General features: G+C 47.1%; 8 protein-coding genes across 10 annotated transcripts in view; 6 read left to right on the forward strand and 2 right to left on the reverse strand.

Annotated features, from left to right (window-relative positions):
• Nucleotides 1–4,928: 4,928 nt before the first annotated feature.
• Nucleotides 4,929–6,133, forward strand: LOC120656793 (dehydration-responsive element-binding protein 1G-like). Its single transcript, XM_039934974.1, has one exon. It carries the CDS (start codon nucleotides 4,930–4,932, stop codon nucleotides 5,677–5,679), a length of 750 nt encoding a protein of 249 aa, XP_039790908.1. The 5' UTR covers nucleotide 4,929; the 3' UTR covers nucleotides 5,680–6,133.
• Nucleotides 6,134–12,027: 5,894 nt separating this feature from the next.
• Nucleotides 12,028–13,482, reverse strand: LOC120656794. Its single transcript, XM_039934975.1, has 2 exons — nucleotides 12,806–13,482; nucleotides 12,028–12,582 (listed from the first exon to the last, which is right to left on the reverse strand). Exons 1-2 carry the CDS (start codon nucleotides 13,286–13,288, stop codon nucleotides 12,307–12,309), a joined length of 759 nt encoding a protein of 252 aa, XP_039790909.1. The 5' UTR covers nucleotides 13,289–13,482; the 3' UTR covers nucleotides 12,028–12,306.
• Nucleotides 13,483–16,145: 2,663 nt separating this feature from the next.
• On the forward strand, nucleotides 16,146–20,511 carry LOC120656795 (zinc finger CCCH domain-containing protein 17-like). Its single transcript, XM_039934976.1, has 9 exons — nucleotides 16,146–16,863; nucleotides 16,945–17,040; nucleotides 17,138–17,227; nucleotides 17,467–17,568; nucleotides 17,685–17,831; nucleotides 18,290–18,409; nucleotides 18,528–18,587; nucleotides 19,445–19,542; nucleotides 19,634–20,511. Exons 1-9 carry the CDS (start codon nucleotides 16,426–16,428, stop codon nucleotides 19,767–19,769), a joined length of 1,287 nt encoding a protein of 428 aa, XP_039790910.1. The 5' UTR covers nucleotides 16,146–16,425; the 3' UTR covers nucleotides 19,770–20,511.
• A 19,365-nt stretch (nucleotides 20,512–39,876) lies between these two features.
• On the forward strand, nucleotides 39,877–44,952 carry LOC120656796 (SPX domain-containing membrane protein OsI_08463-like). 2 transcript variants are annotated; one of them, XM_039934977.1, is made up of 11 exons: nucleotides 39,877–40,196; nucleotides 41,464–41,544; nucleotides 41,624–41,744; nucleotides 41,868–42,182; nucleotides 42,259–42,363; nucleotides 42,463–42,914; nucleotides 43,066–43,370; nucleotides 43,592–43,770; nucleotides 43,914–44,104; nucleotides 44,224–44,357; nucleotides 44,465–44,952. In XM_039934977.1, the coding sequence occupies exons 2-11, from the start codon at nucleotides 41,492–41,494 to the stop codon at nucleotides 44,701–44,703; spliced, it is 2,094 nt and encodes a 697-aa protein (XP_039790911.1). In that variant the 5' UTR covers nucleotides 39,877–40,196; nucleotides 41,464–41,491; the 3' UTR covers nucleotides 44,704–44,952. The 2 variants fall into 2 exon arrangements, with proteins under 2 accessions (XP_039790911.1, XP_039790912.1); XM_039934978.1 differs by having other exon boundaries at nucleotides 41,470–41,544.
• Nucleotides 44,953–45,912: 960 nt separating this feature from the next.
• Nucleotides 45,913–48,055, forward strand: LOC120656799 (protein HOTHEAD-like). The gene is made up of 3 exons (XM_039934979.1): nucleotides 45,913–46,585; nucleotides 46,742–47,735; nucleotides 47,832–48,055. Exons 1-3 carry the CDS (start codon nucleotides 45,913–45,915, stop codon nucleotides 47,887–47,889), a joined length of 1,725 nt encoding a protein of 574 aa, XP_039790913.1. The 3' UTR covers nucleotides 47,890–48,055.
• Nucleotides 48,056–51,440: 3,385 nt separating this feature from the next.
• Nucleotides 51,441–55,350, forward strand: LOC120656800 (bifunctional dTDP-4-dehydrorhamnose 3,5-epimerase/dTDP-4-dehydrorhamnose reductase-like). Its single transcript, XM_039934980.1, has 2 exons — nucleotides 51,441–52,005; nucleotides 54,634–55,350. The coding sequence occupies exons 1-2, from the start codon at nucleotides 51,541–51,543 to the stop codon at nucleotides 55,084–55,086; spliced, it is 918 nt and encodes a 305-aa protein (XP_039790914.1). The 5' UTR covers nucleotides 51,441–51,540; the 3' UTR covers nucleotides 55,087–55,350.
• Nucleotides 55,351–63,545: 8,195 nt separating this feature from the next.
• LOC120656801 (growth-regulating factor 10-like) lies at nucleotides 63,546–65,050 on the forward strand. The gene is made up of 3 exons (XM_039934982.1): nucleotides 63,546–63,962; nucleotides 64,034–64,306; nucleotides 64,446–65,050. Exons 1-3 carry the CDS (start codon nucleotides 63,614–63,616, stop codon nucleotides 64,790–64,792), a joined length of 969 nt encoding a protein of 322 aa, XP_039790916.1. The 5' UTR covers nucleotides 63,546–63,613; the 3' UTR covers nucleotides 64,793–65,050.
• Nucleotides 65,051–68,557: 3,507 nt separating this feature from the next.
• Nucleotides 68,558–69,314, reverse strand: part of LOC120656802 (pentatricopeptide repeat-containing protein At1g74900, mitochondrial-like) — a 4,094-nt gene continuing 3,337 nt past the window's right edge. Inside the window, exons 3-4 of one of the 2 annotated variants that reach the window (XM_039934984.1) lie at nucleotides 69,188–69,301; nucleotides 68,558–68,653 (exon numbers count right to left, since the gene is read on the reverse strand). The gene's annotated coding sequence lies outside the window, so the exon portion shown is untranslated. Of the gene's footprint in view, nucleotides 68,654–69,080; nucleotides 69,302–69,314 lie in introns of those variants that run through there. The other variant, XM_039934983.1, reaches the window with a different exon arrangement.

Below are 69,314 nucleotides of genomic sequence, written 5' to 3' on the forward strand. Positions count from 1 at the left end.
GCCCGTGACCGCCCCCCGCTGCCATGAAGCACAGCGCCAAGCTGTGCCGCCTTCCAGCTGTAGCTGGAAGATGAGGCAGCGGATCTGCGGCTCCACGTCACCGGCGCGTGAGGTGCCCACCCGAGATCTCGGGGAAGCGGCAACCGCAAGAAGGACGCAGATGGGAGACCCCCGTGGCAGGAAAGGTCCATACCACCACCAAGTCTCCAGACCGGCGCCGAGGAGAGTCCAAGGAGGCCACCAGAAGCCGGGAGCCCCCCTCGCCGATTGGCAAGGGAACTGGCAGACCAGTGGCCTGGCTTGCCTAACTCCAGCAGCAAGCCCTCGAACTCCTCGGCACCGGGCAGCGGTTGGCGGGATGAACTCGTTGACGAGTTCATGCCTGAGGAGGACCCCCGCCGTTCGCAAGCATTCTTCTAGCACCAGAAACGTAAGCCATGCCCACTCTCATCTGGAGGACGGGTGTGGGGCGTGAGGAAGAGAACTACCAAAGGGATCTCCATGATCCATTTACTTGTGTGGAACTATGTATCCACGACACCCCTATTTATAGGCAAACGTGGGCACAAACGGCCCCAGCAGTCAGCGGGCCGGCCAAACGGGGTACACCAAAAGCCCTCACCTAATCGAACCCACTCTTAAATGCCGATGGAATGGCACCAGCCCGCCAAGAAACCGCCGCGCCACTCGGGGCACGATCGCCGCACAACCCACCAATGGGAGGCATCCCAGAACGGGGGAAAACAAGGCGTCCGCGGTACAACGATAAGACGCGACGACCGGCCTCAAGATTCCACGGCACTTCGGCCGGCCATCAAGACGGGCCAGACCCCGTCACTCCAGCACTGGCACACGTCGAAAGCTGAGAGCGTAGTTGGATGGGACACCCCGATCAGGGGTCATGAAGACCGAGTCCAGCGGCTCCATGATTATTAAAATCGCAGAGCCGTTCGGGGGCCTTTGATGGGGGTGTAAACCCATGATCCCTGACAGGCCCGACTCGTGTGAAGGGAGGCCCAGCAGACTTACTGGGCCAAGAATAGGATGGCCCACTAACCGGCGTGGGGGGTTACCTTCGTTCCTAAGCCAACGAGTCCTGGAGCCCGACCTCCTAGGATGCGTGGCGGCGCCCCCAACCCAGCGCCCTGGGTCAGAACCATGCCGGACGACCCGGGACGTGCGCTCCAAGAACGCCGCGCCCCCTGGCAGACGTGCCGGCCAAGACAGGCCCTGTGCAGGCTCCAGGACGCCATCTCTCCTTATCTAGCGGCGAGGGCTTAGGCAGAAGGACTCTCTGATAAGGGGACAGCGCCGCTCGCGCGGGCCCCGCGACACAATGGGAGGGGGCATCAACAGACGCTGTCTCCTCCCATCGTAATGATGGTTGCCCCTGCGCGCCATTTCATTACGCCAGCGAGCATGACCGGACGCCCCCGGCCAAGCCTTGGTAAGGCACCCCTCGCCGGGCGCACCGACCAGCTGACAGGGGCTACGCGAGAGAGGCACAAGAGAGCCCCGCAGACATAGGCTCAGACGGACAAGACCGGAGGTGACCCCCGAGCGACCATCCGAGTGGCCTGGCCGCCCCGACTGAGCAGGATGGGATAGCATCGGGGCAACCCGCCGCCCAAGAAGATCGACAGGATCATCCCTTGCCCAGAAAGATCGCCAGGATCAAGCCTGCCCACTCCCGACCGATCGAGTGGGCCCCGACGACTGACAAGGACGAAGGGCACCCCGACGGTGCCAAGACACAGCGCTAGATATATGTAAATGAGGGACCTACTTTTGACTATAAAAGAAAAGGCCCCGCACATAGGAAAGGGTCGGACTCCCAGAGGTTCGACACTGCTTGACCAGCTTGTAAGCTCTCCTCTGAACTTTGAGCACCCGGGTTCGAGAGCAATAGAGCAAGAACACCACCCCCCCCCATACTGGACGTAGGGCACATTCGGCCTGAACCAGTCTAAATCCTCAAGTCTTTGCAAGCTAGACCATATCCGATCATGCGCACAACAAACGAGCAATCGAGTAGTTTAATAGTCGCCCATTTCCCGCAGCGACATTGTCGGGTACCACGATCAGGGACACCCTAATCAGGGTACTAAGATCACTCTAAAACACAAACACATGATTAAGGCAATTGGGCCCACGAAGGCCCACGGCCTCCTTCCGATCTGAAAGAAAGGAAAAAACTCAAAGAAGCCCAGCATACGGCCCATTCGCCCCCTTCTCGAGCCCACGGGACGATCTCCGCCTCGCTCGAGGGCTCCCATCGGGACCCTCGACTGCGCCCCGCACCTCCGCCTCGCTCGAGGGCTCCCATCGGGACCCTCGACTGCGCCCCGCACCTCCGCCTCGCTCGAGGGTAGCGAATCAACCCTCGAGCGGGCAAACCATCTCCGCCTCGCTCGAGGGCAGCGAACCCCCCTCGGGCAGGTAACTCATCTCCGCCTCGCTCGAGGCCACCCCTCGGCATAAGGGACAAAGGGCCCTATAGCTCACTCGTTGTACGGAGGCATTGAATGCCAACTACTCCTCCACAGTGCACAGAACAGACGGCGTCAGGCTGCCATTCCCCACAGTAGTTGTGACCGGAGTCCCATCCGCCAACTCCTATCACTGCTCCGCCATCCCGGGTGCTATGGCAGCACTGTGAGACCTGCGACGCGGGACGCAACGTGCTCGGCACTACTCCCCGCACTATTCTGCCAACTCCGGCCGACCGGACTCCACCTCATCACACGTATGGTCCCAAACCCACCTCCTGCTTGGGAAGGGGTCCGGTGACGCCACGTGCCCCTCCAAGATGGACACACAGCACACGCAGCTGGAGTCCCGGACCTCCCCCCTCGAGGGGTCCGGGACCTCCACGTGTCTCCCGGACCTCCTGATGTGCACGCCACCACTCCGTCCTGGGGGGTCCGGGACCGTCGCGTGCCCCGCCACCGCTGGAGCACACAGGGCCCTGACCTGCAGGACCCACGGAACGCCACGTCTGGAGGACTGAACATCCTACAGCGACAACCACGCCGCCTGCTGGGGTTGGCAAGATGCCGGCGCGATCTCCGCAAGACCATGGACGACATCCAGGACGACCGCCACGCCTGACGCCATGCCCCACAGTGTACTTCTTACAGTGTCCGACCACTGCACCCCCGCGATTCGGGGGGAAGACGACGACTTCCACGTTTCCCCTACTCATGTACGCCGCCCCTCCTTGTGACTATAAAAGGGGGAGGCGGGCTTCCTTTAAGGGGGGACATTCTAGACATCAGCGACCCAGTCACCCACACTCGCGATCATCGTACTCATCTCAACCAACTCCTTTTCTAGCAGAGACTTGGGAGCCTTCCTCCCTCTCTCGCCTCGCTTGTACCCCCTACTACAAGCACTCCGGGTGCAAGATAATACAGTGCCCTCGCACACCCCTTTGCTGGACGTACGACCCCGTGGCCGGAACTAGGATAAACCCGTGCGTTACTGTGTTGCCTCTTCCATCAACATCTGGGACGAGGAAACACGCATCATTTAATAGTTGGGATCCGGACCCCCTGGGTCGGGACGCCGACAGACATGGAGACTTGGAGGAAGAAGAAGAAGGGGAAAAAAGAGAGGCGGGGGCTCTTCTTCTGCGAGGCTTTGACTCCCAGACGCTGAGCACATTGCACATCCTCTTTGTGCATTTCTGTTCCAGAGACGTCTATCTAGAAAAAGAAATGTTCTAGAGGCATACGTATGTAGCACTTGTAAAAAAAAATGAAAGCATACGTGTAGGCATGCACCGTGGATGGGGATGCACCTCTCTCCAAACTCAATTGCGCAACGTTAGTGTAGGCAGGACTGGAAGCGCCATGAAGGTTCTTAATCAAGATGACAAGATTTAGTCAGCCAAAGCAGTTGACCTCGTACGATGCCTCTAGAAATTGTTTGAGGGGGAAAGAAACAGATGATTCCTCTAAACGAAGATACCGTGATACGGTAGCTTCCTACTGAAACCGTGCAGCATTGACAAATCCCCCGAAGTAGTTTTGGACTTGCGAGTCCACACGCCCAAGAAGTCAAATAGTAACATACACCGCCGAAGAAACAGTTGAGAACTTAACGAGTCCAGCGTGGATGCGGATGGCCTGGCTTGATTTCCGGAGAAGGGGGTCTCCACGGCGACGCCCGGGCACGGCAGGCGCGCGCAAGTTGCCGTGCACTGCCAACGCAAGGGTCGCCGTTCATCTAGTCTAGTCGAAAACGAATGAGGAGGCCATCGTCTCTGGAAGCCGGGGACGAGCGCCAGCGATACGCCGCCGAGTAGCTCTCCATCACCGTTGGCGATCTGGAAGAACGCCCCGAGACCAAGTCCAATATAACTGCTGCCTAACCGTGGGGCGGGATCCTCTGCGTTGCTCCCCGTCGGGTCGCCTCGCTGATCCAGCGCGCACGGTGTGCAGAGAATCCCGCGCTATCCTACTCGCACGAGTGCGCCTCGAGCTACCCACTTGGGTTGGGACTTTGGGAGAGCTCGGACATCACACGCCCAGCGAGAGCTCAGAGCTGAGTCCCTTTTCAACACACGTCGCCGTCAGAGAAAGAGCTCTCTCTCTCTCTCTCTCTCTCTCTCTCTCTCTCTCTCTGGCGCGCCCAGGAGGAGGAGGAGCAGCAGCAGCAGCAGCGCGCCCAGGAGGAGGAGCAGCAGCAGCAGCAGCGTCGCGCGTCCCCGTCGTGCCCCCGACCCCGCGAGCTCCAGCTGGTTCCGACCCAACTAACCCTCCGAGCCCGGCGCGAGCCCTCAGCCGTCTCCCCCGACCCATCAAGTCGCACTACCTGGCTGGCGCCTCCCGAGCCGCACCGCGTGGGAACAGTGCACGCGGCCACGTCCCTCTGCACGCGCTAACCTATATAACCCGCCACCTTTCCCTCCAAATTTCAAACCAGATGCTCCGGCTCGGCCCGCCCCCCGACCGCCGCCGCACCCGGGCAGCCATGGACGCCGGCGCCTTCGTCGGCAGCGACTACTACTCCTCCTCGGGGACGCCGTCACCGGTCGGCGGCGGCGGCGGCGCGGACGGCGACGGCGACGGCTCCCCCTCGTCGTACATGACGGTGTCGTCGGCGCCGCCCAAGCGCCGCGCCGGGCGGACCAAGTTCAAGGAGACGCGGCACCCGGTGTACAAGGGCGTGCGCCGGAGGAACCCCGGCCGGTGGGTCTGCGAGGTGCGGGAGCCGCACGGCAAGCAGCGGATATGGCTCGGGACCTTCGAGACCGCCGAGATGGCGGCGCGCGCGCACGACGTCGCCGCGCTCGCGCTCCGCGGCCGCGCCGCCTGCCTCAACTTCGCGGACTCGCCGCGCCTGCTCAGGGTGCCCCCGATGGGCGCGGGGCACGACGAGATACGACGGGCGGCCGCCGTGGCGGCCGAGCAGTTCCGGCCGGCTCCCGGTCAGGGCAATGCGGCCGCCGAGGAGGTGGCCGCTGCGCCGCCGGAGGCATCCGCATTACCTAACGCGCCGCAGAACTTCGATGACCCCTACTGCATTGTCGATGACAGGCTCGACTTCGGGATGCAGGGGTACCTCGACATGGCGCAAGGGATGCTCATTGACCCGCCGCCGATGGCTGTTTCGTCCGCCAGTGGCGGCGGCGACGACGATGACAACGGTGAGGTTAAGCTCTGGAGCTACTGACGTACTGATCCACCGCCGCGCGCGTTTCGAACTTCCCTGTACAGCCTATGGGAACCTGGTACTGGTGAAATGTGTGCCGGTTGCCCTTTCCCTTCTCAAGTTGCCGGTAATGTTAATGTATCTTCCCTGCACTTCTGATGAAGTGTGTTTAGGAGAAGCAGAAGACTGGGGCTGCTCAGTTTGGTAGACGGTTGTGGCCTTGTGGGCGTTTGGCGCTAGATCATCACCCTTGTTGCTGCAGAATGCATGAGGTCACTGATCTCTGGAGTGCTTAGACCACTTGTGTAATAAGCAGCAAAAAACATGTTGCTTGATGTATGGATTTGCAAACTCCCTCATTGATGTTATTGCTGCACATTGAGAATTTGACATGTTGCAGGGATCACAGATGAGATGTAATCAATCCAGCTAAAACTTCAGCAAAAACCGCTTGATTATGAAGATCCATTATATACACTGCTCAAAGTTCATGTAGTTATTCAGACTTGAAATATTCACACAGCACACTGAATCATAAGTAGTGGCTGCACTTTTATACTTTATTTCAGTTCTAATTATAGTGTGTAGAGCTGAAGCTCCGTTTTTCTGCAAGGTAAAAACAATATGCAGAACTAACACCACTTGTTTTCGTATTGAAATTTCTACATCACCGACAACTTTGCAAAACACAAATCTTATTCATAAACTTTTTAAATGCAAAGTTATTAATTGGAAACATGCAATTAGCGCTTCGATCAATCATAATGCATTTTTTAGTTTTGTTGGATTTGTTCATATCACTGTGCAGCTTATAGGTCTCATAGCGTTTTTCAAGTAGTGGTACGGCTTTTTAAATGCAAAGTTATTCATTGAAAACCGTTTTTGAAAGGCAAATAGTGCGGCTTTAGGTCTCATATATATGTTAGCACCTTTTTTTTTAAATAATATATGTTAGCACCTGACAAAACCGTTTTTCAAGTAGTTTGCTATAAGGATGTACTTGCAGGCTAGCAGCCAGGCTATAAACAAGAAAGAACGGCCAGTTACAGAGTTCATACTTGTTTAATTAAGGATGGTGAAAGTAAAAATGCTAAAGTTAAGTAGTACTACAAACAACACTGAACTACTGCAAACAACTCTGAACTTTTTCAGGGGAAGAATAGCATTGAACTTGAACAGACGGCAGCTGTTGTGTGGACATATCTCCTCTGGCATATCTTGAATCCACGCGGGAAAAGTGGAAAAGGCAACCTGAATCAGGAATTCAGGGTTACCATAAAGCTCTGCTTTACTTCATTCTATTGACTGAGTCCGAGTCTGAGCCCTAGTCCTTTTTTAAGGCTATACAAACATTTTCCCCCTGCTTATCCTCTCTCTACAAAGTGACAGCTCGTGGTTTGCATTGGCGACTTGCTTGCGGCTGATGGTGCCCAGCGGATAACTGAAAAAGGCTTTGACGATGTCAATGACGCCCCATCTAGGCCTAAGCTGGCAAGCCGCGGGGAAAAGCTGTCCACACCATAGTGAGGTCTCCCGTCACCTCAGAGCTCAGCTCAGAGCGGAGACCGGCGGCCACTCGCTGTCGCGCTCCCTCCTCTCGCCCTCTGGGTCAGGCGGCTCGGAGCGCAGGTTCCAACTTCCAGCCCAACAGAAGTAGTGCCCCCGCCAACCGCCAGCCTCACGCGGCATGCTCCTCTCCTTTTTTACCCGGTCCTGCCCCGGGTTCGCGCCGCTGCCGCCCGCTGCTGAAGTGCGGAGCTAGAAGAAGTTTCTGTCCGCTCTGGGTCTCTGGGGACGTCGTCTCTGGTCTCTGCGACCAGGGCTCCGCTGAGTTCGTTTACGCGTGCAGCTGAATGCAGCGCAGTTCTAGAACGTACGGTGGTATACTCTGTGCATGGTCAATAACCGGTTTTGGGAAGATGTTCAGTGTCCCTGCCAATATCACCTGCAGATTAGTATTTTATTTTATTTTTGTTACAGGTCATGGAGCTCGCTAATCTAAAACAGGAAGGATAAACGATCGGCAATAAATCACATATGCTGCCTCATAGAGCTACAACTATACATGTCCATTTCGGGCCGGCCCGCCGGGCGGCCCGTGGCCCGGCACGGCGAGGCACGGCCCAAGCACGGCCCGGCATGGCAGGCGGCGTGCCCGTGCCGGCCCGGCACGAGGTCCGTGCCGTGCTTGGGCCGGCAGGTCGGCCCACGGTGACGGCCCGAGCACGGCCCGGTAAATGTGGTCGGCCCGGCATCGGCCCGGTATATATACCCACCCCTCCCCCCTAACCCTAGCCATTCGGCCATCCCCTCCCCCGCAGCAGAGCCGCCCGCAGTCTCCCTCGCTCGCCTCGCCTCACCCACCGTAACCCTAGCCATTCGCCGGAGAGTGGAGACGGACGCCGCCGAGCCGCCATCGACGCCTTCTGATCCTCTACCCCTCTCTCTCTCCCTCCTCGCTCTATCCTCTTCCCTCTCCTCCTCTCTCGCTGCCTCCGTAACCCTAACCCTAATCTCAATCTGGTCAAGTTCTGTGCCAAGCTCCGCTCGTCGTTTTCCCTCGCCGCCGGTGGATCTGGTGCTCCGGCTGCGCAGGTGAGCCGTTCGCCCGTCCCTCTCTTCCGCACGAGGTCTCGAACCCTAACCCTAAATCAGTAACCCTAACCTCTATGTTCTTCTTCTTTCTCTTGTGTTGTAGGTCGTTGGCTATGAGTCTTCTTCCATAGATCCGGTGTCGCGTGGCCGTGAGGGAGCCGGATACGCCGGCTGAGGAGGCGGCCATGTCCATGGAAGATGATGCCATGGACGACGACTACTATGCTGCCGCCGAGGCCGAGGCCGACGAGGCGGAGCGGGAGCTTGAGGCGCAGAACGAGGCCGAGGATGCCCGGCGCTTCATCCTGGGTAGTAGTGCAGATGTTGCCATCGAAGTGGATGGCGCCGGCGCGGGGACGGGGACGGGGACGGGCACGCGCACCGGATCCACGAGCCCGACGGGCACGGCCGCGGCGAGTGCATCTGGTACCCGCACCAGGAGGAGGGGACCATCCTCCAAAGTCTGGCTAGACTTTGAGGAGGTGACTGAGATCCAGGGAGGTAAGGAAGTTCGTGTATCTGCCATATGCCACCACTGCAAGAATACCTTGTCTGCTAAATCCTCTTCTGGTACTGGGCACTTGCGCCGTCACCTAGATCTTTGCCCTGCTAATAAGGAAAAGGATAGACACGGTAGAACTCAGTCTATGCTTAAGTTTAATGCTGATGGTTCTTTTGTGCACTGGGAGTACTCTCCTTCTATTGCTAGAACAGAGCTTTGCCGTTTGATTGCTAGGCTAGACCTGCCTCTTTGCTTTGGTGAATCTGATGCTTTTCAGGACTACATTAACAATGCTCATAACCCTAGGTTTGTGAAGTCCTCTAGGCAAACTAATGCTAGAGACTTGATTGGCCTTTATAATAACCGTGTTGAACAGCTTACTGATGTCCTGAAAAACTCTGTTTCATCTGTTGCTCTTACATCTGACATTTGGTCTGGTAAAGCTAAAGAGGACTACATCTCTGTTGTTGCTCACTTTGTTAACCCTGATTGGTGTTTAGAAAAGAGGTTACTTGGTCTAAAACCTATAGAAGTGGCTCATACAGGTGTTAACATTGCTGAGCATGTTGAAATGGTTGCAAGTGACTATGGTATTACTGATAAAATCTTTGCTATTGTGCTTGACAATGCTTCATCTAACAAAATTGCTATAGATGTTCTAAAACATGTACTCTCTGGTTACATTGGTAGTTTGATGCCTAAACCTGCTAGGATTGAAGATGATCTAGCTGCTGTATTCTTGCATCAGCGCTGTGCTTGCCATATCATCAATTTGATTGTTAAGAGTTGCCTGAAATATTTGAAACCATATCTTGAAGATTTTAGGGCTGCTATTACATTCTTGAATTCTTCCAATCAACGTATTGGTTCTTATAAACAGTATTGCTTGAGTGTTGGTGTCCGCCTCGTAAGTTTGGAGTTGACATGGATGTGAGATGGAACTCTACTTATCTGATGCTTAAGCATTTAGTTCCTTATCAAAGTACCTTCTCTGTGTGGATTCAAACAAACCATCCTCGCAAAGAGGATGGCTCTTTTTTACTGACTCCTAATCACTGGACTATTGCAGAGAAGTTATTGTCTTTTCTTCAATTATTCTATGACTCAACTGTTGCACTATCTGGTGTTTATTACCCTACATCACCCTTAATGTTGCATCATATTTTGAAAATTGCTAGGCATCTAAATGCATATGAGAACCATGAACTGCTAAGAACTGATGTTGTTCCTATGAAAACTAAGTTCCTCAAATACTGGAGGGAGATACCCCTCCTGTATTCATTTGCTTTCATTCTTGATCCTAGAGCTAAGATGAGGGGGTTTCATAAAGTATTGCAGAAGTTAAGTGTTCTTAATGGTCAAGATTATGCTAGATACCCATCATCTATTCGTTGCAAGTTAACTAAGATGTTTCAAGTTTATGAGTCCAAGTTTGGTGATGCTTGCTTGAGGACTTCAACACTGCCAGCTGTTTCTGGTATGGGAACTGAGGCCTGGGATGATATATATGGTGATGAGGAAGCTTTTGCGGGTAATCCTGGTAATGGTGCAGGTACATCAGCTAGTTCAGGTCTATCTGAGCTCTCTTCTTACCTTGATAGTGACACTGAGGTTAAGTTTGGACCTGATTTCAACATTCTAAACTGGTGGCAGCGCCATAATCAGACTTATCCTATCTTATCTATACTTGCTCAGGATGTTTTGACTGTCCCAGTGTCTACTATTTCTTCAGAATCCACTTTCAGCTTAGCTAGCAGGGTCCTCGAGGAACGGCGGCGGCGGCTAACACCAGACATGGTGGAGGTCCTCTCATGCATCAAGGACTGGGAGTTGGCGGACTTGCACAAGCAGCACACTGTAGAGAAGGAAACAAAGGACCTTGAAGCAGCCTTTGAAGCTATGTACCTGGACAATGAGGAAGAAACATCACCTGGTACCAAGCGAAAGGAGCAAGAAGGAGGCAGTGAACCTGATGTTGCTGCTAGGAAGAAAGACAAGGGCCCAGCAACTGAACCATCCAGTTCAAGAGGCAAAAGAGCTTGAACTTCAATCTCTCTTTCCATTCTGGCTATCTAATATCTATTCATGTATCTGTAACTGTAATGAACTATGACATGGACTATGAACAATGAACTATGAACTAAGGAGCTGGCTGTACTCTTTTCCTTCCTAGGGTTTTCTCACGAGGTGTGAGTTTTTACCTAGGAAGGTTTTTAATGAGTCAGCATTGCACTAAGGCTCCATTTACATTTTGAGATGCACTGTTCTGTGTTCTGTGATGGTTTGAATGCCTGGATGATCTAGTTTAGTAGATTGAATGATTATGCCTGGTATTTTGGAGTTTGGTCATGAATTGTTGAATGCTTGAGTTTGAACATATGAAATCTGTTTATATTGCATTATTTGGAGTTGATGGAGCTCTTGTGTGTCCTGGGCACGGGCACGGCACGGCACTGCCGGGCTGACCGTGCCCCAGGCACGGCACGGCCCGTCTAAGCTTAACTGTGCCGTGCCTGGGCAGGAAAGCCGGCACGGCGTGCTGGCCCGGCACGGCACGAGGTCTCGCCGTGCCGTGCCCAGGCGTGCCCGTGCCGGGCCGGCACGGCACGCCCAAATGGACATGTATAGCTACAACCACGAGCACCCCTTGCAGATTACATGGAACTTTCTGCACAAGTATGGGCTGCTAGACCGCTACAATAAACTTGCTGATGTACCACATAATTGTGTCCTGTGTGGAATGACCCCATCAAAGAAGAAAATAGAAAGAGAGTGCGTGGGTATGTACGTGAACTGTCTGTACTGTGTTTAGAGGAGAAAACAGTGGTAAAAAACTGAAAATGTATCACAATTGTGCCTACCAGCAGCAGAAAAGAAGACAAGAAATTACATTCAGTCGCAAAGGCACTGCATAGGCTACTGGGTCCAAAGTACAAAATGAAGGTCCTATTTAGATCCCAAAATTTTACACCCGAAAATGTCACATCAAATATTTGGATACATGCATGAAGTATTAAATAAAATCTATTTACAAAACTTTTTTCACGGATGGGTTGTAAATCGCGAGAAAAATCTAATGAGCCTACTCAATCCATGGTTTTGCAACAGTGATGCTACAGTAACCATTAATTATGAATTAATCAGGCTCATTAGATTCGTCTCGTCATTTACAATCCATCCGTGCAAAACAAATTTGCACGGATTTTATTTAGTACTTCGAAATAGCAAGATCTCGTTTCAAAATTTTTACCCCTAAAGATCTAAACACGACCTTAGTCACGAATGCCCTCTTAGGGGTTTTTTCATACGAAAATAATGATGTCTTGTATTATGTGTTATTTTCCACGCATTCCATCACATATATACACTGGGAATTGTGTCAATGGCCTGTTGATATGGTGATCCTTCTCAGCTTTCCCAACCGAATTCGAGTGCTATATGGTCGACCTAGGTGCATCCCGATCTCATTGTGATTGCCAGAGGTCCTGGCTAATCTTTACAAGAAATAGACTCATGCGTGTATCTGCAATGTAGACCAGCAACACACAAGATCATCTAGGTGTGGCTATGGAGATCGTGGCGTTCAGATAAGCAATGCACTCGGTCGGCAGGCCGAGAAATGTGTTCATGAAGAGGTCATCGATTGGGTCAACGACGGCCACCCCAACCAGCTTGCATCTCCCTTCATCGTCCATTCTTTCTCCAGTGCCGGATCTTATGGCTCCCCTGGACTCCTCGGAGGTCAGCGTTGTGTCGACGAACAAAGGCGGCGCTTTGTAGATGCTCCCTACTGAGAAACAGAACCTCGACCTGAACTTGAGATCAACCTGCGAAAGGAAGATGAGCTCAGTGATTGTCAACACCAATTTGTTTTTTCTCGGAGAACATTTCTGCGCGTCATTTCCTAAGCAGCTAAAGAAATCAGCCATAGCTGACTTCTGATCTTGTTCATCACATGTTCCGATTGCTCTTGGAATAGCAGAGAGTTGTCTGCACTCGAATGCCTGACAGGTGGTGGATGCAGAGAACGATGGTGTCTGCAGTGTATACCTGACCAGTGGCTCGGTCGATGGTTCCGCCCAGGGCCTCAGGCAAGATGTCGATCTTGAGGAACGGCGGCAGCGGCAGCCCGAGGAACCTGGTCGTCGCGCCGGACATGGGCGGGATGTACAGGCTCGCCACGTCGAAGTCGACGAGCAACGTGCCGCCCTCCCCGCTCCCGGCGCCCGCGCCGCGGCCGCCCTGCGCGTCGTACGCGAAGTCCGGGTACCTGGCGATGCCGAGCCGGCATCCCTCCCGCGTCCGGAACTCGAGCGTGTCGGTGCCGGGCCGCGCCTGCGCCGCCGCGACGGCGGGGGAGGATTGCTGCTCGCCTCCGCGGGCGCATGCTACGGCCACGGCCCCGTGCCTGATCGACGGCGGCCGTTGGAATATCGGAAGCGCGGCGGAACAAGCGCGTGGGTTTCTCGGATCCGCGAGCTTTCGCAGGGTTGGGAGGTTCGGCGAGGATGCTTTGATGCTGCCGGGTGCCATTGGGCGTGCGCGCACCGTGGCTGTGTCACTGCAGGGGCGGTGAAGAGCAGCTGACGATGCTGCTCTCCGGGTGTGGGGTAGCAATGGCCTTCGATGGCCATGGCCTTATCTCCTCGAATTGCTGCCACTGCTTTTGCCATCCATTTTCCCAAGGCCTGGAATTTGCCACGAACTATCAGTTTCAAGAAGTGGGCCTCGCCATCTGGTAGTCCGGACGATCTCAGGCCTTCAAAAGATTTACTCGCAATGATGATGGCAGGCAATCTGGCCTACTCCCTTCGTCCTAACTCCTATGAGTTGTTTTTATTAAAATTTTATCTCACAAAAAGTGTTGTTTGAGCTTATAATAAAATTCATCTAATTAAAATAATATCAAGTACCAAGAAAATATTGTGTGTAGAAAAATGCACAGAGCCAATCAAATACTTAGTATATATTATTTTTTTAGTTCAAATGCATATGCATTCATTAAAGATTCAGAAAACTAAGTAAATAATACAGTTTTCAATCACAATTGCTACAAGTAATTAGAAATAACAAAATTATTTCTTAAAATAAGTAATGTATCTGAAATTTTCTAAAATAATATTTATTTTGAACAGAGGGAGTATCCATTTCACATGGATAATGGCCTAATGCATTATTTCGGGGACAATGGTCCAATCTTTATTCCCAACGAAGGGGTTCGTAGTCGGGCTAGGCCCTCTTCAGAAAATGGGCTGGGCCAAATATGAACCTGCCAACGCTTTATGTTTCTTTAGCTAGCTTCCCGAACCGTCGTTCCTCCTGCTACAGTAAAGACCGGCGACTTCTAGGCGATTCGTGGTCTCCTCCACCGAGGCACGCGCGGAGCGGCTCCGCCGGCGGCATGCGGCCACGCAGGGCGAGCTCGGCCGGGGGCGTGCCCCTCGCGGAGTGAGCCCAGCTGCGGATCGCGTTTCCTGCGGGAGCTGCACGGCGATGCGGCTTCTACCCATCGTGGGTGTTGGCCGGCGCGGCGTGGCTCCTGTAAGAGTTGGCCGGCGGCGGAGACTACCTCTACGTCGTGGACCTCTGGTGAGAGGATTGTTCATACATATAGATGTAGTTTGTTAGGTTTGATTAGGTTAGGGTTAGTTTTCCTCCGTAGCTATGTTCCAAATGCGGAGTCCAACTCCATGCCTTCCTCCGCGGCGATGACGTCGGCTTCAGCTCGGTCTCTGGCGACAGTGACCTCCGACGCTATTCTGTTCGCCGTTTGGAAGAGGGGCATCATCTTTTGGTCCCTCCATGATTTTCCTGATGGCGTCTGTGTCGATGATGGTTGTGCCCACAATGTCTATCGAGTTGCCAGACTTGAAATCAACGACATGGTGGCTGCTGGAACCTGGAGGTTTGGAATACCCCTTGCGGGTTATGTCTACCAGCTTGAGAAATCGGGTTGGTTCTCTTTTCCCACTGTTTCTAGTGGTTTCCTTCCCACCGCTTGGGATGTCTCATCGTCTGGTGCGCCGGGGTTGTTGTTGATTGAAACGCCAGATCCCTTGCTATCCGGCGATGTGATGGCCTTTAGCCATTTTGGTCGGCTTGTTCGTTCAGCGTTCAAAAGGCATGTTGGTGTCTCCGATATGCTACTCACGGTGCCACTGAAATTCTCTGATGTCCTTCGTCGGGAAGGTGGTCGGCTTCACAGGCGGCAGCTTCGACCGTCAGCGACGAGGACAACAGGGAGGAACTTGCAAGGACTAGATTATATTTTCTTTTACTTTCAGAGTTATTTTTGTAAGTTATGGGATGTAAACTATCAGAAGTTTATATGAATATAATCCCGGTTTCTAAAAAAACTAATTTACCTGGGATGCTGATGGTTATTGCGTCAGATACCTTGTCCGACAATGCATGATGGCTGGTGTGCTACTCTAACAATCAGGAATGTCTTGCAAGGACTTGAATGTAATTTTTATTTCTTTCAAAAGAGATTTTGTAAGATGTGGATTTAAACTATTAGAACTCTATATGAAATATAAATCCAGTTTACTAAAACAAACTAATTTACCTGAAGGGAATTAGCCAATAAACGAAATGGTAAACAAAAGGAAAAACTGCTGTTGAATTTCATACTCTAATAATTTTACTTTTCATTTGTGTTCAAACAAGTGTAATTCACCCAGACCGATCCAAGCAACCAAATGCGATCACATCTAACGTTGTAACACTGGAGGTTTGGGAGAAGCGCATTACCTTATATACATAGGGAGGCTGAGACTCCGAATGCTCGACTATTTTTCAATGATGATACAAATACCAACACTCATATACCCCCTTCGTTGTAAAAAAAATGTAATTCTCGCTTCCTAAGAAGTTAAATAATTTTAATTTTAATCAAATTTATATAAAAATACTTACATTTATATCTTCAAACAAATTTAGCATGAAAGTATCTATTGATACTTATTTTTTAATATAAATATTAATATAATTTTGTATAAATTTGATCAAAGTTAAAGTTGTTTAACTCATCAAGAAGTGAGAGTTGTATTTTTTTTGTGATGGAGGAAGTAGTCATGTGGCTGCAACCCTCGACTATCAAGTGTATCATATCAAATTCTAATAACGGAAAAGAAAAGAAATGGTTACATAGTTTCTTGTTTGGTCTAGGCTAAAGATTATCTTGTTATCAGGACATGTTTATGCGCTAGCTAATTGTTTGAACCCGTTTTTATACTCGAACTTTCTAGAAGTTGAAGCTGGGCCCACTTTCCCCTTTTTTTATTCCTTAATTTATTTAGAAATTAGAAATAGAAAAATGAGAAATGAACCCATCCGACGGCCTCCGTCGGGGCGTCAGCTGCCACCTAGCCTACGGGCCGCGTGCGGAAATCAATAGCCGGAGTCGGGCCCTCGTTCCGCCCGCGACCGCGCGAGCTAGACCCGACCCAGCAATCGGGCCACCTCTCCTTTCCTCTCCGATCCGGATCTTCCCCACCCGCTCCGGCGAGCCGTCGCCGCGTCGTCTCCACGCGACCGACTACCTCATATATCTATCTAGCCGACTTCCCCGCCGCCGCGCGCGCCCAATCCTAGGCTGCACCCCTCACCCCATTTACCTGTTTGCTCTATCAGCTCCCGAGCCCAGCAAACCCTAGCCGCCGCCGCCCATGGACATAGAGACCGACGGGCGATTCGGCAACAAGCGCGTGCACAATCGCCTCGGCCCGGGCTCCGGCGGCGCCCCGTCATCTACCAACGGGAAGGTCTGCAACTACTGGCGCGCCGGGCGGTGCAACCGCTTCCCGTGCCCCTACCTCCACAGCGAGCTCCCCGAGGCGGCGGCGCCGCCCAAGCGCCCCGCTGGACCCGGGGGGAACGTCTGGCGCAACCCCAACGCCGGAGGACGAGGAGGCGGCGGTCACAATAGATGGGGGAGGGGCCCTGGAGGCGGCAGCGGGGCTGCGAGCCACAGGCCGCCGGACAGGCCCTGCAAGTACTTCCTCGCCGGTACCGATTGCAGCTATGGCGAGAGGTGCCGCTATCCCCACAGCTACTGCATAAGCGATAGTATCACGATGCTCGCCCCGCTCAAGGGCCACGACAAGGTAGGCTTAATCCCCGTTGACAGCTATCCTGTCTGGTAAAACATTAGAAGTTGCTAGCTGAATTGCGCTTGATGCGTTCAGGGTGTTACCGGCATTGCGCTGCCCACTGGGTCGGACAAGCTGTATTCTGGGAGTAAGGATGGAACTGTTCGCATGTGGGATTGCCAAACTGGGCAGGTAGCTGAGGCATCATTAGCTTGAATCTTCGAGAGTTTTGTATGTTCCTTATGAAAAAAAAAAATTCAGTACTTCTTTGCTGTTGGTGGTCTGTTAGTGTGCCGGTGTCATCACTATGGGTCGTGAAGTTGGCTGTATGATCAGTGAAGGTCCGTGGTTATTCGTTGGTATACCTGATGCGGTTAAGGTAAGAAATACATCAACTTTGTGCATTACTCACTGTTTCTGAAGTTGGGGCCACCTAGCCCATCATATGATTGGCTCTTTGCTTGACTCTCCTGCTTAGCATATAATTGCCTGTGTAGCTCACATAATTAGTAATTGGACACTAGGCACCACTGCTGCTTGGCTAGCTCATTTTTTCGTTCTGAAATCTATCACCATTGGTGTTCTGCATGCGTGTGAGTACATGGTCTATTCCTTCAGGTTTGGAATATGCAAACAGCAGCGGAAATGAATCTTACTGGACCAACTGGGCAAGTCTATGCACTCGCTGTTGCCAGTGAGTTACTCTTTGCTGCAACACAGGTAAGCTTTCATCTTTTGGGTTATATTTGTTGTCTTGATTTTTTTTGGGAACAGTTTTTCTCTCGAAACTTCTGATTCTTCATTTACCGAATTCTCTTTTGGTGTGCTTGGTGCAGGATGGGAGGATTTTGGCATGGAGATTTAGTGCCGCAACTAACTGTTTCGAGCCAGCTGCTTCTCTTGATGGCCATAAGCTTGCTGTTGTTTCATTAATAGTAGGCGGCATGAGACTTTATTCGGCTTCAATGGATAAAACAATTAGAGTATGCCAAACTTGTTGACACCCACTGATGCTCATTCTTAAGATAGATTGAATTTATGTGGGAGTAGGAGTATATGTTGCATTTGAGATTTTAAGTTCTTTGTTGTTTGACTATTCCCTGGCTTTATATCATCCTTCACATGATTCCATTCTGTTTCTCGTGTTTGAAGTTTTTGGATGCATGTTCAATTTTAATCCCTTGTACTCTATGCATGTTCAATTTTAATCCCTTGTACTCTATGATCAGCACATGAATGTCTGTTAATACTCAGTCGAAATCGAATTTATTCTCAATGCAATGAATGCATGGCCTGTCAACTGAATCCATTGTTAGTTATAGTTATCAGATGCTATTTTATTGCATATTACATTTTCCTATCAAGAGAACAAAAGTATCTTTGTCTATTTTGTTCACTTCATTTTACAAATAATAATAATAACAAAATATGTTGATTTCAGGTGTGGGATTTGGCAACATTGCAGTGCATACAGACTCTTTCTGACCATACCGATGTTGTTATGTCTGTGCTGTGTTGGGATCAGTTTCTATTGTCGTGCTCTTTAGATCAAACCATAAAAGTTAGTTCCCAGCTTCCCATCCTTCACTTTGTTGAGTAATTTTGTAAATCCATCTATCCACATTTCAGATGTTGACCTTCTCAATACTGGTCATGGTTCTAATATTTATTTTGTGCAGGTTTGGGCAGCTACAGAGAGTGGAAACTTAGAAGTAACATATACACACAAAGAGGAGCAGGTACAAGACCCTACACTAGTACAGTCTTAATCGCACCCAGTTTTTATTGTGCCATAACCTTTATTGTTATCCACCCGTGTTAACCATTGAGATATAGTTATTGTCTTGTGGAAACATAACTGATGATTGAACCTGTGTATTAGTGGTCTGGCCTGCAATAAAAGGACTAGACCAGCAGTTCGATAATGTTAGCATATAATAGTTTAGTTTTTATTTGTACTTTGTGCTCACTGTTATTTAGCTAACATATAGATTAGTACCTTATGGCAGAGTAGCTGGATACTGAACAGACAAGCCTAATCTAACTCGTTTCTACTTCTTGATGGTTGTGTGCTAAAAGGATCACAACTGGCCTTTATTCCAGTCACATTTATTGTTACCTGAAAAGTTCCACCCCTAACAGGTAGAAATGAAACACCAACCTGGCAAAGATATTATAAGACTACCTACAAGTTCCGATAAAAGGGGTTTAGCCCGCAGACAGAAGGCTCTTTGAGGTTATATTTCCCATACCCACCAGGCACCAAGCACTTAAAATCCTTAATCTTCCTAAGGGGTAATGGAGAGTATTTTTAATCACCAAACCTCTAAATTGTGCTGTTAAATTCTGGAGTTAATGTATTGAACCCTAAAAACCAAGAACAACGGCTGTTCTTTTTTTTCTGAACTTTTGCATTGAGAACTACTACTTCTGTCTGTACTCATTACTTTGTGTGAGAATCTGTTCATTTTGTCAGCACTTAACATTTTTTTCCAACAGTGTTCATGATTATCCTTCCTTTTTTTATCATGCGACGCTGTGCTGTCCGTTCTTACGTTTTACCCTTTTTATGCTAATAGTTTCCTTCCATCTTCAGGGTGCACTTACCCTCAGTGGTATGCCTGATGCACAGTCAAAACCTGTGCTACTGTGTTCATTAAATGACAATACTGTCCGCCTATATGATCTGCCATCGTAAGCAAGCTGTCATGCTAAGATGTTTTCCATTATTTGTATTTTTAATATTTTATCAGGACTTCAGGAGTGACTCTTTCTTGTTTTATAGGTTCAGTGATAGGGGCAGAATATTCTCCAAACAAGAAATTAGGGCAATACAAATGGGTCCTGGTGGTCTATTTTTTACCGGGGATGGAACTGGGGAGCTGAAGGTTTGGCAATGGGTAGATGCAGCCCAAACCTAATGAACATAGTGTGCTAGATTAGTTTTGCTCATGTGATTTATGAGGGAGTGCTCACAAATACACATAATGAGTTGAGGTTGGTGGTTGGCGGCCGGTTCTTTTTTGGTGATATGCCCTACATTTATTCGCAAAGGATACCAGATTCAATCGATGTGGCTGGCAGTTCACGCTGGCACAAGCAGTCTTGAGTTATGGACTGTAGTTTTGTCCTGGCATGAATTTCAAGACGTGAGAATAATTGCTTGTAATTTGTAAAGCATGGGAACCAGCAAGTATCCGATCATTGCTTGGAGGTGCTGACAGTTTCAAAAGGATAGCTTATATAAAGGGTTTGTTGAGCTGCATTTGTATACGAGGAACTTGGTTGCTTTTGTCACAGCAGTGTCATTTTTCATTGTTTGAGGACTATGGGCATCTTTCCCTTCTGAGAACTGTTAGATTTGGCCCAGTGAATTAGCATTTTTTTTGCTAATCGGATCAGCTTCAGTTCTTGTGAGTTAATTTGGCCCGGTCAGTGGGAGCTAGAGCAGGACAAGTATTTGGAAGCTCCACGTAAATCTTGTATCAGTATTTATCTACATTTGTGTTTGGATAGCAGCGGAGTCTTTGTTGATGTTATTGTTTCTATTTGTTGCTGAATCATGAGGACAGATGGTGAAACCAATTGGAATTGTGGACTACGTGGTGCTGTACTGACTTGTTTACATTCTTCTTTGGATCAGAAATGGGAGCAACGGTAAAATCTGTGTGTTCTTGTTTTTTCAGTTCACCTTTTAACTTTGGAGCATAAAAAAATTCCCTTCACTGCCCCAGAGCCGGCACGCTACCGTATTTCTTTTGGTAGCAGTATTTGATTCACTTTATTCCATTCAATTCAATGACCCGTTGGGTTATACCTTCCTGCTCATGCTGTGTTCCTTATATGGCTGCTGGTGGAACTATCTGTTTTGAGGTATGTTATTTTGGTGATTTGGTCTCGTCAACTGGTCAACATGAACGTAGATCAGCAGATCAGGCGTCTCGGTGAGTCCGGGCCCAATCGAGTCGCTGGAACTAGAAGCTAAAGGCAGCCTCAGAAAGAAGTTGAAAACTTTCATGACGTCCAACGTCTAACGGCATAACCGGTTCCGGTTTGTTGTTGCTTTTTTTTTTTTTTGAAAGAAGCTCCGGTTTGTTATTAATGACGGATCGTGACTTCGTGAGCCATGACAGATTCTAGAGGTGCCACGGCATGCGCTTCTCGCTGGTTCTTCCTCACCAGTGTTCTCAAATCACAAGTGGGAAAGCTTTGCGACGAGAGGTTGGACACGAACAATACCGAACCGGAGACAACAGGACGACGCGACGAGACGCCGGCCGATCATTGTGCACTGAGATACCCTGATACGCGCCTGGTCATTCGCGCAGCATCTCCCGCTGCCCCACCGCAGAAATTAACGGCCCGTGGCGGTGGCAGCACTCCTCCCTAGTACTACTATACATGAGTGATGACTGGAAGCGTCGTCACTCGATGCAGATTGAGATGTGTAGCGTGGACGGGGATGCTGGCTGGCGGTGTCACACTGACACGCCTCACAATATATTACATCACAGAGTTTAACATAATATTATAATTACAAACCAAGTTCCACACTTAACAAAATACTTTTTGTAGCGCCAACATAAAAGAAGTTCACCATAATCCTTTATTTTAGCGGAAAGTAAACACGAGAACTAACGACGATAGGGGTGTCACGATGAAGCCCGATTCATGACATCACTCGTTCTTGTCATCGTTGGCCGGGGACGTATCCCACTCCACTGACCAACCAGGTGGGAGAGTGCAAGGCCAGGTCAGACTGGCAATCATATCCTCAAAGATTTCACATGAAACAAATTATAGCCACAAGCAAGGCTGAGTACACTAATACTCAGCAAGGCTTACCCGACTGAGGGTATACTTAGCCCACTATCTAGACATGCAAGGCCTTTGGCTTGAGGGGTTTGTTTTGCCGAAAAGCAATAGAGTGTAGGTCCTTACTTTTAATTTTAGCTTCAAGGTTCTAGTTCAATTATCCTTTCTAGGTGAGCATCTATCCAATAACATACATGGTGAAAAATATTTATCTTTCATCAATCAACCTTATTCATCATCATCATGTTCCACTTTTTACTCTATGTGGCAAAAGGGTTAAGCAGTCTCAATAACCGGTGAGAAATGGACGATTCGAATCAAATTTGTTAACCTGGCCAGGCTGACCTAAACACACATCACGTGGTTACTCCCAGAGTCACACGTGCAACATTTCCCCTTTCTTTCCGGGTTGTGGATCAGGGTCACCATCCTCGACTACAGAGCCCCGCTCTGCACCCGCTTGTGCGCGCATGAGAAAAACATTCAAAGATGGTGAGGGAGAAGTCCACTCGCCGGGCCAATCAGGTACTTAAGCTTACCGATTACCATATTCTCGGTATGTGTCTAGTACGTTCAAATGCTTAACCACCACTATCACACACTGCGACCTTATCAACTTCCACTACACAGACGGGGCATCACAAGTGCCACCACCCCGCCCGTAGACCTTATAGTTGTAGCATGTAGTAAACATTCAACTCCTATAATTCTCGCGAGTGACAGGAAATCACTCGACTTCTACCGAACCATTAGCATAGCCAACTAGCGACCTACATATACTAGTGTGCAAATATAGGTACCTAGGATCATGCAACTAAAGTTACAGTCAACTCCTGTAAACTTAAATGCACAAGTAGATAGGAACAATAATAAGTTGCATAAATTTAAAATAGAAGGACATGCTCCGGGGCTTGCCTTCCTGGGCGTAGTTAGTTCTGGGCTCTTCCGAAATTGGGTTCGGGTCTTCAGTTGCTTCAGTTAGATTCACTTGAGCTTCCTGCAGCTCACTCTCGGACTCGGGCACCAACTCGTAATTTCCGTCGGCGAGAGAAGTCATATCTATATGAAATGCACATGCATGAGTGGTGTGATGATAACAATTTATTATTTTCTTCACTTAAAAGTTGTAACCCAACAGAACCGAAGTTAAAGAGTGAAACACTGTCTTTCATATTTTACTGGGCAATCGTTTATAGAGTAAAATCTAATATGTTTTAGTTCATAAAAGAATCTAGGGTTGAGCTTCAACACTTCATAAGTTATAAATAGTTTCAGCAACTACAAAAATTACACAAGGTAGTACATCAGATCATAAACTTGCAGTAAAAAAAATTCAGGAAAAAACAGTAAAGCATGGATGCATGAAACATACTCAAAACAGCACATGCTAGGATCAAGATGAATTTACACAGATTAAACTACAACATTTCTGAATTTCAAATTTTTATAGAGGAGTCTACATACGATTCTAAACACACTTGAAATTTATTAGAATTTTTCTAGATATAAAACATGAGTAATAAAATTGACAAATTTAACTCATATATAATAAGACTAATTAGTACAGTGAGATACAAAGTTTTTTTAGCTCTCAAAGTTTGTATGCTAGCTTATCTTCTGAATACTAAGCAACGGTAAAATGTTTAGATTTTTCCAGATTCAACAACTATTTATCACAATATAGCACCATTTTTAAGGATTAATTCACGAAGCTAGCTACACAAATCTAAAAATAACGAAACTTGGACAGTGGTGTTCATCTAGTATTGTAAGTACACAGAAAAAGTTTCATAGACAAGTCTATATCAGAACATCCAGAAATAAAAAGTAAATTATTCTACTAGAGCTAGCCAAGACTAGGGTTTCATCTAGTTACAAGTGCTAACTGGTGCTCAAATTTTTACACAAAGCTAGGCATGGCATGAAATAGCTACCAAAAAAAATCACCCATAGATGCTGAGTAGAACTCCTAGAATAATTATATCCTATGTAATCTAATCTTTTTCCTAGATTAAAATATAGACAGAAAATAAATATGTGCATGTAATGAAACTTGTAGATCTTGTAGCAAGGATTCCAAAACATATAGATTTGCATTTTCTGATTTTTCTACGAATTTCTAGGCATTTTCAAAGTTTGCTGTTTTGAGTTCATGGCTTTTTTTCTCTTGCACCCCTGGAGTTTTGGCTCCGTCTCAGGGTGAGCCCCTGGCCGAAAAACAGGGGAGGGCCGGCGCCGCCGTTTCCGGCGAGCAGGGTCGCCGGCGGTGGGGGGCCCCGAAGGGGAAAAGAGATAGGGGCTCACATGCTACCTCTGGAGGGTCTTGGGCTCGCGGACGCGGACGGAGATGGCCTCGCCGCAGAGAGGGGCGGCCGGCGGCAGTCTGGACCGCGGCGGCGGCGTTCCGGCGGGGGAAAAGGAGCGGGGCCGGGTCAGAGAGCACCAGCGGAGCGTGGGGAATCGGTTCCCGGGCTCGGTTTGGTTGGAGGGAGGCCGGGGAGGGGAGCTCTGCGGCAGCTCAGGAGGGGGCGGCGGCCATGGCGATGGCGGGCGGCGTTCTAGGCTGGGAAAGCCCGGACTTGGCTCAGGGGGCGGGCGAGAGTGGAGAAGCTTCCTTGCGAAGCAAAAGGGGAAGGAGGAGAGCAGGGCAGAGGGGTGAGGCGCAAGTAGGCCGGCTCGGCACGTCGTCGCCGTGGCGGGCGGCGGCAAGAGCGGTGACCGCGTGGCGCGTAAGCATAGGTTGCGAAGGGCGGTGACGAGGCAGGTCGACAGCTGGTCAGGAAGCTCAGTCGGGGATGGGACTCGGCCGGGCCTGCGCGTGGCCGGCGGCCTCTGCTTGGCCGGCGCAGAGCAGGGGAGGGAGAGAGGGAAGAGAGAGTAGAGAGAGAAAGAGACTCAAATTTGAAATTTTTCTCAAAATTTCTTACAGAAACTTAGAAATCTCCAAAACTAAAAGTTGTGCAAAATTTAATTCCCTACAACTTTGGTTTTAGAAAAATATTCATTTGAGCTGTATTTTGAAAAGTGTTTTCAAACCTATTTCACTATTGTTTGAAATTCAAACCTCTCATTTGTTTGAAAGTTGAATTATACACAAGATTCTTAGTGCACCATTTTATCACTACTTAAGGGTACATTTTGATCCTATATACCTCATGACAAGTTGAGCATTTTTAAAAAAAACAAACATAAAATTTAAAGGTTGTATGCCTATACATACACATACACTTATACATATGCAAGAATGCATTATTTCGAACTTACTGACAATTATGCATAATGTTGTATGCATGACGTTGATTTAGCAATTTAATCACCTAGGGTGTCACAGCCTACCCCCCTTAAAAAGAATCTCGACCCGAGATTCGAGTAATTAGGCTAAGTGTGGAAGGTGTGTGTACCTTGGAGGGAAGCTAGAAAACCACGGTAATGTTCATTTAGATAGGTTTCAGTCTCCCAAGTAGCTTCTTCTTCAGTGTGATGACTCCACTGGATTTTGTACATTTTAAATACTTTTCTTCTTGTTACCCTTTCTTTCCGATCAAGAACTTTGATAGGATATTCCACATAGGAAAGGTCCAGTTCTACCCGTATATCCTCTTGTTCAACAATCTCCGTGGGAACTCGGACACATTTCTTAAGCCGAGAAACATGGAAGATGTCGTGTATGGTGGATAGTTACGAGGAAGTCTCACACTATAGGCCACGGGTCCACAAGTTTCGATGATTTCATAGGGACCAACATACCGGGGAGCTAGTTTTCCTTTCACTCCAAATCTTTGTACACCCTTGGTTGGGGAAACCCGAAGGTATACATGATCTCCAACTTCGAATTGCAAGGGCTCTCTTCTTTTGTTGAAATAGCTCTTTTGCCTAGATTGTGCCGCTTTAAGATTTGCTTGGATTACCCTCACTTTTTCCTCTGCCTCGGTTACAAGATCCGGTCCAAATACCACTCGTTCTCCGATTTGTGACCAGCTCAAAGGAGTACGACACCTTCGACCATACAAGGCCTCAAATGGTGCCATTTTCAAACTCTCTTGATAGCTATTGTTGTACGAGAATTCTGCTAGAGATAGGCACTTATCCCAACTCTTGTCAAAGTGAATGACACAAGCCCTCAACATGTCTTCTAGGATTTGGTTTATTCTCTCTATTTGTCCATCGGCTTGAGGATGATAAGCTGAGCTTCGAATCAGTTTGGTACCAAGAGAAGCTTGCAATTGTTCCCAAAAGCGTGCTATGAATTTAGTACCACGATAAGAAATGATCGTTTTGGGTACGCCATGTAGGCAAACAATGCGATCGAGATAAATCTCGGCATATTCCTTGGCATTGTAGGTAGTGTGTACTGGAATAAAATGCGCCGTCTTTGTGAGCCTATCCACGATAACCCAAATAGAGTCGTGCTTCTGGAATGTATTTGGCAATCTAACAATGAAATCCATACTTATGTCTTCCCATTTCCATGATGGGATAGACAAAGATTGAAGAGGGCCGGCTACCTTCAAGTGGCTGGCTTTTACTCGCCGACAGGTATCACATTCGGAAACATATTTAGCAATTTCCCTTTTCATCCTAGTCCACCAGAAGTTTTGTCTAAGATCTTGATACATTTTGTTACTGCCTGGGTGAATAGAGAACTTGGAAAGGTGTGCCTCATCAAGGATTTGCTTTCGAAGTTCATGATTCTTTGGAACAACTATACGGCTTTCGAACCACAGAATTCATTTATGATCTTGGCGGAAACATTTATATTTTTCTTCCCCTTGGGAGAGATTTTGCTTGATGATTTTAATACCTTCATCATGTAGTTGCGCCATGATAATTTGATCATGGAGGGTTGGTTCAATGGAAATGTGGTTTAAAGTGCCTTGGGGAATCATTTCCAAATTGAGTCTTCTCATTTTAGAACACAGTGTCTGGTTATAGGATTCCACAGCTAGGCAATTACAATGAGTTTTGCGGCTTAGTGCATCTGCGACTACATTGGCCTTGCCCGAATGATAGTGCACCTCGAGATCGTAATCTTTGATTAATTCCAACCATCTCCTTTGCCTCATATTTAGATCGGCTTGGGTGAAGATATATTTGAGACTCTTATAGTCTGTGTAGATATTGCAATAAGTGCCCATAAGATAGTGTCTCCAAATCTTTAAGGCATGAATGACGGCTGCTAACTCGAGGTCATGTGTAGGATAATTCTGCTCATGGGGCCGAAGAGCTCGTGAAGCATAAGCAATGACTCTATTGTCTTCCATGAGCACACAACCAAGACCCGTACCCGACGCGTCACAATACACGTCAAAGGGCTTGGCATTATCAGATTGAGCTAAGACGGGGCCTTAGTCAACAGCTCCCTTAGAGTATGGAAAGCCTTTTCACAATTTTCATCCCACACAAATTTTACTCCTTTCTTCAACAGTTCGGTCATAGGCTTAGCAATTTTTGAGAAGTCCGGAATGAATCGACGATAGTATCCGGCTAGACCAAGAAAACTGCGAATCTGATGAACGGAAGCAGGAGGTTTCCAGTCCATCACTTCTTGCACCTTACTAGGATCAATGGCTATGCCTTCACTGGATATAATATGGCCCAAAAATTTCACCCTATCCAACCAAAATTCACATTTGGAAAACTTAGCATATAACTGATGATCTCTAAGATGTTGAAGAATGATGCGCAAGTGTTTGGCATGGTCCTCCTCATTCTTGGAATAAACAAGGATGTCGTCAATGAAAACCACGACAAACTTATCAAGCTCCGGCATGAACACCGAATTCATGAGATACATGAAATAGGCAGGTGCGTTTGTGAGGCCAAAGGACATAACTAAGTATTCATATAGTCCATATCTTGTAGAGAAGACGGTTTTAGGAATATCACAAGGTCGGATTTTGATCTGATCATATCCAGAGCGAAGATCCAACTTGGAAAACACCCTAGCTCCAGCCAGCTGATCAAATAAAATATCAATGTGGGGAAGGGGATATTTATTTTTGATTGTCACCGCATTGAGAGGCCGGTAGTCCACACACAACCTCAAACTATCATCCTTTTTCTTCACAAATAGGGCCGGACAACCCCAAGGTGATGCACTAGGACGAATAAAACCTTTGTCAAGAAGGTCTTGCAGTTGAATTTTTAATTCGGCCAATTCCTTAGGTGGCATCCTATAGGGCCTCTTGGAAATAGGTGCAGTACCTGGCTGCAGCTCAATAACAAACTCGATTTCCCTATCCGGTGACATTCCTGGCAAGTCATCCGGAAAAACGTCGGCAAACTCGCACACTATTGGGATTTCTTCTAATCTGGATTCGCTCATGGCAAATGCACAAGAATTGGTGCACTCTTGGGAGGGCAAATAAAGAGTAGTGGCTCCATGGGTAGGGGAATTGATTTCCACAACTCGGGAAAGAATATCTAAGACTACTCCATGTCGCGTCATCCAATCCATCCCCAAAATGACATTCATGCCTTCAAGTGCCAAAAGGATCAGTTCAGTTCTGATAATTTTACTACCCAGCTTAAGGGGTACGTTTCTTATAACTTGATTGGAAGCAATTTTTCCACCTGGTGTTGATATCATATAAGACCCTTTTGTGTGACAGAAATCCAAACCCACCTTTGCACCAAATTTGGCGCTAATAAAACTATGGGACGCACCGGAATCAAATAGTATAACAGTAGGCTTGTTGTGGATAGAGAATGTACCCATCATTACTGGCGCTCCCTCAGGTAGTTCTGCAAGAGTGGTGAAGTTGACCTGCCCTTGCCTGACCTGAATAGTGCCTTCTTCCCTTGTTCTGGTTGTTCTAAGTAGAACCTTGACCCTGGTTTTGTTTCTTGGGCTGCGGACAATCTCGGGCGAAATGAGCTGAACTCCCACAGTTGAAGCAACGATTATTATTGCCGAGACGAAGTGGTTGCTGGACATTTGGCCTGGGGCCAGTTAGCTAAGGAACAGGGGGTCGCATTACACCCTGTTGCTGTGGCGGCCTAAAAATCCAACGCCCTGGCTGAGGGACCTTTTGAGGGATTTTATGAGAAACATTCTGCACGAAACGATACCTCGGTGACTGAACACTCGAGGGTCCAGGTGGAGCCTTTCGCTTCTTCTCGGCACGATGAGCCACAATGCAATCCTCTTGTGTAATTGCCAGATTAACCAACTCATTGTATGTATCGACTCTAATGGGGTTCAGACGTTCCTTGAGCTTGGTATTGAGTCCTTTGCGAAAGCGGTCATGCTTCTTAACATCTGTGTCAGCATGATAGCCCGCGTACTGACAGAGACCATTAAAAGCTTGGGCATATTGGATAACCGTATGAGTTCCTTGAGTAAGAGCCAGGAACTCATTCAGTTTTCTTTCCATAAGACCCTCTGGAATATGGTGACCCCTAAATGCATTCTTGAATTCATTCCAAGTAACAATGTGATCGGCCGGGAGCATGCCATGGTAATTATCCCACCAAAGACGCGCAGAACCGCGAAGCTGTTGCGCGGCAAAACGAGCCTTATTTTCCTCTGAGCATGGTACCGGAAGTAGTGCAAACTTGGACTTGATTGTACGAATCCAAGCATCCGCATCCAGTGCTTCTTCTGTCCTGTTGAACAGAGGAGGCTGGGTTGCGAAGAACTCCTGGTAACCAGCAGCTTGAGGTTGATGGGCGTGGTGTCCACCTCGCTGCTGTCCTTGGACAAGTTGGCGGAGCAACTCAGTTTGGGCGGCCAGGACTTCCGCGAAGCCTGGTGGTGGGGGTGGCGGCTACTACGATCCGCTACCACTCGCATTCGCAAAACCATTCGGAGTACCACCCGTCGATCCCACCATCTAGAACATGCAAAAACTCTTTTGTGAGCAAGTGGTATACCATGCCCCAAGTACAAAAGAGTAAGTGCAGAAAAATAAAACTCGCATGAATTATATAACAACATGGACAGAATGTTATTCGTTACAAGAAAAAAAATCACAACTCACGTTCTGTTCAACCAAATCCTCCCAACTTTTGACAGCAGAGGGGTATTTTAACATTCTACAACTTTTGTATTCTACTCAAGCACTTCGGCAGATAAAGTCCTTTGCTGAGTTCGGTAACTTCCTATATCCAGACATGGCAGACAAAACAGAGTCTAGATAGACCTTAATCGTGAAAAATAACACGTGCTCAGGTGCAAACCTCCTTATTCCCCACTACCCACATGTACATTTATTGATTTCCAGTTTATGATCATGATGCATGCACGACCTATTTGTCCTCACAAAACAAACAACTGCCAAATAGCTTTGGACTTATGGGGTTAGCGCCGGTAGCATAGCACAAATTACGTCTCTCCCTATATATATTTAGCCGAATTCTAACCGTTCTTAACTTAACGTAATCGCGGTTAGTGTACCTGTAGAAGATGCATAGCATGTATATATATGAATATTCACGACTGGACCCTTCGTGCCAGCACTCACGAAAGGCCCTCATGTGTCCTACGCCACATGGGTAACGCATATGCAGTTGCCCACATATTCACCCATACATTACCGTTCACTATAGAAACGGCAGCCATACAATTTTCCGCCGTATGGCCAACGTTAACATACGCCACCGAGATAGCATATTCACGAGTTCCTTTACTCCCAATATAATCGACTGATGATCGGTATATTGGCAGCAGCTCAAGTAGGCCACTGCTTGAGCACAGCGTTCGGTTCGCATCACCAACGGGAAGGTCAGACTCCCTCAGCTGACTGAGTATACTTTACTCCCAATATAGTCAATCGATAGTTGGTATATTGGCAGCACCTCAAGTAAGTCATTACTTGAGGGCAGCGTTCGGCTCGCATCACCGACGGGAAGGTCAGACTCCCTCAGCTGACTGAGGATCCTTACCTTCTTACCTTAGCGTAGGTGCGTCGTTACAGAATTTAAGTGTTGATTGTGCACAAAAATAAGGTCTGACAGAAAGTAAAGTGCTGGAAGACAGATATATAATGACATAAGTTAAATAACCACCTAGTAACTTCCCATAATTCCCCTAGGGCTTTACGAACTAGGCACCATCCTTAACGAACCAACGTATTTTGTAAATGCAATTTTTGTGGTCAAAATTTTAATAAAATTCTTCGAAAACTCGTCGCATTCTCCGGTGCACGCTTTGTTCGGCACTGATACCAGCTGTGGCAGAACCGCCTGACATAAGCCGGCTTAAGTGCACTAACCATCGTTGCAAAGGCAATTAGGTTTAACTAGCACAGCAGATGGAGCACATCGGCAGTCCGTCGGGTAAAATCCCGATGAAACCACTTAAACCTGGATCGAACAAAGTAGCATAACTCACGCAAAGGCGAGTCCAGAGATTACAACACCTCACAATATATTACATCACAGAGTTTAACATAATATTATAATTACAAACCAAGTTCCACACTTAACAAAGTACTTTTTGTAGCGCCAACATAAAAGAAGTTCACCATAGTCCTTTATTTTAGCGGAAAGTAAACACGAGAACTAACGACGATAGGGGTGTCACGATGAAGCCCGATTCATGACATCACTCGTTCTTGTCATCGTTGGCCGGGGACGTATCCCACCCCACTGACCAACTAGGTGGGAGAGTGCAAGGCCAGGTCAGACTGGCAATCATATCCTCAAAGGTTTCACCTGAAACAAATTATAGCCACAAGTAAGGCTGAGTACACTAATACTCAGTAAGGCTTACCCGACTGAGGCTATACTTAGCCCACTATCTAGACATGAAAGGCCTTTGGCTTGAGGGGTTTGTTTTGCCGAAAAGAAATAGAGTGTAGGTCCTTACTTTTAATTTTAGCTTCAAGGTTCTAGTTCAACTAACCTTTCTAGGTGAGAATCTATCCAATAACATACATGGTGAAAAATTTTTATCTTTCATCAATCAACCATATTCATCATCATCATCATCATCATCATCATCATCATCATCATCATCATCATCATCATCATCATCATCATCATCATCATCATCATCATCATCATGTTCCACTTCTTACTCTATGTGGCAAAAGGGTTAAGCAGTCTCAATAACCGGTGAGAAACGGACGATTCGAATTGAATTTGTTAACCTGGCCAGGCAGACCTAAACACACGTCATGTGGTTACTCCCAGAGTCACACGTGCAACATTTCCCCTTTCTTTCCGGGTTGTGGATCAGGGTCACCATCCTCGACTACAGAGCCCCGCTCTGCACCCACTTGTGCACGCATGAGAAAAACGTTCAAAGATGGTGAGGAAGAAGTCCACTCGCCGGGCCAATCAGGTACTTAAGCTTACCGATTACCATATTCTCGGCATGTGTCTAGTACGTTCAAACGCTTAACCACCACTACCACACACTGCGACATTATCAACTTCCACTACACAGACGGGGCATCACAAGTGCCACCACCCCGCCCGTACACCTTATAGTTGTAGCATGTAGTAAACATTCAACTCCTATAATTCTCGCGCGTGACAGGAAATCACTCGACTTCTACCGAACCATTAGCATAGCCAACTAGCGACCTACACATACTAGTGTGCAAACATAGGTACCTAGGATCATGCAACTAAGGTTCCAGTCAACTCCTGTAAATTTAAATGCACAAGTAGATAGGAACAATAATAAGTTGCATAAATTTAAAATAGAAGGACATGCTCCGGGGCTTGCCTTCCTGGGCGTAGTTAGTTCTGGGCTCTTCTGAAATCGGGTTCGGGTCTTCAGTTGCTTCAGTTAGATTCACTTGAGCTTCCTGCAGCTCACTCTCGGACTCGGGCACCAACTCATAATTTCCGTCGGCGAGAGAAGTCGGATCTATATGAAATGCACATGCATGAGTGGTGTGATGATAACAATTTATTATTTTCTTCACTAAAAAGTTGTAACCCAACAGAACCGAAGTTAAAGAGTGAAACACTTTCTTTCATCGTTTATAGAGTAAAATGTAATATGTTTTAGTTCATAAAAGAATCTAGGGTTGAGCTTCAACACTTCATAAATTAGAAATAGTTTCAGCAACTACAAAATTTACACAAGGTAGTACATCAGATCATAAACTTGCAGTAAAAAATAAATTTCAGGCAAAAACAGTAAAGCATGGATGCATGAAACATACTCAAAACAGCACATGCTAAGATCAAGATGAATTTACACAGATTAAACTACAACATTTATGAATCTCAAATTTTTATAGAGGAGTCTACATACGATTCTAAACACATTTGAAATTTATTAGAATTTTTCTAAACATAAAACCGGAGTAATAAAATTGACAAATTTAACTTACATATAATAAGACTAATTAGTACAGAGAGTTGTAAAGAGTTTTTAGCTCTCAAAGTTTGTATGCTAGCTTATCTTATGAATACTAAGCAACGGTAAAAAATTTAGATTTTTCCAGATACAACAACTATTTATCACAATATAGCACCATTTTTAAGGATTAATTCACAGAGATAGTTACACAAATCTAAAAATAACAAAACTTGGACAGTGGTGTTCATCTAGTATTCTAAGTACACATAAAAAGTTTCATACACAAGTATATATCAGAACATCCAGAAATAAAAAGTAAATTATTCTATTAGATCTAGCCAAGACTAGGGTTTCATCTAGTTACAAGTGTTAACTGGTGCTCAACTTTTTATACAAAGCTAAGCATGGTATGAAATAGCTACCAGACAAAAATCACCCATAGATGCTGAGTAGAACTCCTAGAATAATTATAGCCTATGTAATATAATCTTTTTCTTAGATTAAAATATAGATAGAAAATAAATATGTGCATGTAATGAAACTTGTGGATCTTGTTGCAAAGATTCAAAAACATTTAGATTTGCATTTTTCTAATTTTTCTACGAATTTCTAGGCATTTTCAAAGTTTGATGTATTGAGTTCATGGCGTTTTTACTCTTGCACCCCTGGAGTTTTGGCTCCTTCTCAGGGTGAGCCCCTGGCCGAAAAACAGGGGAGGGCCGGCGGCGCCGTTTCCGGCGAGCAGGGTCGCCGGCGGTGGGGGGCCCCGAAGGGGGAAAGAGAGAGGGGCTCACAGGCTACCTCTGGAGGGTCTTGGGCTCGCGGACGCGGACGGAGGTGGCCTCGCCGCAGAGAGGGGCGGCCGGCGGCAGTCTGGACTGCGACGGCGGCGTTCCGGCAGGGGAAAAGGAGCGGGGCCGGGTCGGAGAGCACCAGCGGAGCGTGGGGAATCGGTTCCCGGGCTCGGCTTGGGTGGAGGGAGGCCAGGGAGGGGAGCTTCGCGGCAGCTCAGGAGGGGGCGGCGGCCATGGCGATGGCGGGCGGCGTTCTAGGCTGGGAAAGCTCGGACTTGGCTCAGGGGGTGGGCGAGAGTGGAGAAGCTTCCTTGCGAAGCAAAAGGGGAAGGAGGAGAGCAGGGCAGAGGGGTGAGGCGTAAGTAGGCCGGCTCGGCACGTCGTCGCCGTGGCGGGCGGCGGCAAGAGCGGTGACCGCGTGGTTGCGTAAGCATAGGTTGCGAAGGGCGGTGGCGAGGCAGGTCGACAGCTGGTCAGGAAGCTCAGTCAGGGATGGGACTCGGCCGGGCCTGCGCGTGGCCGGCGGCCTCTGCTCGGACCGGCGCAGAGCAGGGGAGGGAGAGAGGGAAGAGAGAGAGAGAGAGAGAAAGAGACTCAAATTTGAAATTTTTCTCAAAATTTCTTACAGAAACTTAGAAATCTCCAAAACTAAAAGTTGTGCAAAATTTAATTCCCTACAACTTTGGTTTTAGAAAAATATTCATTTGAGCTGTATTTTGAAAAGTGTTTTCAAACCTATTTCACTAGTGTTTGAAATTCAAACCTCTCATTTGTTTGAAAGTTGAATTATACACAAGATTCTTAGTGCACCATTTTAGCACTACTTAAGGGTACATTTTGATCCTATATACCTCACGACAAGTTGAGCATTTTTAAAAAAAAACAAACATAAAATTTAAAGGTTGTATGCCTACACATACACATACACTTATACATATGCAAGAATGCATTATTTCGAACTTACTGACAATTATGCATAATGTTGTATGCATGATGTTGATTTAGCAATTTAATCACCTAGGGTGTCACATAGAGACACTCCATCCATCCAACCAAATACAGAGGATAGAACCATCGTATCCCATGAATCTGGGATAGAACCACTCCATTCTACCTCGCTCTCCAACCAAACGCACCCTAATTTCGTGTTGGAGCACACACACCAAAGATGAGACGGCCGATGCTACCATATTGATTAGCATTAATGCTCAGGTCATTTGCGGGGAAATAATGCATCGGGATTCTCACCTGACGTGTGACTGTAACGAACAGTAACGATGACGCTGGACCTGGTGAGCTTGCTGATTCTTCCGGCGGCTTCGCCATCCACGACGACGACCTCTCTCTGCTTCGTAAAGCTGGCAAGAGGAGGGAATATCCATCGGTACATTCCTTACTGTCCTGTAGAAAGCAAGTGCTGTACTCCGTACTTGTAATATCTAGGCAGCAGCCGTCCATTTAGGGTTGGCCAGTATTTGTCCCATGTGCACGGTGCACCGATACCACGAGAACACGGCGACGTGGAAGTTGCCCGGAGAGGAGCCTCCTGCAGAGAAGTAGGCGGCTTGGGGGAATAACATGCAACGCTAAGTTTTGATCGATGCTAAATAACTTGACATGGTCGATGCACCACATCCACTGATCCACCACATTACTAAGGATAAAATATTGTCTTCTCCATGACAAAATGTGAAGCAAGATAGGCAGTGTCACTTGTCCTCATTGAACCATGGAATGGGTGTCCACTTGTCTCATATATACAGAAAACTCGATTTAATAATATTTTAGATTTAGTGGTGAATTACTTTATGCTTTATTCATCTCTTTATCACTAGAGATAACACTGCTTGTTTGCACAAGATAAAACAACAACCATTTTAAAACTCGTGGACGCGCACTTCACCCTCGGAGTTTCAATCATAGACAGGTATCCACCATTTGTGCACATGTAGTTAAAATCATAGAACATTTATACCGTGCTAGTTTATATATCTGCGAAGCAAATCCTTGATATTCACGTGGACATTTTGAGACATCACCATAGCACCTGTCATATACCAAAATAACACTACTTGGTACCAATCATTATTCAACTAACACGTGCACTAAAAATTGTTCTTTCTTCTGAAACTTTGTGTTAACACAAAGTGGGAAGCACATGTTCATTTGGACTGAACAAAGTTCACGCTTAACTGGCTCTGGTTGATCGAGATCACGCACAATGATTGCATGCAGCACTTCCCATCCATATTGCAAATGCACTCCTGATATTTGATCGATATTTCACAGGCCATGTCAACCAATAACTACTGTAGCATACTAGCATGTTCACCACAGCTTTGAAGATTCTCCGTCGAAAATCGCCCCAACTTTTTGCTAGAGGATGAGGAGCTAGTGACTAGGATTGGGGGAAAAAAGGGGTGGTTAGCCTCTGGGGACTCGTTCTTGTTCTACATTGCCCGGAAGACGACGGCGTCTTGGGTAGGTATCTTTGAATATTCTCGGGTTTATTCCCTGAGGAACTGTCAGAGTGACCGTCTGCGTCTGAACTTTACATCGGTGTTCCATCAGAAAGTACATGGCACACAAAGTTGAGTAGATATTGGATGCAGACAGCGGTAGTGATGGGAAAGAAGCGTTGTCACACGATTCGTGGAGTGCCCATTGTATTCACGAGAATTTAAATTGATCTTAATCCTTCTCATTTATCAGATTGAAATCATCTTGTTGAGAAGATTTCCTCCGTTAAATACTCGTGCTTTCAGTTCCAAGATCGTACCACAGCCCTTACAAGTCTTAATTAAAAGCAGTTCTTCATTTGTCTTCTCTGCACGAACACACCAAGTTTTGAATGCCCTTATACCACGATTGCTACTTGCTAGTTCACATTTTTAGGGCAGTTCACTTGTCATTAGCGTAGTGATCTTATTACTAGCAGGCTGTCTTATGGATTAATATTAGAGAAAAATTCAAATTACATCCTGGAACTATCACAAAAGTCTAATTTTCAACATTTAACTACAAAACCAGATAACAAAGATCATCCAACTATTTTTTTTTTGAACGAACCGGCACAAGAAGGTGCCCATTTCATTGATAGAGAAGAAGTAAATACAAGTAAATAGTCACGGAAGACTACATACAGGAAAAATAAAGAACACGGACTGAAGGAAAGACAACGTGAAGGCGCGCGACGTCCACCAACAAACACTCTTAAAAGCCGTCGCCGAACTCCCGCCGTGACCTCGCGTCAACGGAGAACCTAGAGAAGAAGACCGCACCGCACCAAAAGGTCACCGCCGTGCGGGACCCATCGCCGAAGTACCGCTGCAGAACCACACTCCACCTGATAGGATGATAACACTAGATCCGGACCTCTCGCAGGCTGCCTCGCAGTCTCACAAAGGCACAAACGCGTGGGGGCCTCGCCACATCCGCCGTTGGACTCCACCTCACTCTCGTCGTCTCGAAGAAACACCGCACGCGGGGGCCTCGCCACGTCCGCCACAGCACTCCACGTCACAGATCCGTTTCAAAAGTTGCCATCAGGATAGAGGCAGAGTTGCCCCGCTTCCAAGAGCCTCCAAAGAACAGCCATGCCCCAACAGAAGACCGACATCACCTCATTGCTCCACCCGCGCAAAAACCGCCATGCCAGTAAGCCAAGGTAGTCACTTGCGCCGTCTTCCGATGATGTATCACACTAGAGTAGTCCAGCAAAGCTAAGCCACCCGCCGCAATCTGCTGCAAGCCAAGTCGTCGCACGATGTCCATGCCGCAAGCGACGTCGCCTGACGTTGTCACGCACCGCACTGACAGTTGCCTAGCAACGCCAGCCACCACGGTCCGCTGCCAGCAGTCGCACCGACAAAGTGAGATAACCCCTGACCGCCACCAGAGGAGCGAACGCCACCGCACGAGCTTTGCAACCCCCATGAAGCTCGCCAACCTGCACAAGACTGCTCGACACCACCATCAAAAGGGGCCATCCAAGAGCCGTCATCATCGGCAATGCTAGGGTAGAGTTGGGTCTCAAGAGACGACGCCTCCACCGAGGGGACGACGCTAGTGACGCCGCCGTCGCTCGTCTAGAGAACTGGACAGGGTTTTCACCCAGAGAACCCGTGCCGCAGGGATGGAGATACAAGATGACGCCCCCAACGGGGAAGACGACACCCTAAGGCGCCGCCGTCATCGCTGTCAGCAAAACAGGCAAAGGCTTGCGCCCAAAGCATCCCATCCGTACGACAGCATGCGCCCCACCTGACACGCCCAGGATCACGGCCGTGTAAGGCTTTCTGGGGGCGGCGCCAATGGTCGTGCCCCCTCGCACCTCGCGCAGACTGCCTTCTTGCCGCCGCAGCCGCACGCAAGTCATCGAGGCCCTCACCGGCCACCGTCGTCTTCACACGCGTTGATGAAAGCGGCCCATGCCAGCCCGTCGCTTGGCTGCCGCGGCCGACCGTCGCCGGGGACTACTGCTGCAGGCCGCTGCCGCCGTCGTCGACCCGGCCATCCCAGCAGACTGCCTGCTCGACGCCGCTGCAAGCCGCCACCCATCGACGCCCTCCGCAGTGGGCTGCCAGAACCGGTCGTGGGATGCGCAGACCGGCCGCAGGAGCCCAGAAAACGCCGGCCTCGTCGCGCCGCGGCATAACTCGGCCGCCTCCGCGCGCCGTGGCATGGGCCGCCACCACTCCGCAGATCCGGCCGCGGGATGCGCAGACCGGCCGTCGGAGCCCAGAAACGCCAGCCGCCAGCCTCGTCGCACCGCAGCATTGCTCGGCCGCCTCTGCGCGCCGACGGGTCGCCAGGATTGGAGCCCCAAGCCGGCGCCGCCGCCGCCGCCGCCTGTCCCGCATGCCGCTTCAGCGCACCGACGGGCCGCACCACGCACCCGCCTCGCCAACCGCCATGCAGAGCGCCGGGACTAGCAGATCCGGCGGTGCAAGGTCCGGATCCAACTATTGAAACAGAACAAATTTGACCCCTCATGTGGTTTCGAATGTGGTTTTCCATTTTATGAGAATTATTCAAATTTAGACTAGAAAAATCATAAATAATTCATTTAGATAAAAATACAAAAAGGGTATCAAAATTTTTCTGAAAATGTAACCTATCTATTGGCATGATGCTTTTCAATTATTCAGATTATTTTTTTATATTTTCATAATATTTGCTTGCTTGTAGTTATGTCTATTATTTTTTAATAACTAAGCTTCAAATAGAGCAATACTAGATAGATTATATTTCAGAAAAATTTTGGTACTATTTTCATATTTTTATGACTTAAAATGAATTAGATTAGATTTGAAAAATCAAATCTAATCAGAAATTTTTATTTTTTTTAATTCAAAACTATCTTGGAAACCACCCAATGGCCAAATTTACCCTGTTTTGACAGTTTGATGGCTTATGTTATTTGGTTTTGTATTTGAATGTTGAAAATCAGACTTCTGCGATAGTTCGAGAGTGTAATTCATACTTTTCCCTTAATTTTAACATATGGTGATCTTACTTTTATTTAGCATAGTGATCTGAAAATCACTTAGAGAGGCGTGATAAATGCAACCATCTGAAATAACTTACATTAGCCCATTCCTGAGCACAAGGACTTTTTTTTTGAGACCTTGGTAACGAGGTTATTTTCTTTTCTTTTTTTTGAACGGGAATACGGGATGATGAGGTGATTTTCAGGTAAGGGTGGATCGACGTTAATTACGTGCAAGTTTTTTTTTGAAAAGAATTACGTGCGAGGTTGTAGCTCGTTTATGTGCCCTAGACTGTTTATTTTGCGGTGCGCCCGACTCCAGCAACCAAAGCCGCGCCGCGCCCAAACCCAACTATCTGGATGGATCCATCGGGAAGGAGAGGAGCAAGCGAACAAGAGCTAGCAGAGGTCGCGGCTCGCGGGTGGCGAGGCAATTTGGGCCACAGCCACGGGCGCCTCCAAAACCAAAAGGCGTCGTCCCGATCGAATCCGCCACGTCCGCATCGGCGACACGGCCCCGCAGGCAGGGCGCTGTCTCTCCGCCACAACCCCGGCGAGCCGAAGGCGAGAGCCGAGAGCGAGACCCCGGCCCCCTTCCCCGTCCACACGGCCGCGCACCTCCGTCCCCGCGCGTCGCCGCTATAAATACCTCCCCCGGCCTCCCATGCCAGACGCGTACTGACAGCCAAACCCATTGTGTTCGTCCGCCATTGCAGCGAAGCCCCTCGGATTGGTTCCTCGCCGCGGCGTCCGTGCATGAATCCTCCTGGCTCTGTTGCCGGCTCGCGCTCTCTGCTTTATTAATCTGATGATGGTGCCCAGCTGGAGCGGGTAAGCTGCTGCTCCTGTCTGCCGGTTCTGCGCGCGCGCGATCGAGCTTTGTTGATGGTCATCTAGCCACCAGCGAGAGGGGATCGATCGCATCGCTCCGCGAGATCGGAGGGAGAGACGGAACCGCGCGCTGAACCGAAGAACGCGCCCCACGGTGAGCCATCTGCTCTGTTCTGTTATTCCCGTGTTCAAAACCTGAAATAAGATTTATCTTCTCTTCATGCTGCATGCGCGGAATTTCTGGCATTTTGTTCTGTAACTCTGAACATTTTGCGCATTTTGTTTGTTGCGCTTGGAACGTATATGTCGTTCATTTGTTCTTCTTTTTTGAATGGTGGTGAGCATCGCTCTAGCTATCTAACCAAAAAGTGATGGCGAATGAAGAAAAGAGAGAGTGGTACAAAAACATTACATGTCTTGTTTTATGCAATCGTTTTCGACGGTATACTGGCATACTGCGCATTCCTGCCCTTTTTGTTGCGCAAACATCGAAGGATCACACTGATGCAAAGTTCAGAGGCTGCACAAGTTTGTATGTTCTGATGAAGCGAAACATCTTCACTTGAAAATCATTTTCTTCGTGGGATAATGACATAATTTACCTTGAGACAGACATGGTGAATTTGCCCCCTAGCGCATCCTTATTTCTTCAGAATAAACATCGTCAGCTCAATGGATCCTTTCTTGATCAATTTACTGCTTGAATAATGGTTTGCTAGTACCAACTACATGCCAAACCCTGACAATAGTGTTTATTTCTTTTTTTTAATATAAAAAACATTCCATGCATTGCATTTCTCTTTTTTCTTTTTGAAAAGCTTGCATCTCTCATTCCAGGCCCAGTAAGGCAGTAAGGCTTCAGTATCTGACATGCTCAACCCTTCGCACGGGTAACATGTGCAAGAAGAGCGTAACGATGTCGTCATAAGGTGCTTAGCTCTTGGGAGCCCCTAGAGCCGTTTGTGTTAGTGTTACTGCATATCTGGACAGTGATGGAGCATCATAAATTGGCTTCACCCGACAGTGTCACTAGATGATTCGGTGTCACGTTATGCATGCCACGTGCCCTGCCCTTTTGGATCTATCTGGATTTTATTTGCTTTAGCCAGAAATGTTAATGTTATCTTAGGTTCACCATAAAGTGTCTTTTTGTCCATCAACTACTGGCATGTCGGGCTTTCAGAAAAATTTGCCTTTATTCTTGATGGACTTGGTTGGCCTGCGCTTGAACAACTACGATGTGTCTTATGTCAACAATATCCATTTTCCTTGTCTCAGTACATGAGACGAGACTGAAAAATGCTCTTCAGTCAGAACAGCAGATTAGCCGACCTGTGAACTTTCTAACTGGTATTGTAAACTGATATATACCTACACTGAGTGATGATTCTCTGCAGTGTTAAGCTAACTATTCTTTTCAGTTACAGTTTCAGGTACTGAAACGCCAAAATGGTTAATTTCGGTAAGAGATTGATGGCAGACCAATTGGAGGAGTGGAGAGAGTAAGTTTCTTTGCTACTCTGTAAGTTAAGCAGGGTGCCATTGATCAGAATAGTTATTCTTTTGTTTTGTCGTTGCCAGATACTATATTAACTACAAGATGATGAAGAAAAAGGTAAAACAGTATATCCAGCAGACCCAAACTGGTGGAAAAAACCGTGAACAAGTTCTTAAGGAGTTTTCAAGGGTGCTCGATGACCAGGTAAAACTATATATTATTTTCTGATAGGTTCCTTTTAGCTTGAATTGCCGAAGCCTAAATGTCCATTCTTCAGTGCAAGTTGACATCTTACCAAAAACCTTCATATAAGCTTCTTTCTTGCAGATTGAAAAGATTGTTCTCTTTCTTCTGCAACAACAAGGTCATCTTGCTAGCAGGATCGAGGATTTGGGAGAACAGCGTGCCGCGCTTATGGAGCAACAGTCTGATTTATCCCAGATTTGCCAACTACGAGAGGCTTACAGGGAAGTTGGATATGATCTTGTGAAGCTCCTTAGGTTTCTTGATATCAATGCTACTGGCATCCGGAAAATACTTAAGAAGTTTGATAAGCGTTTTGGCTATAAGTTTACGGATTATTACGTCTCTACTCGGGCAAATCATCCTTATTCTCAGCTTCAGCAGATCTTCAAGCAAGTGGTAAATTCTAACGCTTCTCCCTCCTTTTTATCTGATATGGATCAATTTTCCTCCTATGATGCATTGGCGAATGCAGGGCGTCGTGGCCGTAGTTGGCGCTTTGTCACGCAACCTTGCATATCTGCAGGATAATCGAGGAAGTTTTTCATCCATCTATGATCATCCATCACTAACAATCAAGGTATCTAATTATTTTTTTTCTGTTCTAACCATATTGATGCATTCCCATATGGTTTGAATTCTAATATGGAACGTGTGCACCTTTTAATCTCCTATGCAGGACCCTGTCATAGAACAAATAAATCATTCAGTACAGAAACTCACGCACTCCACAAACTTCATGCAATTCTTAGGACAACACGCACTTATCGTTGCGGAGGATATGCATAGTGGCTCCGATCTTGTTGACGACCAGAGCTACCACTTCTTGTCACTACTGCTCAACTTAGTGAATACATTTCTGTATATGGTGAACACATATATCATCGTGCCAACTGCAGATGACTATTCAGTAAGCCTCGGCGCAGCAGCAACTGTCTGTGGTGTCATTATCGGATCAATGGCAGTTGCTCAAATCTTCTCGTCAGTATATTTCAGTGCCTGGTCGAATAAGTCATACTTCAGACCCCTCGTGTTCAGCAGCATCATGTTATTTCTGGGGAACCTGCTGTATGCTTTGGCGTATGATCTGAATTCCCTAACTGCTCTTATTGTTGGCCGGCTGCTGTGTGGGTTAGTTTCTCCTCTCTTGGTCTATTTATGTCCAAATCAAGTTTGATTTTTTTTGCTTCTCTTTAAGTTGCTGAGTATTACAGTGTTTGTGCTAGTTTAGGTATTGCAATATCAAACTGTTATTTAATCAAATTGGCAACATGATGTGCAGCTTGGGTTCTGCCAGAGCTGTGAACCGTCGGTACATCAGTGACTGCGTACCTCTGAAAACCAGGCTGCAGGCATCTGCTGGGTTTGTCAGTGCTAGCGCTCTTGGAATGGCATGCGGTCCTGCTCTTGCCGGTTTGCTGCAGACAAAATTTAGGATCTATGGGCTCACATTCAATCAGAACACCTTACCTGGGTGGGTCATGTGCCTTGCTTGGCTTGCATATTTGTTCTGGTTGTGGATTTCATTCAAAGAGCCGGGTCACATTGCTACAGAGAATTCTGTCAATACGCAGTCTTCTGATTCTGGTAAACATTTTACTCTGCCTTATTCATTAAAGAAAAAGAAGGGGCATAATTGGGATAGCTAAATAGACAAGTATACTCATGAGTGTCAACACAGTCATCTGATACTAGTAAACTATTTCCACTGCGTTCTGATAAATAGATAAGCATGGTCGTGATCAGAAAGCATATCCTCTGAACATCAGTTAAAGATAACTTATCAGACGAATTTTCTGCCAAAATAGCTCATCGAGTAAGTGGAAATTTGGAGGATGGCCTAGGACAGCCTTTGCTTCTGGATGCAAAGGATAGAGACGATGAGGATGTTGAGGACAATGACGACAATGAAGAAGATCCTGAAGAATCTCATAAACCCGCAACATCGCTTGCTGCAGCATACAGATTGCTAACGCCATCTGTGAAGGTTTCCATTATCTATCTTCTTCAGACGTTGCACTTGTATTGTCCTTACAATCATGGAGGCACAACACCACCCTGTTGATTGGATTATCAACTTCCCTGCGTTTCTTCTGTATTGACTTATACTCGATGTTTACAACTTATCAGGTTCAGTTACTGATCTACTTCATGCTCAAGTTTGCCATGGAAATTCTACTCTCGGAGTCAAGTGTTGTCACCACATTCTACTTCAACTGGACAACTAGTACTGTGGCAATCTTTTTAGCGGTTCTTGGACTGACAGTTCTTCCGGTTAATGTCATCGTCGGAAGCTATGTCACAAACTTGTTTCAGGACAGGTATTTGTTACTCCCCAACCTCTGGCCATTGCGTTGTTATTTCTAGGAAGAGTATTCATGTTTACTCTACCAGCTATTCTAATTATTTTCCACATATTTTTCTTGCTTAACTACTGAAGGCAAATTCTTGTGGCCTCTGAAATCATGGTGTTGATCGGCATAGTCATGAGCTTCTGTTTCACCCCACACTACTCCGTCCCACAATACGTCACGTCAGCTATCATCACGTTCGTATTCGCTGAGGTTCTCGAAGGTAAGTAGCGACTGCAGCCAACGCACCTGAACTCTGAAGCTGCCGTGCAGTGTTTCTGATATCACCATTCCACGCATTTCTGACCTCATGTGAGCAACGCGATGCAGGAGTCAACCTGTCGCTCCTCTCCCGCGTGATGTCGTCGAGGCTCTCCCGCGGGACCTACAACGGCGGGCTGCTCTCGACGGAGGCCGGCACGCTGGCCCGCGTCGCCGCGGACATGACGATCACCGCGGCCGGTAATCTGGGGCAGAGTCGCCTGCTGAATGCCACCCTGCTGCCCTCCTTGGTGATCTGCGTGTCCTCCATCGTCGCGACGTTCTGCACTTACAACTCGCTCTACTGATGGCCGAGGAACCGCCTCTCGTTTCGGTGAGCTGTGGAGCTGCTAGATCGCGTCTTGCAATGACGCTGTAAATTTCAGGTTGCTGCTGCTGCTGTAAGCTGCGAGTGGTTGTAACCATGCAGCAGTGAGCCTGCAGTGTTGCAACCTTGCATCTCACTCTACTGAAGCCTGCAGTGTTGCAACCTTGCAACAGTTGTAACTTGATATGGACTTGTTAAATAAATTGGCCTAGTGATCTAATTCTTCTAACACGAGAGATTATATTGGCTGCAAGTTTGGATTAAACGCAGCAAGTTCAGAATTTGTGTCAGAGATGTTCATCCAAAAAAAAAATTCTGTCAGAAATCAGACGTTCATTTGCCAAATTCCTTGAATGGTATGCAAGTTGCAGGGAAGAAAGATAGCACAATAACAGTATATTCGTTTGAAATTTGATCGAGACGGGAAGAAAAGGTTGCTGCGTGATACAACCAAGTGAAAGCCCACTGGTAGTTTTGCCGTTGGGTGGTTGAGGCCTTTCTTTCGTCACACATCACACTCATGGCATGCTCGCGCGGTCAAGCATGTAAACATCGAAGATTTATTTTGCAGGCCGTCAAAGTAGAGCATGCATCTGTTGCTGAAACGCAGTTTTTTTTTCCTTTGCAATCCTGTTGAACTGAACTGATCTGATTGCTGGGGCATTGCTATGGTCCAAAGGAATCATATGTTTCTCCGAGTCGCCTCTCATTCGCCTAGCAAGTACAGTAGCAGACAACTACGGAGCAGAGGCGATCATCTTATCCGAATCTGTCGAACAGTTTCAGGTGACACAAAGGCTGCGGACCAGGGACCACGGAGACGACCAAACGAGCCGGTGCGTCAACTCAAAGTGCACCAAAACTAACTACCAAACCATCCAAGGACAGCTTCTTCAGCAATCTCTGAGTGGTTGCTAGCTGCCAGGCCAGTATATAAGCACACCAAACTCTCTGTGTTGCCATCATCAAACTCGAAGTGCAACAGCTTCCAGGCGGTCCAATGGCTCCTGTCCTGATCTCAGCACAAGCAATGCCCGTGTTCACTGTCGCATGCTTCTTCGCGCTCTTGTGCATGGCTCAACAAGGTGATTTGATCTTCTTCTTCTTCTCTATTGATTCAGATGTCAAATTCAGAAGTTCTGCATCTGTGGTGTGTACATCGCGACTGATTCTTGTGATCGTGGGGTATATGTGTGTGGCAGTCCGAGCTGTGAGTGTGAACTACACCTTCATGAGGGAGGCGGTGAACGCGCCGCCGGTGGCATACTACGACTACATCATCATCGGCGGCGGCACGGCGGGTTGCCCGCTCGCCGCGACGCTGTCGCAGCGCTCGCGCGTGCTGCTCCTGGAGCGCGGCGGCTCGCCCTACGAGGACGGGCGCGTCCTGAGCATGCTCCACTTCTCGGACGTGCTGGCGGACACGTCGGCGTCGTCCCCGTCGCAGCGGTTCGTGTCGGAGGACGGCGTGATCAACTCCCGCCCGCGCGTGCTGGGCGGCGGCAGCTGCATCAACGCCGGGTTCTTCACGCGCGCCGGCGCCGGGTACGTCAGGGCCGCCGGGTGGGACCCCAGGGAGGTGCTGGCGGCGTACCGGTGGGTGGAGGACGTCGTGGCGTTCCAGCCGGCGCTGGGCCCGTGGCAGGCCGCCGTGCGGAGGGGCCTCCTGGAGACCGGCGTGCTGCCGGACAACGGCGTCACGTACGACCACATCCCCGGGACCAAGGTCGGCGGCTCCATCTTCGACGCCGACGGCCGGCGCCACACGGCGGCGGACTTGCTCCGGTACTCCAACCCCGACGGGATCGACCTGTTTCTCCGGGCCAGAGTGGCCAGGATCTTGTTCGGTTACAAAGGTGAGTGCGCGTCGAGCATGCATACCTGAATGTCGAAGCCGGTAAGCTTGTTATTCTGCAGTAAAAAAAACAATTTGCAGTGAGGCTGGTAAAGTGTAACGGTATTACCCGCCGCTTCTTTTTGTGGGTTGCCAACCGCGGCGCGATTCTTTTTGTTTACAGGGACCAAGCCGGTGGCGCGAGGCGTGGTGTACCGCGACGCGCAGGGCGGCACCCACGTGGCGTACCTGAACCGCGGCGGCGCCAACGAGGTGATCCTCTCGGCGGGAGCGCTGGGCAGCCCGCAGCAGCTGATGCTGAGCGGCATCGGCCCGGCCGACCACCTCCGGTCGCTCGGCATCGACGTCATCCTGGACCTGCCGGGCGTCGGGCAGGGCATGTCCGACAACCCCATGAACGCCATCTACGTGCCGTCGCCGTCGCCGGTGGAGGTGTCGCTGATCCAGGTGGTCGGCATCACCCGGTTCGGCAGCTACATCGAGGGCGCCAGCGGCGCCAACTGGAACAGCCACCCCTCCGGCACGCAGCCTCCTCCTCCCCGGAACTTCGGCATGTTCTCTCCGCAGACGGGGCAGCTCGCGACGGTGCCGCCGGCGCAGCGGACGCCGGAGGCCATCGCGCGCGCCGTGGAGGCCATGAGCCAGGTCCCCGACGCGGCGCTCCGGGGCGGGTTCATCCTGGAGAAGGTGCTGGGCCCGCAGTCCACGGGCAGCCTCGCGCTCCGCAACCTGGACCCCGACGACAACCCCTCGGTGCGGTTCAACTACTTCGCGCACCCCGACGACCTCCGCCGCTGCGTCGCCGGCATCTCGGCCATCGAGCGGGTGATCCGGTCCCGGGCCTTCTCCCGGTTCACGTACCCCAACTTCGCCTTCCCGGCCGCGCTCAACGTCACGGCCGACTTCCCCGTGAACACGCTGTACGGCGGCCGGCGCTTCGGCGGTGGCGGCGGCGGCGGCGACCCCAGGGCGCTCGAGCAGTTCTGCAGGGACACCGTGATGACCATCTGGCACTACCACGGCGGCTGCCAGGTCGGCCGCGTCGTGGACCGCGACTACAAGGTGCTCGGTGTCGAGGCCCTCCGCGTCATCGACGGCTCCACGTTCAACGCCTCGCCGGGCACCAACCCGCAGGCCACCGTCATGATGCTCGGCAGGTGCAGGCAGAAATCATCCCTCGCGTCTTTCTTACCCGTGATTCAGGGGGGTGTCACAATCTCACCGACGTGCGCTCATGCTCTTTGGTCTGGCAGGTACATGGGGGTGAAGCTCCTGAAAGAGAGGATGCTCGTGGAAGGGCCAGGCGTCTGACGATGGCTGCACGTCGTGCCGTTCTGCTATTAACCTTCAGGATTCTTTTAGCGATGATCCTACAAGTTAGTTATCGGACAAACCGATTGTAATAGATGAAAATTCCGTGCCAATTAGGCATTTAAATTGCTCGAAATGTGGAAATATATGGCATTTATAGCGTTCATTTGATGCTCTTCTTTAACACTATAGTACAATGAGTACACTAAACCTTCCGAGTTCAGAATCATCACACGCATTCTTCTAGCGAACATGTTTATGCAAACGAAAGGCCGCTTGTCAGTGAAGCTAACGGGCAACCTTGTCCCTGAATCTTATTATTGAGTGAGAACCGGGGATACAGTACTCCATATTTTTTGGGGAAAAGCTACAGTTCTCTACTACTGTACTCCTGTGTTTATGAGAGGCAAGATTTTTTTTTAGGGCAAATCAGAGAGCATTATTATATGAGAGGCAAGATCTGATCCGTGCTTGTCGGCACGAAGGCACACCAAGTAGCAGTCGTTTTCGCAGCCGACAGCGATGTGTCGGCTGTGTTTGGTTTGGGGTGTAAAATATTTCGCGAAATTTTTTTGCACTTTTGATCACTAATTTAGAGTATTAAATAAAGTCTAATTACAAAACCTCCACAACCCCGTGTAAATCGCGAGGCGAATCTAATGAGGTCTTTGACCATGCGATTAGAGGATGATTACTGTAGCAAATTATCAATTAATTACCGTCATTAGATTCGTCTAAAAAAGTTACACTTATCCCTTAAAAAGTTTTGCAAATAGACTTCATTTAGTACTCCATGCGGACATTCATTTTTTTTGTGTAAAGTTGATGCGACCCGTAACCAAACACAGCCAAAAAATTTTGTACTATAGGGTAAGACAGTGCTCTAACTTCTATGGTACATCAGCTAATCTGAAAAGGTCTGTTAGTCCGGTCTCAATAGATATTTCATGATATAATTATTTTGTTCAGAATCGGATAATTGTGCTACAGGAGTTTTATGGGGACGAAACTTCTCCTTAATTCTCCTTATAAATATCTTGTCAAATCAGTGAAATTGATTTTTATTGGGATGAAACTTCTCCGTATTTCTCCTTATAAATATCTTGTCAAATCAGCAAAATTGCTGCTGTGGCATAAAAATTAATGTTTATGAAACTCTTCATGAAATTTTCATTCAAACTGGTCTTATGTTGTTGTAGAACTTCGTTTGCTAATGCGGTGCATTAAGATCTCCGGAAGTTGCAAGGTAATCCATCAACTTTCGACACGGTTTCCCTGTCTTTTCCGAACCAGGATTCTTTCTAGGTGTCGTGTCGCGCTCTCTGTCGTTTCGGAGGCCCGGCCATGGTTTAAGTTCTGGTCCCAAGCTGATGCTTCAGAGGAAGTGCCTGATTTCAGAACCTTTCCGGTTTGGTTTGTAAATCCCTGTTCGGTACTGACAATGATATCGTTTCTTCAAGACCCGACCTAATTATTCGGAGACCTGTAAAGATCGTGGCTCCCAAGTCCCGGTTCGGATCTGAGACTCAAACCGTTCGATCGCAGAAGATTTCCTTCATGCTTCGGATAACACTGACCTGATCGGCGAAGTCTTATTAGTTTACGACTTGAGTGCAGTCAAGCACTGCAAAAAAAAATGCGAGCCTGATCAGAAAGAAAAATTGTCTTAAGAGGACAAGAACATGGCTGAAACAGACTGCATACCGTGCACGTTACCATGCCCGACTACCCACCAACGCCCAAAGATCCGATCACGCATGTGAGACCACGAGCGGCGCACACGATGACACGACTTCGGTACGGTCTAATGCCTCGCTGTCCTGTGGGTCCGCTGCTCTGCCGGGCCCAGTTGCTAGAGACTACAGGGCATCGCCGGCTCGCCGAGGCCCCAGACCAGTCGCCGCCCGATTCCGGCCACGAGGATCACCGATCACGTGGCCGGGCTCGGTTCCCCCCGTTCCCCGGGTTGCAGATAACGCAGATCTCGGACAAACCCCCCACGTCCTCGCTAATTCCGCCCGTTTGAAGTTAAATAAGCACCGCAAGCTCGCCCTCGCTGCCGTAATTTCAAAATAATCTCGCCCTCACTGCCAGATCTTTCAGCAGCGCTGCTGCAGCCTCATGAAACGAAAAATTGAAAGGGAAATTTTGATTCGAATCACTTCGCCGCGGTGAAAGTTCGTAAAAGTGGCTTCGCTCTCCATCAGAGTTTGTGTGTCGTGCAGTGACTGTTCTGTTCTGCACCTGTCGGTGGGACGCCGTTCTGTTCTGTCCGAGATCATGCGAGGGCGAAGCACGATCTGCCCGCCCAGCGCCAGCCGACGACCCCCCACCTCTTGTTTGGGTTAAAATGGTTTTAATGGATTAGATTTTGATATAGATTGTATTCGGATGGAATCAAATACGTTATATTATCTAATAGGGTGGGGTAGAGTGGGTTCTATGTAAATATAGATTGGAGTGGATTGGTGTAGGCTGAAATGGATTCTTGATGCAAAACAGTACGATTATATATAAAAATCGGTCCATAAGAGCCGGACCTTAAAAATAAAATCGCGCATTCACATTCTAAAATTTTATCAAAATTGACTGAAATTTGTTGGTAATGATTCAGTATGACTAGCAGCTACTCTATGCAAAACAACATGGCTAGAATTACACGTGGGTCCCACGTCAAGAGCCGGACCCTAGAAATAAAACCTTGCATTCACACTATAAAATTTTATCAAACTTGACTGACATTTATTGTAGATGACTCAGTATGACTAGGAGCTACTCTGTGCAAAGCAGCGTGGCTTGAATTACACGTAGATCCCACATCAAGAGCCGGACCCGAAAAATAAAACATCGTGTTCACACTATAAAATTTTATCGAAATTAACTAAAATTTGTTGGAGATGTCTCGGTATGACTAGCCGCTACTATGTGCAAAGCAGCGTGGCTAGAATTACACGTGGATCCCATGTCAAGAGCCGGACCCTAGAAATAAAACCTCGCGTTCACACTATAAAATTTTATCGAAATTGACTAAAATTTATTGGAGATGACTCGGTATGACTAGCAGCTACTTTGTGCAAACCAGTATGGCTAGAATTATACGTGGGTTCCACATCAAGAGCCGGATCCTAAAAATAAAACATCGTGTTCACACTATAAAAATTTATCGAAATTGACTCAAATTTATTGGAGATGACTCGGTATAACTGACAGCTACTCTGTGCAAAACTGTTTGGTAAAATCTACACTATAATTTGTTTTTTAGAAAATGAGTTTTTATTAGATTGTAACCATAGTTTGGCTAATAGTTTATTATATCGTGAGCTGAAATATTTGGATTGGATTAATTTATGGTGGTGATGGTTTAGAATAGTGTAGATAATATTAATTTTTTAATAAAAATAAATTAGTGTGAGTATAGTTTGGTTTGCAAGCCATTTACATTTACAGGGTGACTCCGGGCTCCCAGAGGGCCAGAGGCCCGAGGCCCCCAATCGCCCCGGGACCGACAGCATCAGCTCACCCTCAGTATTAAAATGCCGGTCTCCCTCTGATCCTCCTCACCCTGGCGCCTGCTCAGCTCAGCTCACCCTCGCTCGCCACCACTCCGCCTCTGCTCCCCGCGCCGCCGCCCCCCCTCGCCCGGATCTCACCATGGGCGTCGCCACCAACGGCTCGGCGGCGGGGCAGGCGCCCGCGCCGGCGCTCAAGTTCCTCATCTACGGCCGCACGGGCTGGATTGGGGGGCTGCTGGGCGGCCTCTGCGCGGCGCGCGGGATCCCTTTCGCCTACGGCGCCGGGCGGCTCGAGAACCGCGCGCAGCTGGAGGCCGACATCGACGCCGCAGCGCCCACGCACGTGTTCAACGCCGCGGGCGTCACGGGCCGCCCCAACGTCGACTGGTGCGAGGCGCACCGCGCCGAGACCGTCCGCGCCAACGTCGTGGGCACGCTCACGCTCGCCGACGTCTGCCGCGGCCGCGGGCTCGTGCTCATCAACTACGCCACTGGCTGCATCTTCGAGTACGACGACGCGCACCCGCTCGGCTCCGGGGTCGGCTTCAAGGAGGAGGACACGCCCAACTTCGTCGGATCATTCTACTCCAAAACCAAGGCCATGGTATGCAACTTCGAGTACTACGCTCCCTCTCCTTTTCTTGCTTTGCGGTAGCTTTACATTCTCAAGTTTATCTACAAATGGAAAAGTACAGATAAATTGGTTCCGTTCTTATATTAAGCCTTATCTTAACCAAACTCTGGGATGGTCCTCGTGATGATCATAGTGCCAAAATGGGGCCGTCACACTTGTTTAGTTTTCAGTGTTGGCTGGAGTTCAATTAGTGTGCACTTATTATGCTTTAGGTTGCTGTCACGTGGATCTGGCATAGACTGTACTAGAAGATACATGCATGATATTGTACATCTTGGTCAGCGTAATGGCTGATTCATTGCGTTGCCCTCCAGCTTTGGTTGACTTGAGGAAAACAATAGTTCATTTCCGAAGGCAACCTGCGACAATGTTTGGATCAGTCTGTGAATATGTGCGTTAGCCTCCGTTTTGACTTCACAGATCAGTCTGATCCAGTATTCACCATTCATCCTAATTAGCTAAATGTTTGGATCCTTCCATGGTGCTCCATGTTTGTGTTTGCACCCAATCATTGGCGGAGTATGGGAAAGGAGAAGAGTAAAATGCATGAATGGCCATTATACTTGTTTGCGAGTTTCAGTTTGGCCATCATATTTTGAAAAGTGCAGATCGTGGCCACTAAAGTCGCTTGATGCTATTGATACGGCCATTACCTCTCTAGCCATACGTATTTGGATGACATAGCGTCCAATTGTTTTTGCTAATTACTCCCTCTCATTTGAGTTATTTTGAGCCAAAAATACCCGTGAGTCAAAAATACCCGCTTCCTCATATTCTTCTTCTGATTCTCCCCACCCTTCTCCGCTGACCACGCAGCTGGCCTGCTGCGAATCTCCACCATCAGCACTGCTGCTCTCCGTTGCTCGCTGTAATTCTTCACTGCTCGGCTGCTCGCCGCTGCTCTCAGCCACTCGTATCATCGATTTGGGTTGCCCCGTCGCTGTTCTCCCCCACCAGCGCCTCGATCTGCATGCTACTGCTCTCTCCTGCCACCCCTCTTGTCCACACACGTACCACCTATCTCTCCTCTATGCTCTGCCACCGCCGCCATAATGCTCCACCATATAGATCATCATCTCTACCATTTAGATCATAGTCACTGTCCGGAACGAAGGTTGAATGCCCCTCGATCCACATGTTGCCCAGCATCGTTGTTTTCCTGTCGTTGGGTTCTCTCCAATTGACGCAGCCGCCAACGTAAATTACAATTGTTCCGATCTTATCCAATCCGTATAATAGAGAACAGGGGCTAACTATATGATGTCTCAAATAGCTGAGATGCGAGGGAGCAATTTGCAAAAAAAGAACTCCATATTGGATGCCACATTATCCAAATACGTATGGCTCGAGAGATAATGGCCGTATCGATAGAGTCAAGCGACTTTAATGGCCATGATTTGCTCTTTTCAAAATATGATGGCCAAACTGAAACAGGCAAACAAGTATAATGACCATACATGCATTTTACTCAAAGGAGAAATTTTGTTTCATTTTGATCAAGTGAACTTATAGATTCCTTGATTTCAATGCAGATGGTCACCTCAAGATATACTACCATGTTATAATAATTCAAATATCTATGAGGCTGACCTTTACTCTGGAGGAAAACTCTATAACCTGAATAGACACAGCAACCAAAAACTGAAAGAGATCTGTATAGGTTGAACAAGTAAGCATCTTAGGTGCAGCACTAGTAATTGACATTTTGTCTGTTTGAAACATCAGTAATTGGAGACACGTTGCTACATTTTTTGTTTGCATTGCATATGGTGCGTTTCTCTGCAAGCTACACCTCGTCTTATTTTAGGATGATTCCTTTTATTTTTCTCGAACTGTAATTTCTTGCCAAACAGTGGCTTGACTAATGATATGGCACCTGCATCTTGTGCCTAACATCCATGGCTTGCCACTAAGAAGTTGTTTGCTGGGTTTAGAGTGGAGTTTGCACGATATGATCTTATCAGTTCCTGCAGAATTTTAAGGACATCCTGGAGAATATTGATTTAAAAAATTTTCTAAAACGCGTTGTGACTGCTGACACCCAAAGCTAATGCAATATGATAGTATTCTGATAATAATCTTACTGGATAATGGTAGTGTATTTCACCCCAAGCAGATAGTTAAAAGTAAAAGTTTGAAATGCTATAGATTGGAAATGACAATTATAAATAAACACAATGAATATTTTTGTAGGATGAAATTGCCTAAAATTGTATTAAGAGATGTACTGTTGTGGTACTGTGAAACACAAGGATTACTATCCAAAACTTTGTTTTTACATTTTGCTTCAGACTTAGATGATCGAATAAGCACTGAAGTTTGCTTAATTTTACAAGGATATGCATTTTGTCTTTCACTTGATGATAGAAATTTTAGATAGATACAGAATACTGGGTGGTATATAACTAGTGCTCCCTTATCCTTGTTCAGCACACTTTACCCATTTGATGTTTTGAGTAAGAAACTAGACCTCTGATTGATTTTGTACTAATGCTGGCATATTACCATGGTACTGTATTTCATGTTAGTTTCTATTTTCTGATTTGAACGTTAGAGCAGTTATTCCATCCATGGTGAACCTAACATTTATTTTCATAGGTTGAGGAACTGCTCAAGAACTACGAGAATGTATGCACCCTTCGTGTAAGGATGCCTATTTCATCAGATCTCTCCAATCCTCGCAATTTCATTACCAAAATCACCAGATACGAGAAGGTTGTCAACATCCCGAATTCAATGACAATACTGGATGAACTTCTTCCCATCTCAATCGAAATGGCGAAGAGAAACCTGACTGGAATATGGAATTTCACAAATCCTGGTGTGGTGAGCCACAACGAGATACTAGAGATGTACAGAGACTACATCGACCCAAGCTTCTCTTGGAAAAACTTCAATCTGGAAGAGCAAGCAAAGGTCATAGTGGCACCGAGGAGCAACAATGAGCTTGACCAAACTAAGTTGAAGAATGAGTTCCCGGAGCTTTTGTCCATCAAGGAGTCGCTGATCAAATACGTTTTCGAGCCAAATCGGAAGACGTCCAAGGCTTGAGAAATGGTGCTGTGTTATGTTGGTGCTAGTTATTCCATCTGAAATGACATTTTTCTCTATGGCGATCATCAATAAGCACGCACCCTGTTTCGTGTGCATTGTATTTGAAGCAGATATGTTTCTCATAGGATGTGTCATGCCATACTCCTTGTTACGTTCAGATTATTATACGGAGAAACACAAGGTGTAATCTAGCTCAACATTCCTCCTTGGCTATTATCAATAAGATGGGAATGAGCCGTGGAGCTTTTTTCATCAAAAAAACCGAGGAGCTTCCTCTGTTGTGCCAAATGATTCTAGTTGACGATAGTTCAATTGCAAACTTCCTCGCAATTTTGGCTGCACAACTGCATCTCCTAAGTAATCTTGCACACGGAAATCTTGCATGTTTGGTTTTTTCGCAAAAAAAAATCACGAATGAATTTTGTATGCATGGCGTATTAAATAAAATCTATTTGCAAAAAAATTTTACAGATAGGTGCAACTTGGCGAGCCGAATCTAATGAGCCTAATTAATTTATGATCAATCACACTAATGCTAGTAATCATCCTCTAATCTCGTGGTCAAACATCTCATTAGTTACAGTACTGTACAGTACCCATGGTTGTAGATGTAGTTTTTTAGTCTCAATTTGGTTGCTGGGACTTTTCTATAAGTCCCTGAGACTTATAGGACTTAGACCATGTTTGGTTTCTGAGACTTTTCTATAAGTCCCTGAGACTTGACTTGGACCCTTTTTGGTTGTTTGGACTTTTCTATAAGTCCATGGGATTTATGGGATTTAAAAACCAAATAGGAGGGACTTTTTGGTGCTAGGGACTAAAACTAGAGAAGACTCTCTTGAGGAGTTTTTTGAGACTTTTAGTCTATATGAGGCCTACTATTACACCCCTACTCTTAGTCCCCACCTTTTGGATGCATGCATATTAGAGGTAATATGGTACTTTGTGCACTCATTTAATGACTTATAGTCTCTTTTATTCCTTGGAACCAAACTTGGAACCAAACAGGTACTGAATAAAGTTTTTATTCTATGTACTAAAATTAGTAGGGATGTTTGGCAACCAAACACCACCTTAAAAACAAAACTGGAGGGACTTTTTAGGGATTTTTTGGTGCCACGGACTAAAATTAAAGAAGACCCTCTTGAGTAGCTTTTTGGGACTTTAATCTACATGAGGCGTACTATTCCACCCCTACCTCTGGTCCACACCTCTTGAATGCATGCATATTAGTGGTAATATGATACTTTGTGCACTAATTAATGACTTTTAGTCCCTGAAACCAAACAGGTAGGAAGTAAAGTTTTTAGTCTATGGACTAAAATTAGTCTAAGAACTTTTGAGAACCAAACACCACCTTAGTGGTTAAAGTTGTGAAAAGTTTTCGCGAAATATTTTTTGGCACCTATCAGCGTAATGAGAACGGGTCCCATCATCCCGGATTCATGCGCGATTAAGAAAGCCGGCGACGTCAGCCGAGCGCAGCTGTGGGCCCCACCAGGGACATCCACCCACGGAGGTGGGCGCCCGGCTGGAGCGGGCCGGGCTTGACCCGGCACGTGAAGCCCCAGGGGACATTTTCTTCCCCTCGAAGACACCCGCCTGGTAAAAAGATCTTTACCATGCGGTTACGGCGTCTCGCCGCCAGACTCCATGCAGAGCCCAATGAGGTGCGCGGCCACCCTGTAAAAACATCATGATTACGGAGATGTCGTGCGCTCAGAAGATAAGACGATGGGCGGCGGATTATCCCTGAACTACCCGTCCCATCGGCTTGAAGATGGGCGGTGGCCGAGACCCACCGACTTACCGCGCTCCTGTCGCGGCAAAAGCAAGAGCCACCCTGGGCGACGCCCCGGGGTTGACCAGGGTCATCTCGGACCAAGAGAGTCCGCAGGATGACCCCGGAGGACACCACGTGGCCACGCTCGCGCCACCCCGGACGTCCCTGGGACGCCCCCGGGGCGCGAAGACCGGCCAGACTGCTTCGGAACACCTCGGGATGAGAAGACCCACTAGTTAGTGCCTACGGGCACCCTGGACACCCCGGGACTCCCCGAGGTCGCCTCGGGACATCTCTGACGCTGGCGGGACCAGAAGCCTACTACGGCGGGCCCGACAAGACGCATGCCCGCTTGACAGGGACAGGGCAGCCTGGAAGACGGCGCCTACCATGCAAAGGGGGCGTTCACACTAGTTAGAGAAGCAACAGAGAAGTCAGACATAATCTATAAATAGGAAGGTCCCAGGGCATGTGAAAGGACCTGCTCTTTCGGGACCTAACTGATATAGACATTTCGAGCTTGGGCTTCCCAACTTGGTATGGTCAAGAAACCAATCACAAGTTCACAACATACACAGGACGTAGGATATTACGCCTCTTGGAGACCAGAATCTATCTAAAACCACCGTTTTCACTCGCTTTCTTAGGGGAGATTCCCACAAATCCCTGCTTGGGGTAATCACCGACGGTCACCACCCAACCGAACACGAGGATCATTGGCCCATTGAGCCGGCCCGGTCAGATATTCAACAGAGGTGTGCTTTCACCTGCAGTTGTTGCAGTGAAGTTTTTTCTAGGGTAGCGTGTCAGTTGAAACTGCTGGAGCTCTCCCAGCATTTTACACTACTGCGCCGCATGCCTGCAGCTGCAAGCCTCCTCCCATGGTCTCTTTTGAGGCTTGCTCAAGGGGGCACGGTAAACCGCCCCCCACCCTAAGTAGAGGGGATTTGGGGAGCCAGCGCTCCAACGGCTCCCCCTATATAAAAGGAGAGATGAATCTCCCCTTATGTATGGAGGGAGTTCACATCTCCTCCTATACTTTAATCACATCATTTTTTATGATATTAATTTCGTTTGAGTCCCGTAATATGATGATAATGCGTATTATGACAGTACAAATACTGTATGATTTTTTTAAATTCAAAAACGATAAATAAATAGTTAGTTAACAAGTGATAGTATATAGAGGGAATAGATATGAGGGAATGGTTGGAGAGAAGGAGTTATAGGGGGATGAATCTTTTGAAGAAAGATAGTAGTAAAATATAGTAAATAGTATATTTGGGGGGAGTTTGATGGGGTGAATGGTTGTAGATAGCGTGAGGGACGACGTCCTCGCGCTCCGGGATGATAGAAGCCTCTGAAAACGTCCATCCATTGAGCTGCAGCGAGGCATTGGTCCCCGTCCGCGCCGGGCTCGACCTCGTCGTCCGTCGTCACCGGGCAACTGGCGGGGCAAGCCGGCAAGCAGAACAAGGCCGCCAAGCTGGGTACAGCTCCGCGCCGTACGCGGCCTCGTTGTCCCGCCCCCGCGAGGACCGGATCGCGGCCCAACCCAATCATGCCGCGATAAAACACGGCCAAGCAAGACCGGTGGACCGCTGCGACTGCCGGCGCGGGGAACGACACCCCGTGCCCCTGCCCCAGCAGCCGTAGCACGCGCCCGCCCCGCCCGGCGCACCCCGACGAGGACCCCAGCTCTCGGCGGAGGCACGAGCCTTGGCGCCTGGCTGCTGCACGCGCTCGGCCGCAGCGGACAGCGGTAGGGGCCGGGCGGAGCAGGGGGAGGAAGTGTTCGAGCAGAGCTATTCCTCGAGCAGATCGGGCCGGGCTCGTCTCCCATGTCGATGTCCATGTCCCATACCCGTGTGGCCGTGGCCGTCCCCGTCCCAGCACGAAAGTTTTTTTTCCCCTTCTGCTGGCCGGCAGCGGCGGAACCAGAAATTTTGAATAAGGGGGGCCGAGCAGATACTTTATAATATACGTGAGAAACATATTAAGATATATATACGTGTTACTAATATTTTAGATAGAGAAAATGCTTTACATATGTTCTGTTTGCACTTTACAACTTCGCAGACGTATTGCGAATTTGTATTCTCTTTCTTTCATAAAATAATATCAAATGTCTTCGTTTTTTTAGTTTGACCATGTTTTCTGAAAAAAAATTATAACATACTCCCTCCGTCCCACAAAGAGTGTAGTTTTAGAAAATTTCAGACACATTACTTATCTAAACAAATGACTTTGTTACCCCTAATTATTTCTACCAATTATGATTGAAAACCGCATTATTTATTTGGTTTTCTAGAAATGTAGGGTATTCTAGAGTTTGAAATTTGTAGGGCATTCTAGAGTTTGAAATTTTTACTCAAATGTAAGGCATTATGAGTTGAGAGTGGACCCAACCATCTTAATTGTGCATCATTTTCGGATCTTTTCTAATAAAAAGACATGCATGCAGCCATGCAGGGGAGGTGCACGTGGGGGAGGTGCATGAGAAATGTCATGCTACTTTAATTATTAGCACATATTTAGTTAACCAAATAGAGTCCCAATACTTAATAATTAGGGTAATTAGGGGTAGGAGAGTCTTTTATATAGCCATAATTTATTCTAAAAACTCCAGAATGCCTTATATTTGGTGACGGAGGGAGTAATATTGGAGTCTTCGGGTTGGATTTGACTAGTATTTAGCTAGCTGCCTAGGTAAATGTGTATACGTGCACCGTTCAATATGTGTTGTTGGGTATGTTAAGGACGATAGCCGAAGAACTTAAGTACAAAGCATCGTTGCATTGATTGACCTTTGTGTTGTTTAGAATATAGGTGGGGGTTAAAAATTTTCACTGATTTTAGGGGGGCCGTGGCCCCTGCTCGCCCCCCTGGTTCCGCCGTTGCTGGCCGGCGTCTTGGCAGGCTCTGCCCCCGTCAGCGGCGACTGCACCAGCGTTCGCCGCTCGTCGGGCCAGCCTCACTGCTCCGGCGCAGTGCGCCCAAAGTTTTCGGTGTTTTCTTTTTTGAAAAAGATTTACAATAGAAAAGAGACGTCCTTTTATCGTAGGAAAGGAAAGGGGGCACAGGCGAGTTTTTTGGTCAGTCTTTCCTCCTCTCGAAGTGGCTCAGTCGCGGCATGGCGCCATGGCGGAAATAATTAAGAACGCGGAACGAAACAAAAGGCTGACACCGTGTCAGAAGTCAGAGCGGGAGCCTGATGTTCACGTGATACGGCGAGTAGATCCACGCGGACTTTTCCCCAGCGGCAATTTTCACCCGGTTTTTCGACTTTTATAAAACATAAATGTGACATTTATACCACTAAATATACGTACGGAGGGAGTATGTGACATTTATCCCGCAATTGCTAATTCCTGCAAAGTAGGTCCTTCCGGTAAAAAAACTAGCAAGGTGGCTCGCGCTAATAGCACGGGTCGCTAGTTTTTTATTTATTTTTTTTAAAAAAATTACATTGACAACAGAGATGTATTTCATAATTTATTTACCTCTCGTTTGCTCTTGTTTAATACTACCTGCAGCTTCCTATGCATAGGAGTTCATATCAATCATCAAATTTTATGTTGTTTTATTCTATATTATAGTTGCATATTTTAGTACTTTAACCTGAAATTTCTAAATTTGAGGATTCAATTTAATTTTGGGTTACCTCGAATACGGATGCCTACTGTACATATTTGTATTTATATAAAGCTTTTTATAAGTAGTTATGAAATATATTTATATGTATGTGTTAGTTATGTTTGCCAATAATCTGTAACTTAGATGTTAGAGTTCGATTTGTATCTTGCAATATTTTGATTATTATTTAGCGAAAATATATGTAGTGTAGTTGTTAGAGCACTTAAGTAGCATCTAGCAGATCTAGATCAGACTCATCATGGGAGCGAAATAAAAATATTTATGAATTAGACAAAAAAAGATTATGTTAAAAAATAAGTTGGGACCTCCTGTTAACTTTGGTAAATAAATGTTATGCAAAACTTATATATATGTATGCTATATTAATGCATATATATTGTAAATTTTTTATTTAATCAAACCTATTATTATTTTTCACACTTTGGTTACTGCACAATTTATTAGTTTTTAACCAATATAATTGCATAAATTGGCCTACTTTAGAGTTTTATCATCTCGGTGATAGATAGTTTCATATATATTTTTGTTGTTGTTCCTAACTCTTTTCTTTATCTTCCATTTTCTCTAGCTATTTCTATTGATTTCTCTTTCTTCCATTTTGTTCCTCCGTATATTTGAAATTGATTAGTGTGTATCACGTCTGATGCATCTAATGGAGAAATTCCCTGTTTAGTATTGTGTCTCTGGGCTTTTGTTTTTTCTAAGCGAATAGGAGGAGCAGCGACAACGTACATTTGTTTGAATCATTTGTTTTGTACTGTAGACAATCAACTTTGGTTTAGCGGGGCTCCAGGCCTATAGCTGTGGCTAAAATAACTCCGGTGGTGGCTTTTTGGATGGAGCAGCTTCTTTTATGGATATAGAACCGTTTTGTAAAAGCGCTCGCTTCTCCTATTTTTTTCATGAATATATGAAAAAAAATATCAAATGTCCAACATGTCATGGCTATAATTTAATATTTTTCTCATAATCTATATATGATTTCGTAATAATATAACTTCATATGAAATAACATAGTAGTGACTAATGACATTATTTATAGACTAAATCAATAAATTAAGTTTTGTCCTTTTCTTTTGCTCTTATTTTCTAATTTTTCCTGCTTTCTTTTTCTATTCTCATTTTTCTACTTTCCTTTCCCATTCAACCTTGCTGCTTCTTTATCCTTTTCTCTTCTCTTTCTCTATACTTCTTTAGAGGTATAGATCGCATTTGTGTTCCGTGCCTAGTATTTTTTTTCATGTACTTATAGAAGATTGGATGGGAATAATAATGTTAAGAATTATTTATGCTATTTGATTCCTCACACAACTAAGTCCCTGATTTTTCCCATACATCTATTTAGATTGAGCTAATAAATAGTCACATTTATTTGTAGATTTTGGTGCTTTACTCTTTATTCCAGTGATTATGACTTGTATGGAACTATTTGTATGCCCACAGAATCATGAATCTTCGTTGACCAACATCAAATTAGTTTGTATAACTGAAGTTGTTCAGGAATATGCAACATTTATGCCTGCCTTCCTTTTCTATTCTTCTTTTTCTACTTTACTTACCCATTCAACCTTGCTGATTCTTTATCCTTTTCTATTCTCTTTCTCCATACTTCTTTAGAGGTATAGATCACATTTGTGTTCCGTGCCTAGTGTTTTTTCATGTACTTATAGAAGATTAGATAGGGATAATAATGTTAAGAATTATTTATGCTATTTGATTCCTCACACGACTAAATCTCTGATTTTTCCCCATGCATCTATTTAGATTGAACTAATAATAGTCACATTTATTTGTAGCTTTTAGTACTTTACTCTTTATCCCAGCGATTATTACTTATATGGAACTATTTGTATGCAAACAGAATCATGAAACTTTGTTGACCACCATCAGATTAGTTTGTATAACTAAAGTTGTTCAGGAATATGCAACATTTATGACGATAATCCTTGGCATGGACTCTTTGTCATGTCTTAATTTTTCTTAAATTTTTAAATTTGAAATTATATATTTATTAATCATATTTGATATGGACTCTTGAGTAGTTTGAATCGTTAGATCTTGATAAAATCCAATTGTGCAAATTCTTCTCTTTTTTAGATTAACATATGAATTTCTAGACCCTCTCGACGAACATTATGGTTTTTTTAACACTCTCTTAATAATATGATATAATAGAATTTTATACTTTTAATTTTAATTTAGCTATTTGGCTAATATTATTTTTTATGTCGAGTGTTAATGCAATTTTTTTAATTTTATAATTCCAAAATTGTCTATTTAGTAATTGTATTCAACATGAACTCTTTGGTTAAGCCCTAATTTCTTTATTTTTTTCTAATTCCGAATTAAACTATTTACTAATTGCATTGAACATGGACTTTTTTATCATATCCTATTTTTTCTTAATTTTTAAATCCAAAATTAGCTATTTATTAATCGTATTTGATATGAACTCTTGAGTTAGTTTGAACCGTTAGATCTTCATAAAATCCAACGGTACAAATTCCTTCTCTTTTTTAAATTAATGTGGTAATTTCTAGACCCTCTCGACGAATATGATGACTTCTTTTAACACTCTCTTAATAATATAATAATAATATAATAGATGGCCACTCCATTCGAGCACCGGCAATACCCCGTCGCCGGCGGCCATCGCATTGGCAGAGGAAGAGGGGATAGAGCCGAGCGGCAGCCACTTCGAGCAAAGCTAATGGAGTCGCTCGCTCGCCGGCGTCTCGCAGTCCAGCTCATCTGAGTTGCCGAGCTGTGGTCGGAGGCCCCACGTCCCATTAATTCGCTGCTCAGATTTGTGCAGGGAAGGTGACCAACGAGAGCATGGGAGCCACACCAGCAACTCAAAAAGCAGTGCATACGCCCGCTCAGCGGCGCTACTGCGCTAGCGAGTGGCGAAACGTCCGCATGCTTCTCTCTCTGTTTTTCTCGCTCTGCCACCTCGGATTTGGCTGACGTGGTGCTGTGTTTCGCCGGCTGACTGTGTCCCATTATACCTGCCCTTCTCCGTCCAAAAACCACGAAGAGGCCAAACGATTTCCATGCGTGTCACCTGCAGCTGCCATTGCCAGGATGCCATGGCCACCTCCACGCCACCGCGAACAGCACAGCTTTTACTACGACGACCACAGTTGCCGTTGCTTTTGGAGCTGGAGAGGCCTGGGACAGAGCGACCAGACGACGGGAGCCGTCACGCATAAATATATCCACCACTTCACACTTCCTCTGACGCAACCACTGTCGTTTCTTCCCTCCTCTCGAGAACCTACCCGCGCTCCGTCCCCCCTCCATATCGAGTTCGAACCGGAACCACCGCGGGGAGCGCACCGCCGGAGTCCCCAGATGGCCGACGACAAGGATACCGACTCGCAGCAGCCGCCGGCCAAGCTGCCCCGCCTCTCCGGCGCCGACACGAGCGCCGGTAAGTACGTGCGGGCTCTCGCGTTCTGGTCGTGTTCGTTGTTGATCACTGTCGAGTTCGTTCGTTCGCAGGGGAGGTGACCATGGCGGCCTCGTCGCCGCTGGTTCTCGGGCTGGGGCTGGGACTCGGCGCGGGCGGCGGCGAGCGCGACGCGGAGGCGGCGGCCTCGACGGCGGCGCCCAAGAGGGCGTCGGCGCTGACGTTCATGCAGCAGCAGGAGCTGGAGCACCAGGTGCTCATCTACCGCTACTTCGCCGCGGGCGCGCCCGTGCCGGTGCACCTCGTGCTCCCCATCTGGAAGAGCGTCGCCGCCTCCTCCTTCGGCCCGCAGCGCTTCCCCTCCCGTAAGTGGCTGCAAAGCTTCATCGTCTTCTAGCTAGCTAGTCCTGCCATCCCGTTCTACCACCTGCTGGTTGCAGCGGCGTGACCGTTTGCTGGAGCAAGGATAGATAAATGCTATCGTTTTATTTGAATGGCGCGCAGTGATGGGGTTGGGGAGCCTGTGCTTCGACTACCGCAGCAGCATGGAGCCGGAGCCCGGGCGGTGCCGGCGCACGGACGGCAAGAAGTGGCGGTGCTCCCGCGACGTGGTGCCGGGCCACAAGTACTGCGAGCGGCACGTCCACCGCGGCCGTTCAAGAAAGCCTGTGGAAGCCGCCTCCGCAGCCGCCCCGGCGCCGACCGCGGCCGCCGCCGCCGTCAGCAGCAGCAGCCGCGGCGGCGCCCCCGTCCACCACCACGGCGGCGCGGGCGCGGCCCCGCACGCGCACGGGCTCGGCTTCTCCCCCACCAGCGTCCTCCTCGCCCACAGCGCCGCGCGTGCCACGTGAGTGCGGCGAGCGAAACGCCCCCACGCTCGGTCGGTCCCCGTCCCCAACGCCAGCCACCGTCGTCACGATGCCCGTGTCTTGGGCTCCGGTTTTGGGCCACCGGATGACGAGGGAAAACGGAATCCGCAGGGATTACTATGTCGCCGTGTGTGCTGTAATTTTTTCTTTTCTTTTCCTTCTCGCAACTTTTCGGACCAGTTTGTGCCGTTCGATGGCATGCGTTGCTTCTCTTGTTACGTGTGCTGGGGTTACCTCGCTTGTGCCGTGCGTGAGCCTGTGATACCTGTACGACGAGGGCGGGGGATCATTTTCTTTTGTTGGGTTGTGGCCTTGTGGGGAGTGGGGCGCGCCTGGGTGGTGCTGCGCAGGGGGTGTGGGCTACTTGGATGGGCGGCTGGGGGGCCTGGCCTGGGCCGGTGTGCAGTGCGGAGTGCTGTGCTCTCTGTCTGACCCTGTCAGAAGGCTCGGGCAGCGTGAGGCGTTGGATGCTGCACGCGCCGTGCCGCAGCGGCCACTGCCGGTGTGGCCCCTCCCGTTACTCGGCCCAGCGCAAACTCTCGTCTCAGGCCCTGTTTAGTTCCTAACAAATTTTCTACAGCATTCGCACATCGAATTTTTCGACACATGCATAAAGTATTAAATACAGTTAAAAAATAACTAATTACACAGTCTAACTGATTAGCACGAGATGAATCTTTTAAGCCCAATTAGTCCATGATTGGATATTATTTGTCAAATAATAACGAAATGTGCTACAACAGATGAATTTAGGCCCTATTTGGTTTGGGCAGTAGTACATGTAGTATAAATTTTGATCAATAATTAAGATTACTAAATAAAGACAGTTTGCTAAACTAACTTCACAACCTTGCGTTACTTCACGAGACGAATCTATTAAGGACTTTGACCGCATGATTAGAGATTAGTTACTGTAGCATTAATGTAATCAATCATCAATTAATTACCGTCATTACATTCATCACGCAAAGTTACACCTATATGTAAAAAGATTTTGCAAATAAATTTCATTTGCTATTTCATGCATGCAAAATTCTTTTTTTAGCGCGAGTGCGCAATGGAAACAAACAGTGCCTGAGCTTTGCCTCGTTTTCTTTTTTTTAAGTTATAAGTCACGTCACATCACATATTTAAACACCAATTACTAATATTAAACATAGATTTATTATAAAACTTATTTCATAAATCGAAATTTAATCATGAGACGAATCTATTAAGTCTAATAAGTTCATAAATGGGAACATATCTGGTGGAAACCACAACCTTCGTGAAAAATTGTACAAACCACGACAAAAATGTCGTCTAAATTCACCAAAAAAATCACACATGTAGATGATATGATGATACATAACCTTATAAAATATCTTGTCCAAACTCGACTTTTTGTGACATATAAAAATAATAAATTTCTAACAAATCATCTGGACAGTTTTCTAACTTGAAATTTGTTATTTTTATATATCACAAACGAAGTCGAGTTTGGATAAAATATTTTACAAGATTGTGTATCATATCATCTACATGTGTGATTTTTTAGTGAATTTAGACGACTTTTTACCGTGATTTGTATGGGTTTTCACGAAAGTTGTGGTTTCCACCAAATATGTTCCCTTCATATTTTGACACTAATTGCTACAGTAAGCACCTGCTAATTGTATATTAATTATATTTAATAGATTCGTTTAGAGCTCTAACTACAACTTATGCAATTAATTTTATATTAAATTAGCATCCATAACATTCAATTTGACATCCGAACATTTGATGTGATAACTAGTTAAAAATCTAAACGAGATCTTATAGACGAGTGGTACTGTGGAAAAAGGCTGCCGGGCTGCTCCTCTCCGCTCTGCTGCTACGACTCGAACCGCGCGAGATCAGATCATGGCCTCCTCCTGCAGCAATTGCTGGGTGCGCTTGAACATTCAAACGGCTAGAAGGGTGTTCAAGTGCCAACAGCTAAGGCCCTCTTTGGTAGCGCTTCGCCTCTTCCAAAAACAGCTCCGGCTCTGGCTCCTCAGATGGAGCGGCTTTTTCTGGTGGAGTTGGAGCTGTTTTAGAAAATATTTGGCAAAACAGCTTCACTTGTTAGATTGATGTGTAAGCTGCGTGAAGCCACACCTTGCCTGTGTAAGCCGCCGACGGCTTCAGAACCGGCTTCACACGTGAAGCCGGTCCTGAAACAAACGTTTGGGAGGACTTCAACTGAAGCCGCTCGTGAAGCCGCCGGTGAAGCCCTCCCAAACGGGGCCTAAGTTGGAAGTGCAAACTGACATCGAAGACCAGACGGCTCACGATGCACGGTTCCATCGTCTTGTGTTTGCCTATGATACGCGTCCGTTATGATCAGTTGATCGTGTACCTTTCCTTCCTCCTGCTCTGCAAACCGCGCTCCTGCAAACTGTTTCATGGGCTCCTTGACCACCTGCCAGCCAATATACTGTAGGCCGCAGCCCTGTGCGCAATAATACCGGCATCACGAGATGATTACTACTCCCTCCATCCCAAAAAAATGTAAATCTCATTTTTCGAGAAGTCAAATTATTTTAATTTTAACCAAACTTATTCAAAAAATTACTAACATTTGTGTTTCCGAATAGATGTAGTATAAAAATATATTATAAAATTAATTTAAAAATACTTATATTGTAACATCAATATTAATATTATTTTGTATAAATTCGATCAAATTTGAAATGGTTTGACTCCTCTCCTCGAAAAACCAAATTTACATTTTTTTTTTGAGACGGAGGGAGTAATTCCCGTGGCCCGTGGGCAGAGTAATAGCAGCAGCATACTGCCCCGGCACAGGACTATGCTACCCCGCTGCTGTGGCTGTGTTGCAAACAGGTTCAATCTACAGGCTAAGCAGGCTTTGGCCTGCAGCCACGCATGTGGACCTCTTTACTTCCTGAGGCTAGATGGCCGCCAATGGGCTCGAGCATGCCCGCTACTTTCTGCTCCCGATGCTCAAGGTCTTACCCTGGAAAAGTTCGGTCAACAAAGGAATGTGCCCATTGAAAACATAGCATAAATAGTTTCACCCAATATGAAAAGTAGGTCTTACAAAGCTTTACCAAGGCTCTGTTTAGATCTTTACAGGTTTTTGCAAAAAAAGCCGTAAACGCATTAAAGTGAAACGGAATCTTGCTAATTTAAAGTACTAAATGAAGTCTATTTACAAAACTTTTTGCATGGATGGGTTGTAAATCACGAGACGATTCTAATGAGCCTACTTAATCCACGATTTGCAACAGTGATGCTACAGTACCCGTCCGCTAATTATTGATTAAACATGGATTAATTAACATCATTAGATTCGTCTCGCGATTTACAACCCATCTATGCAAAAAGTTTTGCAAATAGACTTCATTTAGTACTTCAAATGACCTCTTTACATCTTTACACAATTTTGCAAAATGAACTAAACACACCCCAAGTTGCAAGTTGTATACTTTGGCCCAAGCCAACTCAACTAACTTTACCACCTTCGGCCTTCTCCTACCTTATGTTTGCTTCTGAGTGCCTAGCAGCAGCTGATAGCCTAGAGTGAACAAAAAATGCAACTATAGTGGACCTATGGGTTCCGTTCAAGAATGGTACCTGACAGTTTACTTCAGAAATTATAGGTTGGTCCACGCGTTAACTTGAGATAACCGATTGGTTGACGCCAGGTTGTGCCAAATACACACGGTCCATCACAATGCCGCGGCACATATCCTGTTCTGCGACTTGCATACAATACTGTTGGGATTGGATGTCGGATACTGTGATTACTGAATATCTCATGCTACATGCATGCTATTGCTACTGGGCGAGGATAGGCACCAGAGCCCCTGATTCCTACAAAATCCAGTAGTAGATTTGGGGATTTATGATGCCTGGGTTGGCAACTGTGGTGCACATGAGACTATGTGTGTGTTTAGTTCCACCCCGTAAACGCATTAAAGTGAAAAGAAATCTTACTAATTTGAAGTACTAAATGAAGTCTATTTATAAAACTTTTTGCATGGATGGGCTGTAAATCGCGAGACGAATCTAATGAGCCTACTTAATCCACGATCTGCAACAGTGATGCTACAGTACCCATCCGCTAATTATTGATTAATAATGGATTAATTAGCATCATTAGATTCGTCTCGCGATTTACAACTCATCTGTGCAAAAAGTTTTGTAAATAGACTTCATTTAGTGCTTCAAATTGGGAAGATTAAAAAAGCAAAAAAAATTTGTGTTTACACCCTACCGAACTAAACAAGGCCTATCTCACTAGCTACAGAAACCACCATTGCACTAGCATAAGACAAATCTCAACATCAAAGAGAACTATGAGGAGAACATCAAAGTAAGTCCAAGTATCCTTTATGGAGATCCTACCTTATTGATGTTCGTCAGCAAGGTAACCCACACTAATCATCAGAATCCAGAATGGCTGGCGATCCATTTGCTACATCATTTGCTACATACACACCACCGAAGCACCGAATAAACCTGACAGAGAAAC

Source organism: Panicum virgatum, chromosome 1N, assembly GCF_016808335.1.
Source record: "Panicum virgatum strain AP13 chromosome 1N, P.virgatum_v5, whole genome shotgun sequence".
NCBI lineage: Eukaryota > Viridiplantae > Streptophyta > Magnoliopsida > Poales > Poaceae > Panicum > Panicum virgatum.

Coding starts and splice junctions, on each gene's coding strand:
- LOC120656794 (XM_039934975.1), bottom strand. CDS start 13,288: ATGGCACCCGGCAGCATCAAAGCATCCTCGCCGAACCTCCCAACCCTG. Junction 12,583..12,805: donor TCGACCGAGCCACTGGTCAG/GTATACACTGCA, acceptor TTCCTTTCGCAG/GTTGATCTCAAGTTCAGGTC.
- LOC120656800 (XM_039934980.1), top strand. CDS start 51,541: ATGGGCGTCGCCACCAACGGCTCGGCGGCGGGGCAGGCGCCCGCGCCG. Junction 52,006..54,633: donor ACTCCAAAACCAAGGCCATG/GTATGCAACTTC, acceptor TTATTTTCATAG/GTTGAGGAACTGCTCAAGAA.
- LOC120656799 (XM_039934979.1), top strand. CDS start 45,913: ATGTGTGTGGCAGTCCGAGCTGTGAGTGTGAACTACACCTTCATGAGG. Junction 46,586..46,741: donor GTTCGGTTACAAAGGTGAGT/GCGCGTCGAGCA, acceptor TTTTGTTTACAG/GGACCAAGCCGGTGGCGCGA. Junction 47,736..47,831: donor ACCGTCATGATGCTCGGCAG/GTGCAGGCAGAA, acceptor TTGGTCTGGCAG/GTACATGGGGGTGAAGCTCC.
- LOC120656796 (XM_039934977.1), top strand. CDS start 41,492: ATGGTTAATTTCGGTAAGAGATTGATGGCAGACCAATTGGAGGAGTGG. Junction 42,364..42,462: donor ATCCATCACTAACAATCAAG/GTATCTAATTAT, acceptor TCTCCTATGCAG/GACCCTGTCATAGAACAAAT. Junction 44,358..44,464: donor ATTCGCTGAGGTTCTCGAAG/GTAAGTAGCGAC, acceptor AACGCGATGCAG/GAGTCAACCTGTCGCTCCTC.
- LOC120656793 (XM_039934974.1), top strand. CDS start 4,930: ATGCTCCGGCTCGGCCCGCCCCCCGACCGCCGCCGCACCCGGGCAGCC.
- LOC120656795 (XM_039934976.1), top strand. CDS start 16,426: ATGGACATAGAGACCGACGGGCGATTCGGCAACAAGCGCGTGCACAAT. Junction 17,832..18,289: donor CAATGGATAAAACAATTAGA/GTATGCCAAACT, acceptor TGTTGATTTCAG/GTGTGGGATTTGGCAACATT. Junction 18,410..18,527: donor CTTTAGATCAAACCATAAAA/GTTAGTTCCCAG, acceptor TATTTTGTGCAG/GTTTGGGCAGCTACAGAGAG.
- LOC120656801 (XM_039934982.1), top strand. CDS start 63,614: ATGCCATGGCCACCTCCACGCCACCGCGAACAGCACAGCTTTTACTAC. Junction 63,963..64,033: donor CGGCGCCGACACGAGCGCCG/GTAAGTACGTGC, acceptor GTTCGTTCGCAG/GGGAGGTGACCATGGCGGCC. Junction 64,307..64,445: donor CCCGCAGCGCTTCCCCTCCC/GTAAGTGGCTGC, acceptor AATGGCGCGCAG/TGATGGGGTTGGGGAGCCTG.